Source organism: Centroberyx gerrardi, chromosome 10 (assembly GCF_048128805.1).
Source record: "Centroberyx gerrardi isolate f3 chromosome 10, fCenGer3.hap1.cur.20231027, whole genome shotgun sequence".
Classification (NCBI taxonomy): Eukaryota; Metazoa; Chordata; class Actinopteri; order Beryciformes; family Berycidae; genus Centroberyx; species Centroberyx gerrardi.
In genome coordinates this window covers 31,030,501-31,102,589 of record NC_136006.1, presented here as the reverse complement: position 1 = coordinate 31,102,589, position 72,089 = coordinate 31,030,501, and the positions used below count along the sequence as shown (strand labels likewise).

The window sequence follows — 72,089 nt, the reverse complement described above, 5'->3', positions numbered from 1 at the left end:
TCTATAGTTTCTAACCCAGGCTCCAACACATGTTTGTTTAAAAGACATTTTGGAATTTATTAAAGTCCTATTAAAGTCAAGTGAACCTTCATCTTGTATTTTGATGGGAAAGGAAAGTGAAAAAAAGCTTTATTTTCCACGGAGGTTGTTGAAGGGGGCGGTAACCTGCACTAAAACAGCATTTGGATTGTATCGTACTGTGAAATAACGGAATTGCTTCTGATAGAAACGAGTTAAACAGAGTTTCTGCCCCCGAGGAAAGCTATGACTCAAGCATTCACATTCTGATTGCTTTTCTGTCAGGCGTCACAGCAGGGCTTGCCAAGAATCAGCACTTTTTGATTACTACTTCTTCCTCCCAGAGAGACTCTCTCCATTGTGTGGTTAGACCCCACTTTTTTCTCAGCACACAGTTATTCTGACACAGAACAAGCTTTGTCATCCTTGACCTGGAACATATGTCTCGGGGCCAGCATCTGAAGGAAAATGCATGAAGAGAGAAGTCACCATTTCTGCCAATTCTGGCTCACTCTAACTCTGATAGTGCAGACATGGTAGACTAAAGGCAGTCATGCCTGACCTCCATGTGACCCAACTGGATCACTCAGTTGCTTGAGTTTGGGTAGGGCCCAGGTCTAAATAATATTATTGAAAGGTGCTGTTATTAGCAATTTATTACCAGCAGATTATTAGTATTTTCTCACTTATTTCAGTTTTGAGCTCACAAAAAGTAATTGGACTTGGTTTGTGTTTGAGCAAAAATTGTTTGGCTATTGCATGCGAAAGTCAAGAGCTTTTATGGCTAATGCACTGAATGTTTTTGATTTGATTTTGATTTGATTTGATTTATTAGACAATTAAAAGAAACACCGAGCATGGGAAAACCATGTTCAGTTTTAAGAAATTGTCAAGGATAACACAATAAAGCTGGGAAGCTTATTTCCATTGTGGTCCTTGTTGGAAAGGGGTAAATGGAATTGATAGGATGCCATCATACAACAAGACAAAACAGTGGTTCTCAACGTGGGGTCCGGGGACCACCAGGGGTCCTTGAGGGCGTTCCAGGGGGTCCCCAGCAAATTGATGAATTGTTAACTTCACCATTATTTCCTTTACTAGAAGTTAACACAATTAGTGAATGTAGAAGAATGATTATTTTGATCATAGCTTCACTGTTATCTCTCTACCTACAATACAGATAGTCATGGAATTCTGGACAAAATCATATCTAACAATAAAAATATTCTCAGATTTGGGTCCGAGAGACAAAATCTAAGCAAATGGGGGTCTGTGGCTCAAATGTGTGCTAAATTAGGGTCCTTGATATGAAAAAGGTTGAGAATCACTGCTATACAATACATACAGCCCTATACGATACAGCCATGAGTACATTAGTGATAAATGACACAAGTGATGCAGGGTTTCTTATGAAGACACATTGTACTGTCATTGACCTAATGGCCTTTGTGGGCTCCTAAGTGGCCAAGCCTCCAGTAATTGTTTGCTCACAGACATAAGCTGTTCCCAATTCCATCCGTGACTACTTCAGCCTCCGACCTCAAATTCACGCTCTGGATATTTTGCTGTCATAGCTGGTTTGGACAGGTGCAAAATCTACTATGAGCTCTCAATCCCTACATGAAAATTGTCCTGCTTTCCAAACAAACTCAACTTCAGCCACATAGCACTAAAGAGATTTTATATGTCTATGTATTCCTATCAAGCAAAGACTATTCCAACACATTCTTCAATCAGGGGACATCTGGCTACATAACTTTCTGTTAAATCACTTCTCCATGGTTGTACTCTCACACACCTCTCTGCAAACAAATTCTTCACACCCCAGTCCTGACCACAGCTATTAGGAGTTAAACGCCCGAATAGTTGAGCTTGACCCGAGAAAGCAGCCTGCATTGTTAGAGTTTAAACTCCCCAACAGTATATGGAGCAGTTAGACCGACAACATTAAAATACTTCTTACAGGTTAATGCTTCAATAATTTAACACTCTGAAAGAATGAGGACTTTTACTTTTGATACTTCAATGAGGACTTTTACTTTTGATACTTCAGTACATTTTACTGCCAATAGCCTACTTCTATACTTTTGAATGCAGAAGTATTTTTCCATTATGGTATTACTACTTTTACCTAAGTAAAGGATTTGAATACTTTTTCCACCACTGCTCTTGTTTTGCTCCGCCCAACTAAAAGTCCTTATGCTGTTGTTTGTGACCAGGTGACCAGGTGTTTATTATGAAGGTGCTTTGGGGTATTTTTCTTTTTCCATTTTGTTGAAGTGACATGTTTCATGAAAGAACAAGTCAAAAGTCACGTGCTGTACAGCCATCACCACATTGTTTGGCTGCAAGGATTCTACATAAGTGATTTCAATGCCTTTACAAGGTGACAGAATGTTAATGTCGGTTCCAGTGTGGCTCTGGTCTCTCAATACAGACAGTCTCTAAGGGTTTTTGTTCTCCATTAGCCCGAGTTTCCCCAAACAGATCGACGCCTTGTGTTTTGTACTTGGACCCTGTGTGCGACAGTGGGAGAGGCCCTCCTGCAGATAAATGGGCACATGGCTTTGATAACACACTGGCACCAGGAATTATTCCCACCCTCTATTGCTGCTGCCGACCTGCTTCCAATGTCAGCGAACTAAGAGCGCAATAATAAAACCGCAGAAGCAGAAGGAATGTCAACTCCAAATGGCAGCCTGGGCTGGCTTTCTGTGGCGAGAGTTTTTCTTCCCATCGAGAAAAAATGCTGTCAGCTTGGATTTTGCTGGTGAGCAGGAACGGGGATGTGTGGAGTCGTTTTCCAACAGACGAGCTTGGGTGTTTTCTCTCTGTCTTTGTTCTTTGTTTGAGATGTGGAGTCCGCTGCAGAGCATCGCTGTAGGGGCCCACCCTCAACAGGCTTCTCACAGAGGCCAAACAAAGGAGGCAGCGCTGACACCATTCCTCCTCGCAGACAAAGAGATGAATACCGAGACTGATTTCCCTTTTTCACCTGTGTTGGGAAGGCACGCTGAAAAGAGCTCATTCAATGGGGTTCGGCGGTAGCGGACCACGGGCAAAGCTTTCTCCTTGCAGCCAATTACATCCAATCACTGGGGGTGATTTGTACAATGAAATGTTTATTTTCCACCATAGGCATCAGTGAGAGAGGATAAATACAGACTGTGTAATGAGGGCCTGGCTCCGCTGAGTTGACATGTTTGGCTTCTAAATTCACAGCCAACTACAACCATGTGTGGTATGACTAATTTGTATTGTATAGTTAGGTATAGTTGTGTATTCAAATCTCTTCAACATGCAATATGAATTGTTTAATTGTTCAGTATTGTTCTATTAAGAGTTTGATCAAGTGTATGAGGGTAATATTCAATAAATTTATATAAGGCCAAACCAAAAATTTGTCCTCCTTGTAACATCGCACAAACAATTTTTTTTAATTCATAATTTATCATTTTCCAGCAGTGTTTTCACATACAAACAACAAAAAATGTCAGAGTAAAGAAAGGGGAAAACGAAAAAAACAGAGAGGGGTCGGCATCATATTTACTCAATTACAACATTAGCAAGCATTCACAAGTTTACATAACTGAGTACAGCAGGAGAATCCGTAAATGATCTAATTCTCTCCAACCTTCCTTTAACAATGTCTTTTAATGACAGTACAGGTTCCATATTTATAATATCCAAATAGTCATCCAACCATTTATAGATTGTAAATGTATTTGGGTTAAGCTTTTTCCAATTCAGGAGGATCATTCTTAACCATAGCTCTTTTTTAAAGTTAGTCTACATGACTGTGTTCTTTTTGCCTTCACAGTACCTGTCTGAGTCAGCAGCTTTCAGACTGAGCAGACGTCAAAGAAAATTGACTGGCCTCAAGGATTCTATTTTACTTAACTCTAGTTTTAAGTTCTTATGAGTCAAACAACCTTGGATGTCTTCACTCAGCTGTGCAGTATGCATCAGCATGCCCTCAGATCCTTAAAAAACACAACTGAATCACTTGACCCAAGCGATGCATTTGAAGCTCAAGCTTAATCAGCCTCTTTCTGAGCTAATTAGCATTGTCCTTTACGATCAGTGTAATTGTAATTTCTGGACAGTTTTGTCCTTGTGCTGAAATTGTAACTGTGCCATGCGTTTGAGCCCGTGCACTCCCGCTCCTCCAGTTATTTTTATACTTCTCACATGCCGCCGGCGCCGCTGCCTCTGCTGTGGCACGCAACGCCAGCTGACCGGGCCCGCCAGCGAAGCAACCCGGGCAGGGCCGTGCTAAGATGGAGCCCAGAAAGGGAGGAATGGAAGAAGAAAATGGATGAAAAATGACATTTCTGTGGGCAATAAACCTCTGATTCCCACCAAGCTGTCAGAGCACATCTCTGTCACTGCAGACCCAGTTGAGGATGAGAGGTCACATTAGCGAGGCGTTGGCACGGCGAGATCTTCTAGGCGTCACTTCTGTCACCTCATGGGGCCCTGCAGGTGATCTCACTGTCAGGGAGTGCCGAGGAGAAACGAACTGCATGTCATGAACCTCAACATGGAGCCTTTGGGTGACACTGAGTGATAACTGAGTGATATCTACTGTATCTTCCTTTTGTTATTCACTCAATTATGTTTCCCCGTTTTGCTTTCTCAGTTTAGATATTATCTGTTAATATTTATAAGTAAAGGCTGGTTTTTATAATGTTAATCAGGCAAAAGGTGTCCATTAACACTGTCTGCTAGTGTTAGTAACTATACAGCTTAATTAGAAATCCTTACATTCCTTGTATATATGATAACAACAACAGCATGTTGTTGTTAGTTTATTAAATGGCCTCCCCTATTATGACTTGTTTTTGAAGTGATTAGAAGAATTTATTAACTGTATGAGAGAGAGAGAGAGAGAGAGAGAGAGAGAGAGAGAGAGAGATTTTATTAACTGTATTTTATATGATAAAATACAGTTAATCATTATCATTATTGTTTTTCTGAAAAAAAAACAACAACAATACCCCCCAAAAAATATATAATATATATATATATATATATATATATATATATATATATATATATATATGTAATATATATATATGTATATATATTTTTTTTTCTTTTTTTTCCACAAAAACAATAATGATAATGACAATCAACAATAATAACACAAACCCCCCCAGCCCCCTCCCCCCAAAAAACAAACAAACAAACAACAACAAAAAACATACACACACCGATTAACTGTAACTATTAACTGTGTTGTATTTTTTTTTACTATTAAAATGTATGTATTATCTTTAGTATTGTATTTGATGTTATTTCATCTATGACAAGCCATCTCTCTGTGAGCTATTAGAGAAATGTATAAAATTTAAATTAGGTTAGTAAATGCAAAGACCTCATTTCACAAACACCCTGCAGTATGTTCCTCTGCAATACTTTATTTTTCATTAAGCCAGCTGCTGCTGCAGTTTACAAGATTGTGCAATCTTGGCCTCAACAGTTTGTTGTCCTCATTGCCAATATCTTTTGTGGGTCTGTGGTCATGTACAGCGCAGTGTGCTCAATAGGAAAAACTCAACATCAGGGGTTTTGATTCTCATCATTCATGCTAAAAATGTATATGTATGCACTGTATATATACATGTATTGTACTGTATATCCACTTTGGATGAAAACGTGTCTATCAAATGGCAGATGTTACATTCTGTTCTCTTTTCTCCATCCTTTCATGCATAAATAGAGATACTCATTAGGTTCATCTCCTGCCTCACTTTTTTTGGATTGAAGGGAGCAATGAACCTCGATTGGCTCAGGTCCGTCCAGGAATTACACACTTGGCTCTCGGTGTAATAGCGGTCCAGCCCCCTAATTCCCAAAGCCGTAATTACCTATTGAGCGGCCATGTTTCTTTCCCCGAGAAGCCGTAGAAATAGATTAACTGGCTGTCTCCTTTTACAGCTCTATTCATCCTAACTCGTTTACGGGACAATGAGCCTATGGTGATTCTGTTGGTTCTGTTAACCCACATCTGGAATCGCTTTCACACATAGTGGTCCCTTTACGTCTTTACATGGAATGAAATCATGCATAAATTCAAAGGAAGTACTGGACGGGTGGTGCAACACTGTCTCCGTCGTTATTATGCGAGCATGATGTTTTGGACTGAGAAAAATGTAAGCAGTAATCCGGCAGATTCATGTTTCGGAGTCTGAAAAGTCACCAAATCTGGTGACAAATTCACATCAGTTGACAGCAGTATCCGGAAATGTAAAACGCATCATTTCCTGTGCGCCACAGGATTTTCCTGGGAAAGACCTACATAACACCAGGTGCAAATGTAAAAGCTTTCATCAACTGGCTATAGGTTAAATCACTGTTGTGTTGTTTCAATCAGCCATAGAGAGTAGCACAGTTACTTTCAGGGAAATATGTGTGTGTGTATGGAAGCCCAGAGAGGCAAGGGGAAAAAAACATGTCTGCGGTCAATGACAGCCAAAAAAAGTTGATCTCGTATGAGTTAGTATCTTGTACGTACGTGATACTAACTTGTACGTGCGAGATAATAACTCATACTTAAGTGATAATAACGTGTACGTATGACATACGAACCAATACGGAAGTGATACCAACTTGTACGTACGAGATACTAACTCATTCTTAAGTGATACTAACTTGTATGTACGAGATACTAACTCATACGTAAGTGATACTAACTTGTACGTACGAGATACTAACTCATACATAAGTGATACTAACTTGTACGTATGACATAGTAACTAATATGCAAGTGATACTAAGTTGTACGTACAAGATAAACTTAGCTTTGGTCGACAATGACCGCATTTTTGTTTTACACGTTGCCTTTCATGGGGGCCGAATTTACGACTTAGGACTCACTTTGGAGTAGGATTTCCATAGCCTAAACTAAATAAATGAAAGTCATTGCTTTATTTGCCGAAAGAACACTTAATTTTGCTATGCCTCTGATGAAATATTAGGCTAATTATTTTGAGACTAAGAATGGAGAATGGAGAATGGAGAATGGAGCGCATGACAGAATGGAGCGCATGACACAAAGGGCGTTGAAAGTTCAACCAAATCAAGCATAAACAAAAGGTTTCACTGTCTCAATTAATTAACTATCAATGGCTGCTGTAAATCATAATGTAAATCTAAGGTCTGTCCATTAAATGCTTCTATAAACTGTCATGGCCGCACTTGGGGAATAAACATTTTTTCCCCCCTTGTCTCTCAGGGCTTCTGTATGTGTGTGTGTGTGTGTGTGTGTGTGTGTGTGTTTCTGCCTGTCTCTGTGATGGCCGGTGGTGACCTTGCTCTGACAGGTCTTTCAAGAGGTAATAGAGGTTAATGGTACTGGTGGTTTTAAGGGTTTGGCCTTGATCTTCCTGCATGATGTGGACCAAAGAGAATCTTTGATAATCTGATGATTTAGTTTATGTGTGTGTGTATGAGCATGTTCAGGCTCAAATGTATTTGTGAGTGTGTTCCTTATGCACCTAGTTAAACCAAACAGTCTGTGCTATTAGTTGCACATGCAGAGCTGTTAAAATCTAATTCAAAATGTTCACAGTTTTTGTGATTCCTTTTCATCCCCTCTGAAGCGGAAAAACTCCATCCTCAGAGCAGCACAGTCGCTCTTGTGTCTTGACATGTCCGAGCATTTCCCCTGACTCCACAATCAATAGCAATAGGTGATTCGTCCTCCGCTGTCATGAGCGGCCGCTTGTCCAGTCAGCTCCTCAACTCACTCGGGGGGGAAAATACTATGACAAATCAATGCGGGGAGAAATCTTGGAACAATACTGTTGACAGAAATTCACCGGGGGTCACAGCAACAAGGCGATCAGATGTCAGCTCCTGTCTGAGGGCCGGACTGAAATGATGGCCGCTGGGTATCAGTCCGGGTTGACAAATCGGATCTAATGAGCTCACAGTGGGTCCTGGTGTTCCCCTGGCAATGGTCCACTTCATGGTTCCTCTGCTATGGCTTCAAATAACTGGTATTTAAGCAATATGCCTTGTGAGGCCATGCAGTGATTTTCACTTTCATTTTCACTTTTGGCACAATGAAAATAAGTTCATTATCCTACTATAGAATGAGGAAACCTCTGTCTGTCTGTCCGTCCGTCCGTCCGTCTGTCCGCCCGCATCCATTTTGCTCCTCAACGGGTTGGCCAATCAATCTCAAACTGCACATGGGCATTGAGCATTGGCATAGGCAGGGACTGACGGAGCTGATTTTTCCATTTTCCCAAATTTACGCTGTTTATGCGCCTTTTTGGCAAGTCTGCGCGGAGTTGTGGCGCGCGCCTTGTCTTTAGCCTTAGTCTCTACTCCAAAACAGTTTGAAAAGCATCAGCTCAGTTTAACCTGAACAACTAATTGTTTTTTGGCATTATTAGCAAGTTAACTAGCCAGCAGATTCATTTAGCAAAGCAACAAATGTTAATGTTAACATACAACTACTAGCTGTAGATATGCTAGCTGGTACTACACGTTAGCTAGTGTGCTAATCAGATGTGTTAACAAGACAGTGATGGTAATTAGCTGACCAGATACTATGGTTAGCTAGCTAACAAGACATTATCTGCACAAAATCAGCCAGATGTATCACTGATGAAATGGTCAGTTTTCAGTCAAGTACAGCACAGAAATTAATCATAACTATTAATTTCTGTTGAGACGTACATTTAGAAACCAGCTGTTCACAGCTACTGTTGCAAGAGCTGAGGACTCCACTATGGCTGCCAGAGGGTGCTTTACGTCTCCTGAAAGGCCTCTTTGACTACTAGTAGTAGTAGTACTAGTCATAGTATTATCATAAAATGTAGTTTTTCCACCAAGCCATCAAATTCTTGAACAGTAGAGTGACACATAAGTACCGGTATGAATGGGAATCTTCAGTGAACACGTTTAAATTAAATGAAGTGTTAGGTGTGTGTGACAGACGTATCACAGGTGTGTGTTTGTTGGATATGTTATAACGGCTTTGAACATAACTCAGCCAATCAGAACAGAGGGCCATAACTATCACTAATTTTACCATTTTATAAACTGCACTTTAAAAATGAGAGGTGTCTAGTCAGGGACAACACATCTTGTGTTACTTGTGAGAACTTTGTCTCATAGAAGTAAATATATGTGGAAAAAATAAGTTGAAGTGCTAGTTTGCATGACTCATTTTCTCTCTACCTTTAATGCTAATTGGTCATTGCTGTGGTGTTTTTTTAAATTTTCTCTCCATCTTTGGTGCTAAGCGCTCATTGCTGTGGTGTTTCTGCACTGCACTTCCCAGAGATCACCTGTCAATCAAACAGTGTGTCCAGCACTGTGGCGTCTTTTTCCTTGAATTTTCTGTTTATGAAGTTTGAGTTTCTCTTTTCTTTGTCTGTTCATCCATGGTGGCTCTCACTGCTCATGCTGACTACCCAGATCTTCTGTTTATTCCAAACAAAACGGAAACGCATCACTTCCTATGCAGCAGAGGATTTTTCCATGGAAAAACCAACCCAACACCAGGTATAAAATAGGCTATAGCCTTTATAATCAGCAGAGTAGCAAAACTGAAATTTATTTATATGAAAGTGTCACAGATTATTACATGAAATGCTAGAACGACAGAAAAATATGTAGTCAGATAGTTGCGGTGTTCCCTTTTTATGTGCTTAGGAGGAGATAACGGTGTGAATGAACTGTTGAATGAACTGGAAATTGTTCACTGAACAATCGCCCACACACACTGCACTCAATTTGCCGTGAACATTATTGAGACAAAGCGTCCCCTCTCCACACAGATAAAGGCTTGGCGGCCAGATATAAACGCTCAGTAACAAAATAATGAGATGATGTATAAAGTAAATGAATGCCAAAGTTTAGTTAGCGCACGCATTCCCCATTCGTTTTATTCCCACTGTGTCAGCACCTTCCCACAGTGCACAGAGATGACAGCTCTATCGAAATATAAGCTTGGCCGCCGTTCAAATGAAACTCCAGCCTTGGAACGTTATCGAGGCCACGTTAAGTGATGGAAAATCAATAAGCATCCGTTCTTTCTTTCAAAGAAGAAGAAAACAACAATAAGAAGACGGAGGAGAAGGAGTGAATGGTTAACATTGCAGGGAGACAGTTTGATAAGCCGCGGAAAGCTTATGACACTCAATATATTCAGTGGCACCAGATCAGCAGAATCCTTGTCAACGCCTCTACCTGATCTGCATTCCTTTCATGTAAATTGCATTGCCCATCCTCCTCTTAGTGATACTGTTGTGCCAGAGACTGTGTCGGGCCTGAAGAAACACGCACAGTATCACAGCCCACGAAGACGATGAATGACAGGAAACTAGAAAGACGGCAACAAAGATACTGTGGAAGTCTGAGATCCTTAGTTACCAGGGGACGAGACCTGTCATGTCTGCAAAACTGCACAAACCTGAAGGTACAGATTGTCATCAGATGCAATAAAAAACAATTGGGATCTAGCACGGAGTGCTCCATGCTAGATTGTAAGCTAAGGAACCCTGGGAGATGCATGAGCGCCAAAGTGTCTGTTTGAAGTCCAAATGAACGCTCTTTTGTTTTCCAATGCGCACAGAGAAACACAATCAAAGAGTCTCTTTGGTACGCCCACTTTGATATTTCGGCTCATCAGTGTTTCCCTGCTGTGCGCTGTCTAGTCTCGCAGCCTGCACAATGACAACCGAGGCTTTAATCCCGTTAATAATTAGGAAAGACGAGCAGTACCTGCCATGTACAGTGCTGTAACTACAGAAAGACGCCAGGGAGTCCTTTTGTTTTGTTATGCCATGCCATGCCATCAGTAAATAATCTTTTATCTAATCTAAATAAATAGTCTTTCATTGTGCCACGGTTAAAATTAGGGATGGGATGATATATTGAAATTCAATATATCGCGATACATGATGTGACAATACGTATCGTGGGGCAGAGAAATAAATCGCGATATTAGCTCCATGTTATTCTGCTGTAGTAATCACAAATGAGACGCTTGCCCATCACAATTTCACAAGCTCTCCATCCAAATTATATTATTTGTACTTTGTCATGACATTTTGAAATTGTTGTTTACATTCTAGCGAGCCAATGCCATCGCTAGAAAGATTTGTGGCTCAGAAATAAACATAATTCTGCACATCAAGGAAGGAAAAGGCTTAGAGAGCTAAGGTGTATGTGTGAAAGTGGCAGTTTCAGTCCGTCAAGTGTTGAACTTGTTTTCCACACTTTCCACACCTTCGTGTTCTCATCCAGTTCTAGCAGCTAAATGTTCATGTTTATGCAGCAGATTAGAAACTAAAGTAAGACTTCTGGTGCAGAGACGCTCAGCTACTTTAATGTTTAATATGGATTCATGCTAGAGACTGCAGCTCTGACATAACTCATCCCAGGAAAATTATACTAAACAAATCATTTTACCAAACAGCAGCGCAGAGATGATGTTTTTATTGAAAAGTAATTTCAAGATATAAACAGACACAAGAGGAATTGTATGCATTGATGTATAATTCTATCCCAGAGCGAGACTACAGTACATATTCCTGACACGGGTAAAATCAAAGCATACATATACATACATATACAATATAGTCTATATAGATAATTAATAATCTATACAATTACATTACATTACAGGATGATTCTTTTGGAATATTTTAGGCATGGAATAAATAGGTTAGCGTAATTCAGAACTGTTCTATGAATCTAATGTAATTTTCTATTGACGTTGATTTTTTTACGTCCACCAGCGGAGTTATGTTTTCGTTCCGTCTGTTTGTCCGTTTGACTGTTTGACTGTTAGCAGGATAACTGAATGGATTTGCATGAAACTTGAGGACTGATTTACTTTTCACACCAATTGGCCAAAGGGGGGTGTGGCAGTGGGCATGGCTTCTCATAAAAAGGCTCGTAACTTCTGAACAGATTCACGCAACACCATGAAACTTTGTGTGTCTATCAGCAGACAGAAGAAGAGGCAAACCTCCATTATTGACCCAATCAAACAGCATGAACAGGAGCTAATTTCATGTTTAAACATATCCACCCTGCCAATCTTTCCAAAACTTGGTCCAGTGGTAGAAAGGCTATAAAAGTGACGAGAATTTCATGTCCCATTTCAGGTCCAGTCATGAAAACGTGTGCATCTCCTGATGTGAAACAAGTTGGTAATGTGGCATGGAAGAAATGATTAACTATTGGTGAAAATCTGACATGTGGAACTGGTATATAGTGACAATTGCATAGCGTTGGCGGAGGGATGCACTCTACTGAGTGCCATCTAGTTATTATTTTTGTATGATGAATCACAATGTTTTATACATTATTGATTAATCAGTTGGCAGTTACCGGCAGAAGCAACTGCACAACCAGCTGTGCCAGCCAACTTACTTTTGTATATATTATTATTTTCCAGAATAAACACCATTTCACTATGAGTCCAGCGCTGTGACTCATAATAATAAAAATCAGCATGATCGCAAGCCGCACAACAATCATGACACTGACAATGAATGGCACAACACATCTGCATCCATTACATTTTGATGTAGTGGTTTCATTGGAATTCAGTGCAGCTTTGCTATAGTGACACTGGCTTTGCATTGCAGTGAGGAGGAATGCATACCCATGCATCAGCACCTGTACCTTTTATCCTGCCAGTGGCTTTCAGCATCAGCAGACCTTCAGTGCTCACTAAGGTGACTCTTATTGTCCATTCTGCTCCACACCTTCCTTTTTCTACCCCCGATCCTACCCTCTCCCCCTCCCCCCATCACCCTATTGGTGTGCGAAATGCCATGGCCTCCCTCAGGGCAGCCACACACACACACACACACACACACACACACACACACTCACACACGGAAAGCAGTGTAGAGGTCATCCAGCCTGCCTTCTGTCCCTTTACACAATCCTTGTATGTGAATGTGTGAGTGTGCATTATGCACTGGTATATGTGTGTGTGTGTGTGTGTGTGTGTGTGTGTGTGTGTAGCACGCTTGTGAGTCTATGCACGTGTGTGTGCTTGCATGTGTGCCAGTTTGTGTATGTGTGTGCATATAAGCGTGCTCATGAGTTTATGTATGTGTGGGTGTACCCTTGCTTGCTTGTGAGTCTTTTCATGTGTGTCTCTTTGTGTGTGTGTGTGTGTGTGTGTGTGTGTGTGTGTGGACCGAACAGGTCTGACCTGACCCTCGTCGCTGACCCTTCTTCCTGCATAATTCACCAGCTCTGGTAGAGGAGAGCAAACATTACTGGCCAGACACCCACATCACCAGACCTGATCATAGCACCTCTCTGTCCACGGCAGATTTAGGAGCAAACTGAATACTAAACAGTCAGAGGGCGTTCAGGTGCTGTAACACACATACATACTGTACATTTTTTTTCTCTTTCGCTATGTCGAGATAACGACGTAATTATCTCGTTATCACGACAAAACAACTTGTTTTCTTGTCATAAGAACGTAATTAGCTCATTATTACAACAAAACAAAAGTTGTCATCATCATCATCACCATACTAAGTTAATTATGTCATTATCACCTATCGCCTAAAAAGGGCCAGATTAGACAGCTTCCTTCGCAGGTGACGGACACTGATATGGTGACTGTCTATTATTGAAATTATATTAATTCACACAATATCATCTCGTTATGATGAGAAAACCACTTTTGTTTTGTTGTGATAACGAGATAAAGTCGTTATCTTGACATAATAAAAGAGAAAAAAAGGTTTTGTATGTCTATATATCTATGGACTGCTGTACGTTCCTGATGCCGTCTCAACAAAATTCAAGACAAACTTCATTTCTGTGGGGTTTTTTCACTGAGAACTGAGGGGAGACAGGGTTTTACGGGGCTTTACACCTCAAAAGAGAATTAAATTGGAATTTTCCAAACAATTGCCTCACAGTGTCACTGTTTGCAGCAAGCATGCAGTTCAAAGTGCAGTAGAACTTCATCTCCGTGTGTAGCTTTTGTTGACATGCCCTGAGTATGTTCCCTCTTTTACTTCCCATACCTCCACCCAGTATCATCTGTGTTTGCATACAAAACAAACCGCAGACTGCTGACAGGACAGAAGGCCTCAGCAAAGTGGGAAAATATGTGATCGAGCATACGCTGAATCACAGCGGAATGTTGCTGGTAATGTGCTATCGGCTTTTTCAGATACCGGATGACAAAGTATCACACAGAAGAATGCCATGTTTTTGTTGATATCATGCAGAGCTTGCGGATCAGCCTACTGATTTGTGATTCTGTGCTGGGAAGTGAACAGGCACTGACCTTCAGTTCAATCACAGTGAAGTCACCGAGCGAATGAATTAACATTTACACACGCTACGGTATTATTCAAACAGATGCAGGGATACCTTTAAGGATGAAATGTCAGCTAACTGCATTCACAGTTGATGTCAATCGATTAGCTCTGGACTCATTTCAGAGTGATAACGTGTCTGCTAAAGCGTGGCAGCCATTCCTGCATGTGTTTGCATATATCGAGGCTGCCAGGCTACAGCTGACATTATGTCTTGTATATGGCCCAGTGTAAAAGAGGGTTGTTGTTTGCATTTAAGGAGGCTGAGTGTGAACAGGTAGGCCATAAAAGGCAGCATCTGCAGGATTTAGTGACTGTTCTGGTTTCTTCAGCTGATAATATGCTGACATGAGCAAGATTATTTTAAACTTGTGGCAGGCACTCTCAGATTTTACAGTTTCACTTTGTGATGTGTCACTATGTTGCTGTGTATTCAACAAGAGCAGGAGCGGCGGTGGGAAAAGCACTCAAATCCTTTGCTGAAGTAAAAGTAGCAATACCATAATGGGAAAATGCTTCATTAAAAGTAAAATGTCTGCATTCAAAAGCTTACTGAAGTAAAAGTATAGAAGTATTAGCAGTAAAATGTACTTAGGTATCAAAAGTAAAAGTCTTCATTCTTTCAGAGAGTTAAATTATTGAAGCATTAACCTGTAAGAAGTATTTTAATGTTGTCGGTCTAACTGCTCCATATACTGTTGGGGAGTTTAAACTCTAACAATGCATATTTTATGAACTTATTGTATGTTTTGCATGTAAAACCTTATTCTGCAAAGTAACTAGTAACTACAACTGTCAGATACATTTAGTGGAGGAAAAAGTACAATATTTCCCTCTGAAATGTAGTGGAGAAAAAGTATAAAGTCTCACAAAATGGAAATACTCAATAGCTCAAAATTGTACTTAAGTACAAATCAATGACATGTAGGAGTCTGAGGGGAATTCAGACTCCTACAGATTGGCAAACACTTTTTCAGAGCAGAATTATGATTTTATTAACAACTCACTATCAAGTTTTGCATTGAAAAGTTGAATTTCCGCAGTTAACTTGTTGAACTTGTTTGAACATTGAATCCACTCCGCTTCAGGAACTGGGCCAATCACCGCCTAATCCTTAATCAAAGCAATATTATTGCCATGGAAGACATAAGTGTTGAATGAAGTCACCCAATACAAATCAAACACATGTGTAATTCCATCAGTTTTCATGCACACCAATAGCCTGAGTACTGCTAGTAATCAGCTGAAGATTGAAGTTAGGTTGAAGTTAGGTGGAAGTAACGCAATTTCTTCAAATAACCCAGTTTATATAGATTAATGTGAAAATCTGTCTATTGCTTATCGCTGCACTATGGAAGTTGTGAGTGGCTGTGGTTGTTTATATATTCTTTAATCCCGTTATCCCCAGATCATGACTTAATTATTTACAGATATCAAACTGTTTTCTGGTGATCGTAATTATCTCATTGTCATGCGATAACAAATATGGTTTTCTCAAGATCACGACTTAAGTACATCAGTGACTGTGGTTGCAATTTCTGCATGTGTCATACCTTGATTTAAGTAAGTGCGCTGATCAATTGTGATCTAGTCTAGTCTAGGCTAGTCTTGTTTATTTATATAGCCCTTTATCACAAGCATGTCTCAAAGGGCTTTACATAGCATCATACACAGTACATGTCATATACACACTACATCATATATACATACTGCATACTGTATATGTACTGTATATATACACATCATAAACATCCTATACTATGTCATATGCATACTTCATATACATCGTTTACTACATTATATACATACTATACATATTACATCATATACATGATATACCATACTGCACAAAAACACACTCACGCCTATGGGCAATTCACCTGACTTGCATGTCTTTGGACACACTCTCTTTGTCAGTTGTTGACATTGTCAATTCTACTTAAGTCTTTCTACACATTGGCAACACTATCAGGCTTACTAGGCAAAAAAATTGTTATCTGGAGATAACAAGATTGTCCGATCTCAAGATAACGGGATTGACAAAAAATATAACATCAGCCGACCTTGACATGCGCAATTTGAAAAAGCCGAAAGAAATCAAAGTCGTTTACATCCCCCAATAAATTGACAGATTGAGCAGAAATCTAGTTGTGGTAACCAGGTTATGCTTTCTCCAATTATGACCTTAACTAAGGTAATCAGATAAAGGCATTTACATGGAAATGTCAATAGTTGGAGTATTGCCTTAATAGGGTTAATATTGAATTATTAGTGTGCATGTAAATATACTCAGTGTCTGATAAACTGAGGGAAGTTTAATCACTGCCTCACCTCCTGCTATTCCAAAATAAGTGTTTGGGTAACTGGCAGTGTTCGCAGAGGTAGGTGCACTAAAGAGGAGTGATATGTATGATATGATGCCACTATCTTATATATATTTAATGGTAATCATTTTGAAATGCGGTTGAGAGCGAGTTGACTCCACAGCCTACACCCTCGACTGCACCTCTGTGTCTCGGGCCTGCAATGGCGGCATTAAACATTAACACTTTGCACGCAGCTTTGTGCTATACGCCTGTCGTTATATTTCAACAGAGGAGACCCAAATATGTCAAGCGCTGTCAAAGTGATCCGTTGACCAGAAGCTCATTTTCTCAGCTCTGAAGTGGAGTGGCGTCTCTCCCTCGGTGACGCTCTGTAGAGAGGCTTGTCAGATTGTGTAAACATGAACCCCCCCCCAACCACCCCTCCAACTCTGTGACTGGGGCTGGTGAAATATTTCTGAGGAGGGATCAGAAATGTCCCGGCCACGTGGGAACGTACGTGACGTGGAGTCATTCAAAGCATCTGACATACAGGAGAAGCTGGCATTGTTACAACCGTGAGTTTTTGTGTGTGAGTGTGTTTTCCTGCCAGTCTGCCTGACTGCAGTTGCTAAAGGGACAGAAGTCTCCTCCCAGTTATGTACACAAGTTTAGTTTAGTGTAATCTGTAGCCAATGTGTAAAGACACTAAACCTTTGGATCTAATGATATATTGAGGAGTTCTTACACTTGCTGTATGTTCCTTGTTTGATGCTGTGTTGTCTGCCAGGCAGTAAGAGAAGGAACAGCAGAGGAGAAAATTGGCTTGCAACATAGCAGTGATTCTCAACCTTTTTCATATCAAGGAGCCCAAATGTAGTAGACATTAGGACCATGGACCCCCATTTGATGAGATTTAGTCTCTCTGACACAAATCTTGAGAATTTTTTTATTGTAGATACGATTTTGTCCAGAATTCCACGACTATCAGTATTGTAGGTAGAGAGATAACAGTGAAACTATGACCAAAATAGTCATTCTTCTGCATTCTCTAATCGTGTTACGTTTAACAATCCATCAATTTTCTGGGGACCCCCTCAAGGACCCCTGGTGGTCCCCGGACCCCACATCGAGAACCACTGGTAGAGAGGGCTTTAAGGCAGTTTCAGGTGATGTAACACACCCTCTGGCAGCCATATTGGAGGTCCACAGCTCAATTGGGCAACAGCGACTGAGAACTGCCGGTTGTTTTTCTAAACTTGGCCGAATAGCCATAGGTATATTCTTGAGCTGTACGGAGAACTGGTCACTTCATCACTGATGCATATCGATTCAGTGTTTAGATAATGTCAGCTTGTTAGCTAGCTAACCATAGTATCTGGTCAGCTAACCATCACTGTCGTAAAAATCTGATCTGCACATTAACTAGTGCGTAAACACATATCTAGTAGTAGCTACTAGGCTATTAGTAATGGCTAGTAGTCGCATGTTAACATCAGTTGCTTTGCTAAATTAGCAGCTGGCTAGTTTGTTCAGGTTAACTGAGCTGACTCCTGTCAAGCTAACTTGGAGTAGAGACTAGGGCTAAAGACAAGACAGATAACCTACATTTGGAAACAAATCCACCTTATCAGACTATTCATTTTTACTTAGAATGTTACTGAATGGATCTAGCTACAGTACAACAACACCACAACAACCTTTGTTCAGGAATCTCTCTTTTTCTAGCCGGGTTATTTATTTATACATTATTAATTAACAGCCAATTTTCCACTGGACCTCCATGATGGAGCCAGACATGGGAGATTTGTGACACAACTGCAAAGCCTCTATTTATTATTTTCTCCTCCTGTCACTCGCTGTGCATTTGTGAGTGTGTGTTAGTCTTACAGAGAGAGAGAGAGAGAGAGAATGAGGGGAAAGGATGTTGTGTTTTCCTGTAACTGAGCAAACAAGGTTCAGTTCACTATGTATTTCCATGCAGGCTGAACCAGTTTGAAGAGGACATTGGACACCTTGTACTATTGCATCTCAGCTTGTTTAACGAGAGGAAAACATGAGTCGGGAATTGTCATTTGCATTCAGCGTGTCAGGGAATGTGAGCAATCTGAGGAAAATCTCAGCGCTCATTTATTTTCAAATGGCAGGAGGCTCTTCATGAAGTGAAAAAAAAAAGAGAGACAACCTCAGCCAAGAATGCAAAATGAAAATATTTACAATCCGTTTGGCGGTTGGAAACGTGAGGCGCAGCTGCAGCGCTTTAGTGAATGGCAACTGCTTCCTGTCTGTGTGTTGTGGTTCACCCTCACATGGCCTCTGGGATTAGACAAGACGAATAGGTGTGTATTTTCCAGTCTGGTAATATTCCACGAGTGTCTTTTAAGGGCCCCGCCTGAGCAGCTCTGTCATGTGCTTTGGGAGGTGGAGAGAGGAAGAAATAGGGAGCCTGTTTCCCAGAGTCACATATTTTCCCTCCCTGAAATGTTAACACTGCTGCTCGACAAGCCTCACATCACTCTACGAACCAGTAATCCCTTAAAATATCCTTACATTTACATTAAGTCACCCCTTAATTCATGCAAAAACCCCTTAAAATGAGTTAAGGGAGTTATTATTGGAGGAGACCCCATCAAAACCACCTAAATCACCCTTAATGTTTGACTGCTTACTTTCTAATTTAATGTAAAATTCAGAACTTTCCATTAATAACTCATTCATAACCCTGTAAACCATGCACAAACGGCATAAAAAATCCCTTAATTTCTATTCTCTCCACGAACCAACCCATGAATAAATCCCTTAAAAACCCATGATACTAACCTTACTTTTTTAAAGCTACGTTATTTTTAATGAATAATTAATGTTCATGTAATGAGAAATTAAGGATTAAAATTAAGGGATAAAATTAAGGGGTTTGGTTTTGTAGTGTCAGGTGGATGGATTTTCACTGGAGGGAGACACTGCTCAGCAATTTGCTTGCTTAGGTGAAAATGCAATTTTCTCTCCCTTGATTACCGTAATATGACAATCTGTTCTCAGTAATTGGGGATTCACAATCCTTTATTATGTAAATTTCCTCAATACAAGAGATGCTAACACAGTGAATAAAGACAGACAATACAGATAATTCCATTCAGACAAGCAGACTGAACTCAAGCCTCACCTCTTTATAAGCAGTGCCAGAGTCCAAGGCTTGTGTCATGCATATATTAATGGCAGACGCCTGCTGATCACTTTGCAAGAGTGTGCCTCTGGGTGCTGTGTTGCTCTGTAAATAACTTTGCTTTGTTCCAGGATCAAGTCCGTTTAATCTGTGTCAGTCCCTTCCCCTCCAGCAGCTGTCTTATCTTGAAGATAAAAGGCCGGGATCAATGTGAACACTGTACCACTATCAAACCCATCAAACAGACACACAGCAACAATTATACGCTTTGCTGAAGCTGGCTGTTTCTTTATAAGCATCTTTGAGCAGGAGCTACAACTATGTTTTTAAAGAACAAACATAAAGTCAGTAAGTCCCAGCAAGTGTGTCATCAGGCTAACAGGTTCAGTGAGTGAAATCGCCCCTCAGGTATTTTTAACACTGACTCTTGTGACACACATGCACAGCCGGCCCCAGGCTTTCAGTGTCCCAAAAGCAAGATTTTGTTTGTGGCGCCAGAACACTCCAACCATAACCAGCAAATTATCCCCATCAATAATAATGATCATTTCATTGTGCGGCCGCACAATGGGCCTTAGTTGTGATCCTAAATGACAGCATTGAATGTTTATGCCATGGGCCGGCACTGCGCACGACACACACACACACACACACACACACACACACACACACACAAACCAGCTTCCAAACACATGGAAACAAATGAACTTAACACTTGGAAACCACCGAAAAAATCCTGAAAGCCAGCTCATGCTGCAGTCTGACTGTGTGTGTTTTTGTCTGCTTTGTGTCAGCTGCGAGCTTGCTGTCACAGCCTAATACTTTATCGTAAGTGATTTTTTTTTTTTCCAGTAAAAACTTCCCTGAAAATGTGTCAGCGCCCTGTCAACCTTGCTAGTTCAACGTACTCTCCAGCACCGCTTTTCTATTTGCAGAGAGGAAGGAGGGATAAAGGAAAGGAAGGGGAAGTTGCTATGGATTCCCATTATGAGTGTACACAATGCCAAGCTTTGGGCTTGAAGTTTCAGTTTGATACATTTATCAAAGCTAGACAGGGTCCTCATTAATAATTGGCTATTTCAGGAAACAGTTGAGACTTGTTCTTCCTATCCAGCAGAAGATCATAAAGATTATGCAACTTGCAGTTTGTTGAATTCACCAAATTCATGAATGGTGAATTCAACTTCCATTTCTTCCTCCATTTCTCATGACTGGCCACAATTTGGCAAGTCTTCTTAGGTTGTGGTTGGGACGTTTTCAAGCAAGGAAGTGGAACTAAATTCATTGCAATTAATTGAACCTGTCACTGCACGGTTCATACCTGAGATATCTGCTACTCTAAAACAGTGGTTCTCAACCTAGGGGTCGGGACACCCCAGGGGGTCGTGAGATAATCTTGGGGGGTCGCAAGATGATTTATGGGATAGGAAAAAAAACATATTTCTTCTATATAAAGGTATTACCATGGCTATTTTTTCAGGTTTTTCTCAAATTTTTGCTTTCTCCTTGTGAAACATTGAATAGTTTTCAGCCTCTCAGCCTCCTGACTATCAAATGAAACAACATGTAAAGGGAAAATCATTCTTGGGTTGAACTGTTCACCACTCATATGCAGCCTGTGCTGCGGGGGGTCGCATGGCTCCATTTGAAGGGGTCATGAGCCAAAAGGGTTGAGAACCACTGCTCTGAAATGGATGTCTACTGACCAAAACATTGCCTTACATGCACTGTGTAACATGAAACATAAAAGAATGCTTTCTGCTTGATTTTTTTCCTTCTTTCTGAACCGAATCTTTGGAACATCAGCGGAAGTATGCAAGGGGGATTCTTCTATAGGATGCCACAAACTTTTTCTCTCCTCAACCTTGTGTTTTAATGGCTGCGTAGTGAGGCTTTTAGATCTAGAGTGAATGTGCTGCGCTCTGACTGACTGATGTGACTTTGACCCAGGAGGTCAACCCAGCGAGTTTGACAGTAAATCCTCAGGCCAGCGGAACTAACTCTCTGCTCTGGGGCTTGGGTAAATATAGACTGTGAGCATTACGAACCATCTGACTGACTTTTTGGGACAAGTTCCCCTGCTCTGTCAGTGATTGCCATGAGACTTTTAAAAATAAAGGACATTCTGAATATGGCACTTGATGTATGGCAGTGCCAGTGAGGTAGAGTTGCCGCTCCTATCCATCGAGACGCTCACAGCTGTAGCGTCGGGCCCGTTATAGCACTTCTCATTATCTCACTGCCCCTGGCTAATTCGAGCTGTGTGTAATGCAATGAGGGCTTGAAAACTGGAGAAGTGTTTTCAAAGCTCTGAGTCTTGTCAATGAAAGAGTGAGGAAAAAATAGATTTTTGTTCACTGCTGTCAAATGAAAGACAGCGTGGGGCTTTTGTGTTATTTATTTGCCTAGGTTACATGAGTTCATGTATCAAAAAAAATGCAGGGAGAACATGAATGTAATACTTTTCAACAATGACATAGATTACATTACAGTTACATATACTTATTTGATAGATATTTTGGTATTTTCACTCAGTCTTGTCTTGCTCTATAGCCATTGCTGGGTGTCAATGTAGTTATTTGTTCATTTATTGCACAATTTTGGCATTCATTTAAAAAGAAATGTATTGTTCTATCTATAATTGTAGGATTTTAATGCAATTGCATAATATTTAGTATATCTTGTCAATTAAAGGAGAAATCCACCTTAAACACATTTTGTTGTTTGGTGGTGTATTTTTGTTATTTCCATGGATAACTGGCCAAACGTAGACGTAACGTAAATGTAGATATTTCCAGCAGCTATGAGCTTGATAGTAATCAATGGTAAACATCAGGTTTTGGTGTCAGTCCCTTAGAATCAAAGAGCGAGGGCTTCTTTCTAGAGCCGCCATTTTGCAACGATATTCAACAATCATACAGGGAGAAATCCATCATAGAAGAGGCAGAGATATCAATTTCTCTACTGACAGCAGCCCTTAATAAACCTGAACGCAATGCAGCCAAAAGATATGTTGAGTTTTGAGTAAGGGGCGTGACTCTCAATGTTTCTCTACAGGAAAAACTCTCGCTCCCACAGCTGAATGCAACAAGTTCACGCCCCTTCTCTGGGGGTTGTCGAAAGGCATTCTGGGAAACGTAGGCAATTACTAACTGAAGTAGACGTAGACAAGGCAGGTTGAGGGAATTACAACACTTCATCATAAAATAATCCAGGAATGTATTGAACATCACAAATCTGAGAGGGGATTTTTGCTTTAAATGCTGCGGTCTTCCACTTTGTTCTTTAACTTCTCAACCCCTTTGGTCTTGGTCTTGACTTGATGATCTGGACTGATACGATCTTGATTACAGGCCTGCTTCTCATAAACTATTCAGTTAGTTTCATACAAAAGAGCATGGTACTAGTCTTCTTATTTCAGAGTTAACTATGTTGTGTGACAGATAAGGCTTGGACAGAATGTTCCAACAAGCTGACTCAGTGCTCATAATTTTCCTCATTTGAAGTGCTAGAGCCTTACAAAATCCTCTTATATTTTATCCATGTATGTATCGTAATGAATAAGTTAGTTTGACTGAATAAGAAATCAAGTCACACTAAATGTGTGGCTTGCTGCTCCACTTTAATGGCACCCCATATCTTACAAAAACACATTTTAGCCATACTCCTTAATCCATCTTAAGGCAAATTCCACAAAATGTCAAGTGCAGCAACATGAAAAATGCAAGAACATGACTGAGCCTCTCTGCCCGACCTGCGTGGGCGGGGGAAATCCGCAGCATGACCCAAAATCAGTAAATGCAATAAAAAAAAAAAGAAAAGAAAATCCATTACCTCATGCCTCACACATCTTTATTCTTTGATCAAACAACCTGGCTCATAGCGGTACAAGTTTGTTCCATAAGTTGTCTTGTCAACTGGGGTGGAAAACCCGGAGCCGACGGGTCGGGGCGTAATCGAAAGTGACAGCCCCCTCGCCTGAAACGGACCTGTTAGCTTCGGAGAGAGAGAGAGCACTCAGCGCGGGGCTCGGTCGACCGCTAGCCAGCAGCAGGTCGGACACCCAACGACAAGGCGGGTGGCTGCCAAAGAGCGTGTCCGAGCACTGAGAAAAGAGCAGCGGGATCCTTCCCTCAGGGTGAAACCGGGCGGTCAAGCAGCACAGTCCTTTAGTCGCAGCTTTGTTCAGCCTCCGTAGCTCTTAGTGCGGTTGTTGTCACTGAGAGCCCCTTTGGCATCACTTGCCATTGACCAGTCTTTCTCTATTGATTGACTTGTAGTCCTAATGGAATTCAGGGCCTCTAGTAAGACTTCAGGGTTCACTCAGTCAAAGCTTAAACACACGTAACAGGGTATCTGGGTCAACCAGGAACACAGCAAATCTCATACTGAGATAAGACGAAGGAACATTGCATGAGACATACCCGTTTTTCCGCGATGCATTACTTTCCCACATTTTGATGAATTCCCCACAAATAGCAGGTTACCACAGGGATATTGGTTTGACGCTCCCAATAAACTGAGTGTGTGTGCCAGGATGTCTTCACTAGACATGACTGATGTAATTCCTTTCGGGGTGTGGTGGACTGTCTACGTGTTTAGTGGGTCTCATAGAATTCTGTGGTTTCTACTGTTGTCGTTGTGGGAAGAGAACATGGGCAAACATGTCTGAGCTGAAAATGTAACCAGATGCTCCACCACAGCAAAAATGCAAGAGTATTATCCATTATAATGAAACCGTGGAGCTTATTTTTTTCTCTGCATAAGGTAAAAGTTGCCTGTGATACAAAATGCTTCAGGTTGATTCTACAGATGCTTTTTGACGGCAAGCATATGGTGATTTATCAGCACAATTTACACATGCATTTCCGTGTATTAAATCCACACGGTAATTTAATAAGTCTGGCATGTCACATGGTAAGTTACTGTTGGGATATTTGCATAACATATGCATAATTTCTAACATTCGTGACATATGGAGAGGCAGGTTGATAATAAATGACAATACACTATATACATAGAGAGATGATTCATTCATTAAGGTGTTGCAGTCCCTCTGTGTAGCAGGTTTCAGATTTACAGTATTTTACAGCTGCAGAATTTCAGTGTGCAAAACAGTGTGTGGCAGTACATCTTCCGGAATGTATGTATGTCAATACACACAGTACATACACAGTACATGCATACATACGGTACATGCATACAGGTATACAAAATATACACAGAAAATGTAGAAAATAAAAATCTATGCAAAATGAGGTGACATAGAGACAGAGCTCCTCACCTGGGTAAATGCTGAACTAATTCAGTGATTTGCATGAGAAGAAATGAGCATTTGAACATTTGACCAATGTGAGACAGTTGTATTCTGAGAACTGCGCATGTGAATCACTGTACTTTTTTCTGTAAGTGAGCTTGACTCTGGGCATTTAAAGGTTTTGCATGTCGGAACTCTGTTGTTAAACTTAAGTAGGTAAGTGCAGATAAGAGAAAGTAGACTCCAGTAGGATGCAGTAGGTCATGGTAAGCCAGTGGGCATGCTTGCCCTACATTGTTGAAAACATAGAGAGAGGGACACACTCACTGAGATTATGTGCTTGTATATGAATTTGCATATTCTGTTGTTCGAGGTAATGCCAACGAGGCACTGCCAACACTGCTGGCAACTGACAAGACCTTTAAAGCATCAATCCCACATCTATTTGACCATGAAAATTTCAAGTATATTTACTTTGATTCTCAACTCAACCAACATATCTGTTTTATTCCACTGTCACCAAATCAAACAAGTTACATCACATAAACACCTGGGGTAACATATAGATGCCACCTTGTCTGAGAACACAAACATTTATTTTATTTGTAATAAGGTACAGTAGTGTATTTATTTTCTTTGTAGGTTGTGGTCTTTTGGGGCTGGTAGTCAGATTCTACTTCTGTTTTTCTCATCCATAACCCAGAGTGTTATGCAGTATTGCATCACAACTTGGTACGCCGGCCTGTCTGTCGGGCTTAAAGCCAGGCTGTCCAGAGAATTTGCTCCAAGATCTCCTCCAACCCTTCACATGTGCTTTACGGAAAGTACCAACTTCTGCCCTCAAACAGGCGGTTCAGAGTTCCGCAGTTCAAACACAATACAATTATTTTATTCCCCAGTCAACTAGGTTACTTAACCAAGACAGCAGGCCAGTCAGGAAAGTGCAATCAGGGACCCCTGTGTAATAATTATAATTGTGACATGTGCAATACCAAGATTTTGGGTGGAGGGTGCAATATATGGGCTTAGTGCAGTATGGGGGTAACCTAGGGTCTCTGTGCTATTCTGATGCTTATGTGTAATTGAGTGTAGTGTGTATGTGTTTTAAGTGCAATGTGATTGTGTGTTCACCTTGTGTATGATGTGTTTTTCATTTTTAAAACAAAGCTGCTATGATGCATAACAAATGTCAGAGAAATCTGACAAAGTTCTATCGTATCGCATTGTATCGTATCGCATTGTATCATATCGCATTGTATCGTATCGTATCATATCGTATCAGATCTTATTGTATTGTATCGTATTGGATGATATTGTATCATATTGTATCGTATCATATTGGATCATATCGTATCATATCATATCGTATCGTATCATATCGTATCATATCAGATCTTATTGTATTGTATCATATTGGATGATATCGTATCATATTGTATCATATCGTATTGGATCATATCGTATTGTATCGCATCGTAGCGGATCATATTGTATCTTATCGTATCATATTAACAAACCTTTTAAAGACCCAAAACACATGTAAGGCTTATGTTTAACTGTCATATACTGTCAGTCCTTTTATCAAAAGATCAATCAATTAATTTGAGAGTGAAAACATTTTTTTCAATCCAATAACTCAAAATCTGTGTCTCCAGACTGCAATTATGCCTTTAAAGATATAAATGATGCCAGTGCTGACTGGCACAGGCTTCCAGCATCCAGTCCAACCAGAGGACCGTGTCAGCCTGCCTGGAGAGATAGGGCGCCGTGGGAAGTGCCTGACATGGGGACTGGCTGGAAGGCCACCAGAACCACGGACACCAGGGACCAGATGGGTGGGTAGATGGCAGAGCCCCGGGGTTGGAGTGGAAGGGCAGCCTGAGGGTTCGGCATATGGAGGGAGGAGATGAAGGCAGAGCCAAGCTACTGTACACATAGCCTGGAGGAGATGTGAACACCAGACACCAAACTCTATCTTTAAAGCTACAACATGCAACTTTTTTCACATTAAAATACTGACAAATACATAGGATATACTATACCTGTATCTGTATAACTATATCTGTTACTTGTTGTAACAACGCCTTCTAGCCCACTTTTATGTAACTTTACATTTATCCCAGCACACCATTAGTTGAGGAAATGTCATTGTGAAATAACGTTAGCTTTTACAGCTAATATTAACGTCATTGGCTCAGTATGTACTGCTGGGCTCAGTATTTTGACAGGACAGAAACTCCGATTATAATTTTCTCCTCCACCTTGACGTTTCAGCTCCTATCTATCCAGCCAAGTCCCTGCTGCCAGATTTGATTGGTTTTTCGCGCTGCAAATATCGCGCTCATTTGCCTTTTACTGACTTGAGCTCAACTTTTTCACTGCCTTGCCCGCCTGGCCCGTTTCGCACCTCGAGCTATCCCAACATGCGGTGCGCAGCAGTCGATCGCGTCTCATAGACAGTGAATGGAGGCGAACCGGTCGCTTGGTGAGTCGCTTGCAGATGTGGTTTCACCGTCAGGCTGGATGACAGCTCATCAAGATGACTGACAAGTGTTGGGCGAGAACTTAACCAACTGAGAGGGAGGAGAGTGGGACTAGCAGTACTCTTCCTGACTCAAGGTGAAAAGTGACAGATTGTAGCTTTAACGCTTAGAGAATCATGTGGAAAGTCACACGCTAAAGGTTGAATCTCCTCCATGCAGCCTAATAATCCAATAACAGGCCTAATTTATCATTATTCTAAGAATAGAATGAAGCTGAAGGAGCGCTGCTTTGCTTAACAAGTTTCAAAGAAGGTGCTCGTTTTTTTGGGAGGATCAGCCGTCCCAGCCACAAGTGATGAGCTGCATTCCCTTCTCTGTCTACTGGTTATGAAGTAAATTGGACTTTTCTTGGTGGTGTGTAGGGGTCATTGGTGCACACATTAGTGCACTACTAGATATTAGGGAGATATCCAGAAGCTTGCCTTTTGTCATATTTTATTGCGATTAGTGTGTGAGAAAGGATCAGTTACTTCTTAACCAGCAGTTCTGAAGCTCTCACTGGCAAGTATAGTGTACACACAGTGGTTCTCAACGTGGGGTCCGGGGACCACCAGGGGTCCTTGAGGAGGTTCCAGGGAGTCCCCAACAAATTGATGAATTGTTAAACTTCATCATTATTTCATTTACAAGAAATTTGAGAATGTAGAATAATGGCTATTTTGATCATATTTTCACTGTTATCTCTTTACCTGCAATACAGATAGTCATGGAATTCTGGACAAAATCATATCTAACAATAAAATTTGGTTCCAAGAGAGAAAATCTCATCAAATGGGGGTCCATGGCCGTAATGTCTACTAAATTAGGGTCCTTGATATAATAAAGGTTGAGAATCACTGGTGTAGCACAGGCATAGATTTTTGCCTAAACTGTCTAGCTAATGGAGTAGAGAAGTAGAATAGGCTCCAGTGAACGTGGTTTTTTGGCATTGCTTATACCACTAAATAAGGTAGAAAATACAGCTACAACCCACATGTACAGAACAAAACAACAGTACTGCAAGTATGCATGGGAATATGCATAGAACTTTCTTGCACAGAAGGATTTCTTGCACACTCTACCTACCACAGAGAGAGAGCAGGCCATAAGTGTCTTTTAGAAGTGGATACATTTACAATCACCTTCAAATTAACACTTTTATAGTTTACATGACAAGTGAGTGAGTAATCACCAGAAGAGGAGTAACACATTAAAGCTCAATCACACTTATTGCACAGTGATACTAAAGAGGCTCAATTACACAGTGTTTCACCTCGCTAGACGTATTTATATTCGCAAGTGTCCTATATCTCGAATGCCTCTTGCAATTACTGTCAAGGGAAAAAGCCACAGCCAGAATAATACACAAAGCACAAGTCCTGCTCTCATGCTCCATTCAAATGTCTAATTCGATTATAGTTGAATTAAGCTATGGAAACTAGCGCTGTTTTGTCTGGACGTCCCAGAGGCGACTGTTTGCTTTGTGCGCTACATTGTGGAACATGTCACAAATATGTCACCAGGACTGTGCTATAAGACACCAACACCAGGCTGACAACCAAAAAGGATACTGTGTGTGTGTATGTCTTGTGTGCGTGTTTGACTTCTTACTGTGTGTCTATCATTGAAGAGAAGAGAAAGGAGTGTCCTTTTCTTTTTCAGACACACTCTATAAACAGAATAGACACTTTTGTAGTTTGACTGGTTCTCCTGAGGATTTCCACGCCGTCTTTGACTGCTCCTCATTTTGAATTCCTTTGTTTTCAAGGCTGGTTACCTGTTGCACATGTACTGCATAAAGTTCTGAGTACTTTTAAAGGCTTAACATGGACTTGTAATCTATTATTAAGTGGTTTGACTTCAAAAGACGGCTGGCTAAAGCCTGTAAATAAAGGTAGAAACAATGAGTTCCAAAACTGATGACCGAAATGTAAATACGGAGGGACAGTGAGGATTTTTTTTTTTCTACCCCGATGGAAATGAACAATTTCTATTCACATCTACATAGTGTACAACCTTGGAAAGCTGGCTGGTCTACATGTTTCCATAATGAGAAAAAAAATCGGTGGAAAAAGCTTCAGGGATGCTTGCTGAAGCCTCAATAATTCTTTGATGTGCCATCTCCAAGAAACAACTGCAGTTTGACGGGTTGAAATGTGATTAAATGGAGAAAAAACAACATTATGGCCTGGAGGTAAAATTGTTGTGTCTATTCTGTGATGTTCATCAGAATTCTTGCGAAATAGCGGCATGACTGAAAATACGATGTGACAGCAAATCTCCTAATATATGTACATGTTTGGGGAGAGACAATGAAAAGCCCTCCAAAGCATGTTTTCGTCAGGAATGTTCCAACTCCACGCCACTTCAGCGACATTCAGTACAGTCATGACTCACTCTGAAATCAGACAGAACAAAACAAAAAGAAAAAAAAATATGTGTAAAACTTTTTTTTTTTTTTTTCTCTGGCTTTATAAGGCTTTTGTGTTTGGGGTCAAAATGACCACAAACAACACTGATATATACAAAGTGTGTACAGGACCTTGAAAACGTATCATCATGTTAAATTAGATGTTTACCTGTTTTCTCAATGAAATTAGGAAAAGTCAAGAAATATCAAGCTGGATGTTAAATGTTTTTAGAGACGTTAAATGTTGAATGGGGTCAAATTGACCCTAAACATAATAGGAGGGTTAAAAAATGAAGTACATCATCAGCAGTTTTTGTGATACTCTTTGATCCTCCAAAAGAGAAATTCCTCACTCACCACTGTGCTGCTCAATATTTGGAATATATTAGAAGTTTATCAAAATGTATTGGAAGTCGGAATACAGAGGAATTTTTACTCCTTTGTCTACTCATACCCATACCTGTATCTATGGATTTATGGTCTATGGGGATCTGCACTAGCATTGCAAATACACAAATGACTTTTTTTGTGAAAACATGCCTAATGTGCAATCATTTGTATATACTGTTTGAAAAAAGTGGAAAAAAAAAAAGGACTTGTTCCATCTCTGTGGCACATTTGAAATCACCACGCAGGTTTTTGCTCTTTGATTATTATCAGAACAACAAATGGAGATGAAAACTCAGAAATGAAACATGTGAAGTACATCTTCATTTTTGACATTCTTTATTCTAACCACTTTGTCACGGAAAATACTGAAGGTCTACTTGTTTCAAACACAAGGGCTAAAATGGGAACAATGATAAAACAACTGAAACTGTTAAGTACATAAAACAGATACAAAATATATGAAGACCCACATTTTACCTGTACACAAAGATAATAATCCATAGACAGTGACACTCAGCGTTCACTTTGTATTGGAAATGGCCTAGCAAAAATCTACAGTTTAACACAATTTAGCAAGTCTTTCATCGACAATCTGAATGCAAATATTTTTGATACTTTATGAGTGCAACAGAACATGATTATTAAGATAAACCTGATTGCATTTTTTACATTTGTAATGAGATGCCCTGCTGCGGGTCAAATAGTTTACATTTTTTAACAAACTGGAAAAGTATATATTTCTTTCAGTTAAATACCCTCTCTGCTTGCCTCATTTACTGTAATGGACATGTAAAAAGGAGAAAAAAAAACTAATTTTGAGCATAGGCAAGCTAAAAAAAAATTAAATTAGGCCAAAACTTATTAGGTCTTTGCAAATGTTAGAGATAGAGTTGATTGCCCACTTCTTACAAATACTAAATACTTACAACAGTGCTGAGTTATGACATTTCCCACTCTTTTCTTTACTGAATTAATGTTATGGTGTGCCTCACTGAGCACTAAGGTGACAGCTTATAATATATGACATGATATTTGCCTACAGAAAATTAAGTAAATTGTTTCCCAAATTATTCTGGTATGTTCAAGTTGTGATAAAGTTTGATGATATCTTGAAAACTGAGTGTACGGTAGATTGAAATGTGCAGCTGCAAATAGTTTGATAAATTGACAATATGATATGTTCAAGATAGTTTGATCAATCTTCATCAAACTAAATACAAATGATGTCTGGACTCTCAAGATGATGTCTGTAAAGCCATGTGTAAATTGATTAATGTGGCGCACTAGTACAGTTATAATATTCTTTCTGAGGCTTTCAATATGGGTTGGACTATCACCTGTGACCAATCACTTGTCTCTTTGTTTTGTTTCCCCACTCTGAATATCAGAGTGGAAGTTGGCAGAGTGGTTAAGTCTCTGATGAACTGTTATCATTTTTAAGTTTCATGAAAAGTAAATTAACACTAAATCACACAGTGCAGAAAACTCAAAGCAGGTGTTTGACATCATCTGTCAATGGCAAAATACCTGATTGGCATCACTGATTGGGGTGTGGCCAGAAGTTTCAACCCATAGAGAGCAGTGCAGCAGCAGTTTTCAGGCCCATGTGATTTAGTATTGATTTATTTGTTAATGCAGAGCACTACAAAGTTCTACAAAGTTCTATAAAGTTCTATAAAGTGGTCAATCATAGGCTGCAGTATCACAATACTTAATGTCTCCTCAGTAAACTTGTAACAGGAGTTTGGCTCAGTAGGTAAAGCAGCAGCCTCTCATGTGGAAGGTTGTGGGATCAAATCCAGGCTTGTCCTTTCTTAAGTCGTTAAGAACAAGGGGCATGTTTTCCAATAGAGTTTGGTCATTGTGAATAACTTCAACAATGTGGTTGCAATGAAATGATAAATTCGACAGAGGTCACAGGCTAACACAAAATTAGCCATAACTAATAGACTGTGTGTCTGATCTTTACAACTTGTGTGTGTCTGTCTACCGTCTGCTGTTTCGTCTATCTGTCTGTCATTTTAAATTGTGCTTGGGACCCCGCAATAGGCGCTTGCGGCTATATTTATTATTACTATTCCAAATTTACAGTCTTGTATATTTAATTTTGCATGCAAACTTTTGTGGCATATTTGTTTGCTTGTTTGTTTATCTGTACATAATTGAAATAAATCAACTGAACTGAACTGAACTGAGAGAGCAAGCTCCGTCATAACTCATTACTAAACAAATGTGACAGACACAATACATCAATGTGATTAGGAACTGAAATAACAGTTTTCAGGTTCCCCATTGGTATTTGTCAGATTTAGTGAAAGCAAAGAAAAGACCACGCTTGCTTGTGTGAATGCTGCTCAATAGCCATACTGTACATTTTAATTTGATCTTTCTTCATAGGCATCTGCTCTATTGCCAGTTTTGGATTCTTTTTTTTTTTATTGCTCTCTCCCACTGAAATCCATGGCCAATGTTCTCCTGAGCATCCGTTTGGAGGTCAGGCCAGCAATTAGCTTTGATTCATGCTTCCCTATCTGGAGAGTTAATCAAGTCAGGAATAAAATCCAGACACAGGCTATTGATTCTGTAATCCCACAAGATCCCCTGATGCATCTCTGGAAATAGCCCTGATATTAAGGGGTTTTAGTGTTGGGTGGTAATACTCAGATGCTATCAGCCACAGAGAGCTTAACTGGGTTATCTATCTAATTGCCTCTGACATTCACGCCCTCCACCCTCACAGACTGTCCCGCTGACACACAGCTGTGGTGATTTTCTGCCACATATCTCTCCTCTCACTGTATATGCTTGTTGAAAAATGACCCCCGGACACTGCTGGTCTAAAGCAGTGATTCTCAACATTTTTCATATCGAGGACCCCTAATTTAGTCCACATTAGAGCCACTGACCCCCATTTGATGAGATTTTGTCTCTCAGACCCAAATCTGAGAATATTTTTATTGTTAGATATGATTTTGTCCTGAATTCCATGACCCTCTGTAGAGAGTTAACAGTGAAAATATGATCAAAATAGTCATTCTTCAACATTCTCTGATTGCATTAACGTCTTGTAAATGAAATAATGGTGAAGTTTAACAATTCATCATTTTGCTGGGGACCCCCTGGAACCCCCTCAAGGACCCCTGGTGGTCCCCGGACCCCACGTTGAGAATCACTGATCTAAAGTCTTGTGGGAATGGGATTTTTTACCCTCATTCATTTCATGTCACCACTATGTATACTTACCAAGTGGTGGCAGTCATAAATGTCACACTATCAACTCCAGCAGCCGACTCCTGTTCTCTTATGAATCTCTACCTGGGGGGTTTTCTGCCTTAGTAAAAATTAGGGCCCGTCATTTTCTCACCATGGCTGAAGGAGCCAAATGAGCCTATCAGAACAATTACAACAGGTACAGGCTGCTGACTGAGGGGGAGGTGAGCCATCACTCAACAAACACACGTGCACTTTGAAGGGATTTTCTATATACTGTAGTGCTCAAAATGAAAACGTTTCTCCTTTTTGGATATTTTTCTTTTTTCCCGCTTGATAACAATTTTGTTTAATCTTTAGCCTCCCACAAAATACTTTCCTCAGCTAATGAAATTCTTAATCCTCAAACCATGAAAGCATCGATGGTATGATAATGACTTGTTTACATGTCAGCAAAGCTGCCTCTCACAAATAAGGATTACACTAAGGACAAAAGAGTGACATTCGGGTAATTATTGCAAAGAATTTGCAGCCAATTTATACCCAGAAATAGAAATTGTATTCTAATTTATGGAGTCTTTCTTTGTGTAGAGCTCCCTAAAGGCAAAACCTGACTGTAGCAGTCATGAACTGTTGCAAATGGTTGCAGAACTTATTGCTGAAATGAAGAATCCAAGTTCAGGCAGGAATCACTCTAAGGGTTAATAAGGCGAGCTACCTATGGATGAAGCTCCATCTAACCGCAGGAAGGAACTCAATGAGACCAAAGAACCAGGTATCAGCATGCACTCTATATATTTTCATTCTTTCTTTCTTCACTCTAAAAATATATATTTCTGCATGCTCTACCTATTAATATGCAAAAAGTGCTGTGACATTGCAACATTGTTGCGATATTTTGTGAATATCGCGATAATTTGTAATTTTATTCAAGTAGGGTTTTTTCCATAATCAGCCTGTTTTCCTGGAAATAGCAGGAATGAGCAAATTACACCAATGCTTGATAGATAGTAAGTAATCAAATTTCAATAATATTATATAACAATAGCCTAGAAAATTTCATGTAATTTAGAAGAAATAAAATCAAATATTGCCCAAACCAATTCAGTGAGTAACGGCACTCTCACTGTCTGACCCTGATGAAGGACCACAAGGTTGAAACACATGGGTTTCAATAAAATTAAAAAGTAACTCTACTCTATATCATTTGCTGTGTGTTGCTAAATGTTTACATTTTCTGACTATTGCTCTTAATCTTAAAAAAAAAAAAAGAGACTGCGACCTTCCAGAGCTAACAAAAGTTATACCAATATACTGATTGCTACAGTAAATTATGACTATAAACATAATTTTGCATAAAGACTATATGCTATGTGTTGTGTGAATGGTAGATAGATGTTGGCTTCTTAAAGCATCCCTGCAGAAGCACAGATTGGAAGGCATCTGCTGGGAGCAATATGTTTCACACCTCTTGTGAAATACCTCCAGTTAATGGTTGACAATTTACAAACACATCATATTTTATCGCTCCGCTGAGCTGCGTTGAGACTGAAAGTATCCCACGACTGCAGTCCACACTTTAATGATGACATTCAGCTAAAGCCAATAAACTCAAATGGCACAAACTGTGTGGTTTAATAGGGTAAGAATGCTGCCCCACCCAGTATTACTGTATGCAGTCTCACATTTACTCACATTAGTTTGAAACGCTTTCTGGGCCTCAATAAATGTACTGCATACTGTACTGCATGATGAAAAGGCCTTGATGCGTGTGTGTGTGTGTGTGTGTGTGTGTGTGTGTGAGTGTATATGTGCAAATGTGTGTATTTCCACAGTGGATTTTATTTGCTGCGTCAGCAACACCACTACCTCAATGGTAGTATACACTGAAAAAACAGGGAAAGTTGTCAGTTTTACAAAATCATAATATGTTCTATTTACTCAAAGAAATTATGTTTCTACTCTTTACACTATGCAAACAATTACAATTAATTAAATTAAAGGCGTTAAAGAGGTTCCTACCCCACCAGTTTCCAGGAGGCAACAAGAGATCAGGCGCCTCGTTCAAGAAAGAAGACAGCTCAGGAAACAGTGGAAGAAGGCCTCTGGAGTGGAAAAGGAGGGCATAAGCGCTCTCCAAGCCGACATTAAAATCCGTCTGGCATCCCTCCGCAGAGCAGAGAATTTAAGGAAACGAAGGAGGAAGAAAGAACACACAAGAACACAGTTCTACAAAGATCCCTTCAAATTCCTAAAAACTCTCTTCACCAAAGAAAAAAGTGGAGCTCTAAAGACAACAAAGAACGACCTGGAGGAGCACTTGAAAACAACGCACTCTGACCCAAGGCGCTACGAACAGCTGGCCATCCCATCAGACATCCCACCAATCGCCCCCCCAGAACATCAATTTAAGATCGGCCTTCCAACCTGGAAAGAGGTAGAAGGCATAGTTCATCGGGCGAGAACAGCATCAGCCCCTGGGCCAAATGGGGTCCCATACAAGGTGTATAAAAACGCACCAGATGTTTTGAGGTTTCTCTGGAGGCTCATGAGGACAGTATGGCAGAAGAAGACTGTACCCAAAGTGTGGCGTAGGGCAGGCGGGGTCTTGATCCCAAAGGAGAAGGATGCAATGAACATCAGCCAGTTCCGCCCAATCTCCCTACTTAACGTGGAGGGTAAAGTGTTCTTCAGCATCATTGCACAGAGGATGGCCGAGTACCTGCGCAGGAATGAGTACATCGATACATCTGTACAGAAAGCGGGGGTATCAGGCTTCTCTGGGTGCCTGGAACATGCTAGCATGATCTGGCACCAGATCCAAATGGCAAAGCTGGAGAAAAAGGACCTCCACGTCATCTTCCTGGATCGCGCTAACGCCTTTGGCTCTGTGCCCCATGAGCTCCTTTGGACTGCCTTCAGCTTCTTTCACATCCCAAACACCATCACAGCCCTGGTTAAAGCCTACTTTCAGGACTTGCATTTTTGCTTCTCAACCCCTCAGTTCACCACCTCATGGCAGTGCCTGGAAGTAGGCATCATGGCCGGATGCACCGTCTCTCCCTTGGCGTTCACCATGGCGATGGAGATCATCATTCGAGCCTCAAAATGGGTTGTAGGTGGACAGCGAGTCGGCTCTTGTGTGCGCCTCCCTCCACTCAGAGCCTACATGGACGACATCACTATCCTGACCACCACCATCCCATGCACCAGGAGGTTGCTCAGAAAACTGGAGGAGAACATCAGCTGGGCCCGTATGAAGATCAAACCATCTAAGTCACGCAGCATCTCAGTGGTGAAGGGAGTGCTTGCTGACCTGAAATTCTTCATCGGAGACGACCCAATCCCCACAGTATCTGAACAGCCTGTCAAAAGCCTCGGAAGGTGCTACGATGCAAGCCTGAAGGACAGAGACCAGGTGAAACAACTGCGCAAGGACATCAGCGCTGGCCTACAATCCATTGACAACACCCAACTACCTGGGAAGCTAAAGACCTGGTGCCTCCAATTTGGACTCCTACCCCGGGTGTTGTGGCCCCTTGCAGTCTATGAGGTCCCCATCTCGACAGTAGAGAAGCTGGAAAGAGGAGTCACAGCATTCATCAAAAAGTGGCTCGGACTTCCACGATGCCTCACCACCATAGGCCTCTACGGAGATGGTGTCCTCAAATTGCCCCTCACCAGTCTCACGGAGGAGTTCAAGCGCGCAAAAACGCGACTCCAGATGACACTGAACGAATCCCAAGACATAGTGGTGAGGAACAACGCACCAACCTTGACTACTGGACGCAAATGGACACCAGCAACAGCAGTGGAGGAGGCAACATCAGCGCTCAGACATGCTGACATTGTGGGGAATGTTCAGCACGGAAGAGGAGGCCTTGGTCTAACAACTAACCGCCCAGCTTGGAGTAAGGCCACTGCACCAGCACGGAGGAAGATGGTGGTGGAGGAAGTGCGCCGTCAGGAGGAGGCTGCAAGGTGGGCCAAGGCGGTCTCCCTTGGCAAACAGGCACAGTGGACACGGTGGGACAGTGTGGAGAGGAGGAGGTTCAGCTGGAGGGATGTGTGGGCCATGGAAGCACGAAGTTTGAGCTTTACCATCAGAGCTACTTACGACGTCCTTCCAACACCAACCAATTGCCATCAGTGGTTTGGTGATGATCCAGGCTGTACCCTTTGCTCCAGACCAGCCTCTCTCCGGCACATACTAACAGGGTGTAAGACCAGTCTCACCCAAGGGCGGTACACTTGGCGCCACAACCAAGTTCTAAAGAGCCTTGCGGCCACCCTGGAGGACAAGCGAACTTCCATCAACTCCCTACCACCTCCAGTATCCAACCCCCCATGGAGAACTGCCTTTGTCTGTGAAGGGGCTAAAGCAACCAGGAGCAGCTCCACACCATCGGAGAGAGGTCAGCTGTGCTTAGCACGTGACTGGAAACTGCTTGCGGATATTGGCAAACAACTGGTGTTTCCTCCAGAGATCACCACCACCACCTTAAGACCTGATCTGGTGCTCTGGTCCCCTTCCCTAAAGAAGGTCTATATAATCGAGCTCACCGTACCCTGGGAGGATTCCGTGGACGAGGCTTATGAGCGAAAACACCTGCGCTATGCTGAGCTAGCTGCTGAAGCACAACATCACGGCTGGAACACGGAAGTCCGCCCAGTGGAGGTTGGATGCAGAGGGTTTGTGGCAACATCTACCACCAAACTGCTGAGAGACCTGGGAATCAGGGGCCAGAGCCTGCGCACAGCCATCAAAACTGCATCAGAGGCAGCAGAGAGAAGCAGCCAGTGGCTCTGGATGAAGAGGAAGGACCCCTGCTGGGCCCACAAGTAGTAAACCAGGAGGTATGCGGTCAGCTTAGGCTTGACTCAGGGAACAGGACGACCCTGCCATGCATAGTCCCATGAGATGTCTGCCACTTAACAACAAGGTGACTCTCATGAATAATTGGGCATGGGACGCAGGCTCAGGACTGATCACCCTGCAGCCGGCCGCCTCTGGTGAGGGTGTATAGTGTGAAAGGCCGAAACACCCTAGGATCCGGAGGAGCACTACTGATGATGCGTCCCAAAATTCAAACTACCCCCCCAGTCTTCTTATACAGGTCAACCAACCACCAATGAACTTTGTACGTGCTTGCACAAAGGATAACAACACCCTTTCCTGTGTTTTGGAATCTAATTAAATCCAAAGCAAATCATTTGTGCTGATAAAACACATTTCAAATATATGGAACCAATGCACACAATTTTTTAAGTAAATCCAAAGACCTTTTTTATGCATACTGTTAGTCTTGTGCTGCGTTCCCTACAAAATCAGAAGTGGGAAAAACCAGCAGAGAAACATGGATGCCCCGAGATTTTCTATGCCCAATGTTAACTGCTGTTCCCCTTCCCCATGCAACACCATGTTATGTCAATGATATTTAGCAACGTTGGCTAGCCAGTTAGCATAGAATTTTAGCAACTGTAAGACAGACTCAGATGTGAAACCATCCAATCCTGGAGCTTTACTTGAGGTTAAATGTCTAGGGGAGTCTAGACTGTCCAGTTGATCCTCTGATAGTGAAGGGAGATTTAGAGAATGACAAAAATGGGACGATTTCATGTTTGCTCACCTGAGGTGTAGCCTGGTAAGACCATCCTGATCACGTGACCTCACCGCCCACATCGATTTCAGTGGGCGGGAGTACTTGCCTTGACAGACAAACTCCTTCAGCCAATCAGCGAATCCAAATTCAAATCCAGTCGGAAGAACGGCGAAAACGTCTTTTCCGCTGAGAAACTTTGCTAGTGCATACTCTTGTTCTTGTTTAATTGTTGTTATTGAGTCTATTTCTGCAATAACTGCACTTATGGCTGTGTTTACTCTATTAACGTTAACGTTACCGCTCGTTGCTTCGGGAGACGCCATTCATGTCATCAACTGCAACGCAGTCCCTGATTGGCCCGGTTACATCATCAACTACAACGCAGTCCCCTCATTGTAACTTCAGGAAATCGATGTGGGCGGCTAGAAGTCCAGACTGATCGGTGGAGCGAAACAGAATGTGAGGTCACGTGATCAGGATGGTCTTGCCAGGCTACCTGAGGTGTGCAGCTGAACACAAACATCTCTCAAGGCCTCATTCGTCTCCCTCAAGCCTGTCAAGACGATCCTCCCTCTCGCCTGATAGCTGAGATGGTGCCCATTGATTCTTTTTGTTTGATGTATCTAGCTTTATCTTTGCCTGCCTTGTTCCCTTCCTCAAAGATTTTTACTCCAGCCTGGTTAACCTGGTGAGATTCTCATAAGACATTATAAGACATGTTCTAAAGATTGCTTCTGCTGTTTCAACCTGCTTCTCTATTTCTTGCTGTTTTACCATGCTTCACTGTCTCCCAGGCGATCTCTGCTAATGGTGCTGTTGGCAGATTGGTTTCTTTATAAATCATGATTTGCATACTGAGGGACTCCTTAAGTGTCTTATCTGATGGCAAGCTAGAATTTAATCTCCATCTGGGTGATCTAAACGGCTTATTGAACGAAGACATATTGAGATATATTGGACTCTGATATTATGATGTTGGAATACTACTTCCAGCTGAACATGACGCACCAGGAAAAAATCTGTATAATATCTCGAGGATGGATTGCGCAATCACCACGTGTCCACCAGGCCAATAGCCCTAATAACTAACATTTGTTTAAATGAAGTTTGTTAAATTAGCTTGTTAAGCTGCAGGATGTCCATGTTTGTTTGTTTGTCCTCCGGGTTTGATGGAAGTCTCAAATGTCATGACTTTCCCACAAGCGCATGAATGCGGCAATAGTCTGAGTTTTACAGATGTTTTTGTATATGTGATGCAAATGATTGTATGTATGTCAGAACTTTAAAGACGACTCCCCATTCAAAGAGATATGAGTCTTGTCTTGTTAGTCACAAACTTACTTATTGGGGCATTACCAAAATGGAGCCAGAGTGAAGCGAATTTCCTTAAAGGTCCCATATCATGTAAAACAGGATTTCCCTTGCCTCTTTGATTCTAAAGGAGTTGGATATATGCTATCTAAACATGGTGAAAGTATCAAAACGCACGGTCGCCAACTAAATCCACACAATCCATATTAGAAAAACGAGCCTCTAAACGAGCCGTTTGGACTTCCATAACTTTGTGGCGTCACAAAGGTTCGTTTATTATCATTTTTGTAAGAAATAATAGGCTAACAAAGTGTTTTTTCAATGCAAATTGTTTATTACCGGAGAGTTTTCCCTACCTGTAGCTGCCGGGCTGTGGTGTCTCACGTTTCACTCTCGAAGCGGTTAGCCAATCAGAACAGTGGGTCGTTAATATTAATGAGCCTTAAAGACACAGCGACAGAAACAGCCTGTTCTTGGCAAGGCTCAGAGAGATGCTGGAAAATGAACGTGTAAAAATGGATTGAGAGTGTTTTTGGTACATGACACCACACAAACAGCTTAGAACGGACCTCAAGACATAGAATAAAACACTGGGAGGTGGAGAATATGGGACCTTTAAAGGGACTTTGCAGTAGTCTCCCAATCTGTATTGACTCCTGTGGACTGTTCCTGCCAGTAGCACTGGTGATGGTCTAAGAGACTGAAATGTTTGCTGCTTTCTAACACTTTTTTGCACCTGAGCAGATTTTTTGTACCAGTCTCTGAACTGAACAATTTTTGCATTCATTTTAGCATATGGACTGACTTATCACTATGAAACCAAACCCCTTAATTTTATCCCTGAAATGTCCTTAATTTCTCATTACATAATTAATTATCCATTAAAAATAACGTAGCTTTAAAAAAGTAAGGTTAGGATCATGGGTTTATAAGGGATTAATTCATGGGTTGGTTCGTGGAGACACTAGAAATTAAGGGATTTTTTATTCCTTTTGTGCATGGTTTACAGGGTTATTAATGAGTTATTAATGGAAAGTTCCTGTCTCCCTGAATTTTACATTACATTAGAAAGTAAGGAGTCAAAAAGTAAGGTGGTTTTGATGGGGTCTCCTCCATTAATAACTCCCTTAACTCATTTTAAGGAGATTTTGCATGAACTAAAGGGTGAATTAATGTAAATGTAAGGATATTTTAAGGGATTAGAGTATTGAGGCTATTTAGACCTGACTACATATACTGTATGTAGGTATGCAGGTTGCTTTACCCTTAATCTTTGTTCAGGTTTAGGTCAGATATGAAGTAAAAAAAATATTGCAGAAAAAAATCTATTAGTCATATTTAGCAATTTAGGGTTTTAGTTGAGTTTGGGTTGACAAAAATCCCCACTCATGCACAGTTCAGTTTTGGATATAAATCCTTTGGGTTCGGGATGGGCCAATTCACATTTTCAGGCCTAAGCCAAGCTCAAGGGACACTACATCTAAGCTGTCACAAAGTTAAAGTCCCCCCCTCCTCTGAGAGTCCCGTGTCTCACTCTGCAGACCTGTAGCCTACTGTCTGCACGCACAATGTCATTTTGTCTCTGCTGACTTTAATGAAGGCGAATGATCTCATCTCCTGTCAGGTTCCAACACTCCATGAGTCAGTCAACAGGTGGAGCAGAACGCTTGTCTGCTATATTTAATTAGTGGAATCTAAATATAACCCGTAGCAGACTGACATACCACAGAACAGACTCCTTTACATATACTCACACAAGGAAATTCCTAGTCACATAACATGTCCTTTTGGCTCAAGGCCAAGTCACATGTTTTCTACTTTCCCAGGACATTTGGTTATGAACAGCACGTATTTGAGACACAGAACTCAGTCATGTGAGGTAAAATATCCTAAAGTCTCGATACAGATGATTTCTTATGACAAGTTATGGCCTACTCTGTTGTAGCAATTGATAATGTAATAACTGCCGGATAATGTAATAGCTTGTCAAAATGTATGTCCCTTTAACACAGGTGTGACCAAGTCAGTCTCATGTCTTGAGGCACAAGTCTCAAGTCTAAATGTAGATTACCAAGTCAAGTCCAAGTCATTAATGTCAAGTCTCAAGTCTAAATGTAGAACAGCAAGTCAAGTCAGAACAAATCAAGAGGTCAGTATCAATTGAATGCGTGTACCTTCGTATCAATTGTTTTACTCATTTAAATGCAATAAGTAAAAAGACGATTTTACTGCCGTTTTGCTTTTGCATTTGAGTTGACACTACAGAAAAGGGAAGAGCGATGTGCATTTTTCCTTTTTGCTTTTAGTTTGTCAATGCAGAAAAGGAGTTAATGGTGCATTCCATTGCACTCGGAACTCGGAGAAAAACGACTTCCAACACGGAAACAGAACGGTCGTTCAAGTCGGAATTCCCAGACGGAAATTCGGGAAAGATTAATGCTGCATTCCATTGGAAGTCGGAGGTCTAAATGCGTTCCAGTGCGTCTTCTCGGGAAAACATGGACGCAGCAGCCTTTGCCCATTAACGTTAACGGCAGCTGTCTGACAGCTCTAGTTACGTTAGCAGGCGAGTTCATACAGCAAAGACTTCTATCTACTAATGAAGCGCAAGTCAACTGAATTACGTTACAAATGGAAGCTACAAAGTTGTTACAACACGTTTTCACAACACAAAAACTACATATCAAGTAAAATCAAGTTTTATTAAGTACAAATTGATGCTGTGACGTCAGCTGTGTTTATGTCGGACAACTCGGACGGAAAGAATTTTGTCCGACTTTCCGACTGGGAACTCCGACTTGAATGACCATTCCTTTGCACTTTTCTGTGTTGGAAGTCGTTTTTCTCCGAGTTCCGAGTACAATGGAATGCAGCTTAATTCCGCCCGAGTTCTCTGACATAAACACAGCTGATGTCACAGCATCAATCTATACTTAATAAAACTTGATTTTACTTGATATGTTTTTTTATGAAAACCTGTTGTAACAACTTTGTAGTTTCCATTTGTAACGTAATTCAGTTGACTTGTGCTTCGTTAGTAGATAGAAGACGGAACTATCGACCTCCGACTTCCAATGGAATGCACCATAAGGCTGTATTTCAAAATGTAGGGCTCTTCACTTTAAAGTGAACATAATGAGGGCCACGCCCACCGCCGCCATATTGAAGGGCATTCCAATCCAAAGTGTGTAAAACTCGCCCCTTCAAAGGGCCCTATGTAACGGTCATTTTCGAAGTGAGCAGGCGATGGTCACTTTGCTCCCACAATTCTTTGCGACGTCACAAGCCTAATCAAGAAAACGACGACAACAATGGCGGCGACCGGCAGCGAACAGTTCACGTACAAGTGTAAGTAACTAACTTCATATCAACAACATATCTTCTTGACTCAACATACCCAGTAGGTTTCTAACTTACTGTGAAACTGATAAATGGCTGGTGAAAGCAGTTTATCCCGTGGACAGTGGACAGTCTCACAACACTGATGAGCGTCTGCCTTGTTGACACATATGCGACGGCCCCAAAAAATGACGTCAAAGGGCATTCCAAACGACCGTTACTTGGAAACCCTACTCCCTGTGGCCCTTCAGAGTTTTCACTATGAAGGGAAGTGACTTCATAGGGTGTAGGGCATAGGGATTAGCCCTCTGGAATGAAATGTAGCCTAAGTGTTGCGGAGGAGTGGACAGAACCAATCTGACTTCCAGGCAGGACGGACCTCTATTTCAGAGTAAAAGCCTTAGTGTTTGTCCGTTTGAACCAAACGGTAATTAACATCTTTCTTCCTGTCTGAACAAAGCGTGGCAGAGAGGAGGGAGGCAGTTTTTTTTTAAGCTCCACGGCTTGCTTTTTAACGTAAATGTAAAATGTAGCCTAGTTAGAGACCACGGTTAAATCAGAATGAAGTTGTTGTTTTTTCTCCAGTGCTCTGAAAACAATTCAGCCTCATCTACAGGCTCATAATCATGTGCACTCGGATGTCCCCTCCAGTTTAGTAAGTGGATTAATAGTTATTTTACCACAGTATGTCAGACCGAATCAGTTCAGTTCAGATGTGTATTTACTGACCGAGCCTCAACAAACTGTTCTGTTCCCATTCATTCACTTTTTACACTTCTGATTACAGAGATAAACAGGAACAGGCTGTAGTTTTCTAATGCTGCCCCAGTCAGCTATAACTGCTGAGAGACTCAGCAGACCAGAAAGCAACCGATTTTTTGTTGAATGGTTGATTTATTTTTGCATTATTATTTGTTAGGATTTTGTTACTTTTTTTTCTGTGTGTATTGTGTTGGGCCATGATGAAAATCTAATTCCTCCCTTGGGATTAAAAAAAGCTCTAGCACTGCCGTGACTTCTGAAATCTTTACTTGAATTTTTATTTATTTATTTATTTATTTATTCCCTTTCCAGTAGACTGGATTGTTGCTGAGCCCTAGTGGCCATACAGCACCCAGTATACTAGGCAAAGCAATGTAATTCTTGTTGTGGAAGTTGTGGAATTATTAAATAGGGCCATATTATTTATGCTAATTAAAGTCAACAGTAGAGCGATGTGGGCCTAAATAAAATAAATGTGTAGTCAGGAGTCAAGGTCAGCTTGTGTGCTAGTAAACTGTAAATTGTTTCAAGAATATAATCAAGTTTAAAAAATAACTCACACAGTACCATGGACACAGCCTTCAGTAAATGTACCCTATTAATTTGTATAATTTAGGACTATGAACATTTTAGCTATATATTTGGATGTCAGGAATCAGATTTCTTATAAATAGCCTAACAAAGATTTCTTATAAATAACAAAAAGATAGTCCAACCACACAAAGCCAAGTCACTGGCTCAGTGTTTTAACTGGCAGATCTCTGCAAATAAAGATTATAACATTCTGTAACAGATAAACAAGAGTAAAACAAAATCTACCTAGTCCTATACATTACTGTTTAAACAGCTTGGTGTTCTGGTTTCTGCTGTTGACCTTGACTTGCTGGGTTGTGGTTTTCATCCTCCAGAAAAGTGAAAATAAGATAAAATATTATTTTTACAGACCCTGCCATCAATACAATGGGATTAATCTTCAATGTCCTACAAACGAAGACATCACTGATCATGGAGCTTCAATGTAATCTATTCAGTGTTGGTTCATCCATCGTTGTCTTCATCCTAATCTATTCCAGTTTGTTGTGCTTGGCTTGCTCCTTGACGACGAGCTTGTTACCTGTCTAGGCTAACAACTCACATTAGAAAGCAAGCTGTGAAGCTTAAGAAAACATTATAACGGAGCTTATTCAAACCTACGGTCAGACAAGTTAAGAAAGTTACGACCGGTAAAAGTAAGGCTTTTACTCTGAAATGGAGCTCCTTCCAGTCCGGAAGTCACAGCTGTCCTGTCCACACCTCCGCAACACTTCACTCCTTTTCTGCATTGACAAACTAAAAGCAAAAAGGAAAAATGCACATCGCTCTTCCCTTTTCTGTGGTGTCAACTCAAATGCAAAAGCAAAACGGCAGTAAAATCGCCTTTTTATTTATTGCATTTAAATGAGTAAACGATTGATATAAAGGTACACGCATTCAATTTAATATCTTATAGAAAACTAAATATCTAGGAGTTTTCAATGCAATATGGTTTTAATAGGATAAAAACTTGCTAAGAGCATCATGAGTTTGATTTCTATAATCAGTTTCAACTTCAATAAATTCAATCATTCCAAACAAATTCAGAAAACAGAATTTAAATTCAGTCGTCTGCTGGAACATATCTCATCACTTACAGTCTAAGTCATTTACACAAACTTCTTTTGTCAAGATTTGGGTTTGAGAGACAAAATCTTATCAAATGGGGGTCCGTGGCCCTAATGTGGACTAAATTAGGGGGCCTTGATATGAAAAAGGTTGAGAACCACTGCTCTAGGATGACAGAGACAGTGTTGACCCCCAGCAAGGTGACTGGGTTTAATGACGAAATGAATGAATGAAATACTCAAATACCCAAATACTGCCTTAATTTTTGACTCCTCACTTCCTAATATAAGTCTAATAAAAAATTCAGGGAGACAGGAACTTTCCAATAATAACTCATTAAAAACCCTGTAAACCACCCTGTGCACAAAAGGCATAATTACTGTTTCCATGAATCAACCAATGAATAGATCCTTAAAAACCCATTATACTAACCCTTACTTTCTTTTAAGCTGTTACTATTTTGGATAATTCATGTTTATGTAATGGGGGACATTTCAGGGATAAAAATTAAGCGGTTTGGTTTTGATGTCAGATATCAGTGAGACCTGTAGCCTCTATCCCCTGATAACGACCTAACCCGTCTCCTAAAATGATGTAGACTTGAAGGCATTATTGCCTCCAAGTCTATGCCTGCATCATTCTTCTGTCAAACAGGGTTATTTGAAGGTTGGTTCCCTACAACACAATTTACAGCTTTAAACCTCCATTGTGAATAAAATGACTTATAAAATGAAAAATAAATCATAGTTTAATGTAACACTTAGCTTATGTGACCTTTAGACAAACAACTATAATGTTCCTGTCAGGGCCAACCTCCACTGTCAAGATCCTCAGTGCAGGTCGGGTTGAAAAATGCCTATCCAATAGTGATGAAATAACGCCATCTGGTGGCTACAAAGTGGATTGCAGTTTTAGTTTGCAAGGCATATTATATGATGGGACATATTTGTCCTTCCTAAGCTTCCGTCAAAAATTGCGCATGTGCAAACCACAAGGTGAATCCAGCAGCTATGCTCCTGCTAGCTAGGTCACTTAAAAACTTGTAATTAACATCGTCTAGGTAGACATTTTTCGTTGAAATCGAGATATTATTATCTATTATACACGGTGAAGTCAAATACTGTTGACCTCTGGAAGTCTAACACTGCCAATGGACATCAATTAACGCACTTTGGAAGTGCTAACAGGTAAGTTTAACTGCATGCTGCTGTTGCTAGCCTGCGAATAGCTAACATGTCTAGCTTGTTAATGTAAAACCTCCTTGGTCTAGCTATTTGCTATCTAGCTACCGAGCCTCAGCATAGTGTTATGCAAGCTTCCTGTGGGCTAGTGTCACTTTCTGAGGATAGGTACCGTTAGGTAACTGGCTGGTGAAACGTTCACCTTGTTCTTGTTCCCTTTGGTATTACATAGCATCAAGTGAACGTGGCTAGAAATGGTTCATTAGTTAAGGGTTTTTGCATCATCGTTTACTCTTACAGAAATACAACTGGACAACAGAAGAAGAGAGAGGCCCACAAGGATGGCCAATGTAAGTCATTTGTGCTGTGAGTGTGTATGTGTGAGAGAGAGAGAGACAGACAGACATGGGAGGGGATGGGATTCATTTTCTGAAATGTTGGTCAATGATTAATTTCTTGTTACATGATTTTGCAATATTGTTTGTTTTTAAACTGTCATGCCAATAAAGCACATCGAATTGAATTGTGAGAGAAAGAGAAAGAGAGAGAATGAGAAGGCATTTGAGTGTTTGAGAGAGCTAGAAGTAGAGAAATGATGCACGTCATGTAAACATGTATGTGTGTGTGTGTGTGTGCTCCTCAGGCGCTCTGCAGCAGAGCGAGGCTGGTGAGCTACTTGCCAGGACTTCACGTCCTGGTGCGTCGTGTTGCTGGAGCCAGAGCCTTCTCTGCTGCTGGATCCTCCGGCTCTGATGAGCCCCACGTCGCCGTCACACCTCCTGAGATGGGTAAAGCCTCAAACACATCCTCTTCTGTTTCTCAAAGGCATTGTGTATTTTGTGGCTGATGTATTGTATTGTGGTAGTCCTGGGCAGTGTCTGAAATAAGAATCTGATTCTTATTTGCCAAGTTTGCACATACGAGGGATTTGACTTGGTGGTTTACTCCTGTAGGTTACATTAAACGTAACACAACATAACACAACCACCTGCCAAGCACCAAATTCTGGTTAAATTAAATTTGGTGGATAAATCAATACGCTTTTGAGACGACATTTCAATGCCTCCGGTGTCATTGGGGTTTTGCCTGTTCTTAAAATTTGTCCCAACTGGCCACCGTAAACTCTCTCTAACTGCAAGCCAATGAAATCAAAGTGAATCAGTGGCTTTTTATCGATCAAGCTTCTGATTGGCTGCCTGTTACGCTGCTCTACACAAAGCAGTAGCATCTAAACTTCTGTTTCTCCGCTGCCTGCATGGTTAATGGTTACTAGAGGGTTAATATCAATGTTAGAACACTGTGTGTGTGTGTGTGTGTGTGTGTGTGTGTTGAATTCTGTTGCACTTCATGATGAATTACAAAGTTGATCCCTTGTGTAAGTAAGAGAGCAAGTTTTAATTTACCACACGCCTGATTTTATTAGGGATGCACTGGCAGACCATCGGTATCGGCCAATATCAGCTTTAAAAAACAATATTGGTAACGGTCCGATATTATTTGAAAAATGGTTAATCATTTTGGCAATAAAGATTATTCTTGGCAGGTCATGTTTGTTTTAGTTTACCATCCCTTAGCAGGTGAGCCAAAAAGTAAATTTTGAACACCAATTCCCGGGAAAGTGCAATCATGCCGTACTTTGATCCTTTCATTTTGACCGTGTAGGCCAAGTCCACAGTGCAGTTCATGATGTCATGTGAAGCTATGTTTCCTTTCCTCTTCCTAACTTGATTCCTTGGTTCAGCACTGAGGACGGTGTGGCCCGACGAGACCATGGGGCCGTTCGGGCCTCAGGACCAGCGGTTCCAGCTGCCCGGCAACGTGGGTTTTGACTCCCACCTGGAAGGAACAGCGGTACAAAAGAAGAGCTCGTCCCACAGGATAATTCCTGACGTGCTGTCTGCCCCTTCCAGCAGCGAGAGACACGAGTTTATACTGGCCCAGTTTATCGGAGAGTTCCATGTAAGTGTAATAATCAGAACAGGAAAACTGCTTTAAAGAGTGAAACCACTCTAATGCTTAATTCACTCATGTTTCTCCTATGGACTTGCATGTGCATCATAGATAATTGTTGATAACTGCTGATATCAATAATTAAACTAAGATGTCAGTGTGGATTTTCACTTTATTGAAGCATTGAAATCATCAGTGGCATGATGAGTAAATATCATGGTGGGTAATGAACTTGCCTAGCGAGCCAGACCTGCCGTCCACCTGTAACTGGAGGGCGACGGTCTAGAAACCCGAGACGGAGCTGAACAATGTGATCAACCATTGATTGTAAAGTTTTATCGGTTGCCAGATATGTCACTCAAATATGGGTAGGCAGCATCATTAAGTAGTTTACCTGATGTACAACATGGTGAACTGCAGAACAGTAAAGTTAAAGTTTGTCTACTCTACCAGTCAGATACCCAGCCATCAATTGGACACCATTTTCTATTGTAAAAATCACAGTGGCTGGTAAATTAGTGAAAGTGGCTGGTGAGTTTTGGAACTTAGGTTTCCTGTCCTGGTGAATAATTAACAATGATGGGTGAATGATACTGTAATGTTTGATAACTGAATTGCTGGTTACATGGCTCACACAGTGGAGCCTTTACTATAACAAGTAGAGTGCTTGTTTTTCCTGACGACTGTTCTTTGGTTGTGTTTGTGTCAGGAGAAAGAGCCAGCCTCGCCACAGAATGTCAACAGAGCTGAACACTACTTTGATAACTCCAATGTGGAGTGTGCGATACAGTGCTGCCCTGAGCTGCTAAAGAAAGGTACAACCCTGCTTCAGTGTTCCACTCAACCAACAGAAATTCATACCACCCATATTCATTTGGTTTATTGTTCATTGGGATCTTTGTTATTACCAAGGCAACAGCTATTTTTCTTGAACAGAATTACAACTTTAAGATATACCAAGTACAAACTAAGATTTGAGTCTTGAACATAAAGCTATTTACATTAAAATACATACATCCAAATTACATTTTAATAATGATTATATCATAGCAGATAACACATTTTAAAGAAATATTTATAGAAACTCTTACACTAGTTATTCTTAACACACACTGTGTTAGATAAAAGTATAGTCTTTGTCTGTAACTGTACTGTCTCTTTAGTTTTCTGTGTGATAACTAAAGTTTGGAGAATGAAGGGAAAGCCTTGCATTCTAATTTCTGAAATTCAATGTATGTCCACTAGAGGGAGACCCAACATAACAAAGCAATCCTAGTCCTAACCAGTGACTAAAAGTGGCGTCTCTCTCTGCTGTTTTAAATCTGATGTCCCTGTCTCACTGTCTTCAAATCAACAGATTTCCAGTCAATGTTTCCCGAGGCACCGTCTACTGGTATGATGGTTGTCACGGTAACCCAAAAGACCCAAAATGACATGACGTCATGGTGTGACGAGGTAGACAAAGAGAGAGAGCAGATGCTTGACAAGGTGAGTTGCTGTCTAGAGTTTGTTGGAAGGTGTAATTTGGTGCTTTGATGGTGCTGCTGTAGTAGCTGTTATATCTGTCTTCTTTCTGAGAGTTGTTTGCAGCTGTTCAAAGGATACTTCAACACTTTGAATACAGTATGCATATGTTCTTGAGTCGCTTTCCAATTAATTGAAGAGCTGGTACAGACTGATATTTTCATTACGATGTGACAAGTGCTTGGTGAAGGAAAGGAGTCAAATTCTGAATGCCAAAGTATGACGTCATTGACATTAAGACTACCACACTGTGTAAGTGGGAAACTTAACTGCCCTGCCACCTCCAGGCAAGCTGGCGGTTGAGCTCAGTGTATGTGCTGATTTAAAGGGGAATATCGCTAAATTTTAGTTTACAAATGTGTAATTACGTTGTAATTCCTATGCTCTAGAAATGTTGGGTATGTATTTGAAACTCCTGAATGAACTTAAAAAAAACAAACGTTAGATGACATTCAGAATGATGCTCTGGGTAGAGGGGTACCTCTTCTGGTTTAGACCCCTTAGCCCAATAGTGAGAATTTATGTAGCACTTTAATGCAGAGCTTTTTGGCTGTACAAAAGGCATTAAATGAGCAGTCTATGAAAAGGAGATACAAATTGGGAAACATTCAAAAGAAAAGGTGGTTGAAAGATAATGGGCAAAATCAAAAGCATTAACACTATTTTTTATTAATATAAAAGCAAGTCAAAAACGTTATATAAAAGCAAGAAACATTGAATATACAGTATTTGGGTGCTGAGATTCACTGCATTTCAGCTAAGCAAACATTTGAACACCGTGCTCCATATTAGACTGACAGATTAAAAGTTTGTGTGAGAGCACGTGTAAGAGAGAGAAGTACGTTATTCACCGTCTGGTTAACATGCTTGAGCAGGGTATTGGTCCAACTGTGGCTGACCCCCTTGACTGCACTCATTTACATCACTTACTGCACACACCCAACTACCAGCACTAGGGATGGAACTCTAAAACTGCTCTGGTTAGTGTCGTGACATTACGCAGAAGTTTGAACATACTACTATTTTAAGGGGGTTGTAGCCTCAATATTTGATCGTTTAGCTGGTCATGCATGTCTCACAAAGTTAGAATTGGATATAATGCATAATCAGTGAACACAAAATGAGCAGTAAATGAAAATCTCTTATGCAAGACTAATCTGGCCCTTTGCTCTGTTGGTGCAGTTTGTTGCTGGAGCCAAGGAGATCTGCTACGCCCTCCAGCAAGACGGTTTCTGGGCTGACTTCATCGACCCGTCCTCAGGCTTAGCGGTAAGACATTGCTGTCGCTTAGCTATAGAATTGGTCAGTGCCAGTTCCATCTAGGTGGAAAGGCCTGTTAAACAGTATTCAGAGAGTTTCATTCCAAAATGAGATTTGAGGTTCGAAACAAAAATGATCAATGTCATGAAAATAAAATTGCACATTATTGAATTTACTTAACTGTTTTAAGACCTTTTGCTTACGTTATGTTTTAGTACAGGATATAATCACTTGTATTTTGTATTAACCCTAGAATGGGCGGACGCCACTGGTCGTTGAGATTTTGAATTTAAATTTCTCCAACACTACAAATGCAAAGTTCTCCTCCTTCCATCACTATTAAGTATTTGGCCTTTAATGGCCTGCATTTTTAGAAATCAAAAAAATTTACTTTAAAAGTAAATACAGACAGGTTTTGCAATTTTCCCCCCACAAAATACCCACATTTTCGACTACAGGACAGAATTAACTATTAAGCACTTGAATGCTTGGCCCATTTTTTCTATTGATCAACTGAGCACCATCAGAACTCCATTGAAACTATTTTCAGACATCTGATTACTCTTCGGAACAATAACCTGATGAATAGCTTTGGTGGGGGATCAGCAAGTTTGGGTGTTGTAACTATGGAAAGGTAAAGCTCTAATAGTCGCCAGAGGTAAAGCCACAGACAGTAAGCAAATACATGAGGAGGAAGCAGTGGGAAGACCCAGTGGAGTCTGATGGGGCTTCTGACGTTGTAATGGATTTGGATGATGATGAGCCGATGGCACAGTTTGGATAGAACAGACAGGTGATACACATTCATGTAGACTGCATGATATACTATCGGAGACAGAAAGGCCGACTTGTTGCACAAAACATTATATATTACACTATAAATAAGAGGAGAGGAGAGACGAGTGTAAAAGCTCCTTCCAAGAATCCCATGCAGTTAATTCACTATGATTGAAGAAATTCCAGAGTCTCTTAAAGATTTTTTTGTGTTTTTTGTTTTGTTTACTTTTTTTTTGCAACATGCCTATATTATTTAATATGTATTTAATAGGTATTTATTTTCACCCTGTATATATCAGCTGTAATACTCTAAGTATGGCCTTCCTAGTGGTAATAGTTTATTGCCATATCAGTCAAGATTGCTAGGAATTTGCCTCAGTGTGCTCAGGACACACAAGACAGGACATCAGCAACACACATACATATACATACTGTATATCCCCCCAACAATATCCATTACCAATGTCTACAGTAAATACTGTGCACAACTCAGACAAGGCATTTATTAGGCCTATAGAAGTGCAAAAGTGACAAAAACAATAAGTAAAATCTACAAAGTGAAATAACATGCTAGTGGTTTACGGAGCTATGACCCAATGAAATGGACATACTTTATAGAATTCTTTAATGAAACTATCCAAGACTAAAATCCCCCATTGAACCCAATAGAGATGACATTGCGATCAGGTGACTGACCACACTTGTCTCTTCCTCTCCAGTTCTTCGGGTCCTACACCAACAACACGTTGTTCGAGACGGACGAGAGGTACCGACACCTGGGCTTCCAGATCGAGGACCTGGGCTGCTGCAAAGTGATCCGCCACGCTCTGTGGGGGACGCATGTGTTTGTGGGGACAGTTTTTACCAACGCGCCACTGAACAGCCTTATCATGAAGAAGCTACAGGGAAGCTAAACATAAACACTGGGCGATTGGGTTGTCATTATAAGCTGTGTAATATTCCGTTGTGGACAGAGTTGTCCGCTTGTTGTCCATATGTGTGTGGAACAGCCTCATAACATCTGGGGGTATTCTGGGATGCAGGATCATACATTTAGCAAGATAACTTTAAAAATATCATGGGATATAAATATCATTTTTATCCAACATTAAAATGTGTATGCTTGACATTATATAAGCTAATATTCCTTTAGATTTACAGATTCAAATGTCACTCATTAATAATATATAGGCATTTTTTCCACAGTTTATCTGGCTAACTGTGTTATCCTGCTCCTGGTGCCCCCTCCATCATAAAATTTTCTGTTACATGCCTGCAACCTGAGAGCCATAGGTTGTCACTGTGACTCTGCCCAGAACCACATTCCTTCAAAAGAGTTTAATTTGGCAATCCAGTATTGATATATATTTATTTACAGCATTTTTGACTGTATTCCTGGACATCATTTTTGCTCGTCCTTTCACAGCGTACCAGTTGAGATACTGATAGAATGTGAACAGAATGTGGTTTAGTCAATGTGAATAGATTGAATTTCCTCTTTTTAGATTTTGAAAAGTTGGGTCAAAAAAAATCCTTCAACTGAGGAGCGTTCAAGTGTTGATTTCCTTATCTGGTATCAAGAGTTCGTCCCATGAGCTCCACTTATCCACGTTGCCTTTACAGAATCAACCGAGACATCTGGTTTCAGTTAAATGAATATTGTACTTGTCTGACAATAAGCACCACTTATGTCCAGATGGCAGAGTGGTGCTCGTACACTTTGAAAGATGACTGTTCTTGAGGCAGCTTTTCCACATGAAATGCAATAAACTAGATCACTTTGTGACAGAGTCAATGCTTGTTGTTTTGGTGGGAAACAGAATGAAGTATTGTGGAAGTAGGGCTGATTCCTGATGAATTAGGCCAATCTTAATAAATACGAATGAATCAACTGTATGCTTAAAATTTAGAAGATTGGAACTCATACGTACAAAATATAATGACCAGAATTCCATGACCAGTTGGAATACCACAGGATTCCAACTTTGTTGTGACGTCACAACACAAATGGAATATCATGGAATTTTGAGATTTATTCCAGACAGAGAATTTGATAATTCTCTGGGGAAGAAATTTACAAATAGGCAACTTTACAAGAACATAGCAGAATGTATTTTCCAACTTGTTTACATTCAATTCAATTCAATTTTATTTGTATAGCACCATCTCATACAGAAGCAGTTCAAAGTGCTTTACATAAAAACAGAATAAAACAGCAGAAATGTGCAAATAAACAGAAACATCCATGCATACATACACATAAAAACACATATAGCCTACATACACACATGCAAACAAACAATGTACAAATACAGTGTGTTCATTTAAGAAAATGCTCGAGTGAAAAGGAAGGTCTTTAGTTTGGTTTTGAAAGAACACAGTGTTGGAGCAAGTCTAAGATCAGTAGGCAAACTGTTCCATTCTTTGGGCGCATAAATACTGAATGCCATCTCACCAGACTTTGAAAGTGCTCTAGGCACATGGAGGAGATTTCCTCCTTGTGACCGAAGAGATCTGCTGGGGTTATAAACTGACAGCATGTCTGAGATGTACTGTGGAGCCAGACCAGCAAGTTGTGACAGTTTGACTTTCTGTATTCTTTTTTTTTTTATTGTTTATTATTTTGTTAGGGTGCCAGCCAGGTCTCTCTCCTGGCATTTAAGATTGGTCAGTCAGGTTTTGTTTCGTTTGTAGTTTTTCTCTTAGTGTTTTTAAATCAAACCTCACAAAGGATGAACACCAATCAAAGTGTACACCCTACACATTGAATGACCACACTCAAGAACAACAAGAACAACGCAAACACAAAATCTTAGTGCATAACCAACATAGTCATATATTTAAAGAAGACTTCCACAAAAAAATGCCCAAAATCCCACAATACCAAAGTTCACAAACAAAAAATAATCCAACTCAAAATTCCACTTCGGGTTTTCTTTTTTTTTTTTTAGTCCAGGTAAACCTCGTTGCCCAAAGAAAAAACAATAATTAAGTTCAGTTTAGTTTATCACCGTTTCAGTTCAGTTTGTAAGTAGCAACCAAAAAAAAAAACCTTCAAGTAAAAATAAATAGTATTGATGACTTACGGAGTCAGTCAGTCCAGTCAGTCAAGAGTCCAGTCCGGGTTTTTGCTGCTGGGTTGTGGGTGAATGACCGGCTTCCGTAAACAACTGAGCAGAGTATATGGAGGATATGGAGCGATCCGGGAGAATGCAGATTAGGGTTGATCGGAGGACGTCTGTCAGTGGCGGATGAATGAAACGGTTCGCAAGGGTTTAAATGACCTTACTGTAAATTTAACCGCGCACTCGAGCGTGTTGCTCCGGCCGATGCCGTCTTCTGCTCCCCTGCTCTCTTACTCTCCTCCTCTCCTCACGAAACTGAATGAGATAAACGGAAGGGAATTGAATGGTGGCGCGAACCGGGAACGAATCGGTGAGTAGATTTATCAAAATGGGCGTTTCCGGGGGTGTACACAGGCGGTGAAATCTAGTGATAAAATCCAGATTGTCACACTCCTTCCCCCCTGAAAGAAGCCTGAACTAAGGAATGTTTATGTTTTTCCTTGTTGTTGTGTTTTTTTTTTGTTTTTTTGTTTTTTTTACAAATTGACTTTATGTGCCAATATTTGTGTTTTCTTTTTAATACTATCCTCCTCCATACTGGTGGTAGAATCCAGGGAAATCTTCCTCGTCGCTTTCCTCTTCAAAGATTTCGAGGATCTTTCGACGCTGTTCTCTGTCCATCTCCTCAGCTGTGGGATAGCATGGCTTGAGTTGGGCCACATTAACAACACGAAGGTCTTCTCCAGTGTCTTCCAGGACCACCTCAAAGTTTAGAGGACCGACCTTCCTGGTGACACGATATGGACCTTTCCACCGTGGTGCAAGTTTGGCCGAAAAGAATTTATCAGCTTTTGAGTAAGGGTGAGTACGGATCCAGACACGATCTTTGTCTGAAAAACTTCCGTCTCTTCTCCCTTTGTCATAGTTCTGTTTTTGTCTTCGTTTTGCTTTTTCCAGGTTGCCACTTACAAGTTTCTTGAACTCCGCTACCTGGTCAGCTGTAACGTATGCAGGAGTGTCAGGATCACATAGCTGTGGGCTTAGCTCAGCATCCAAGGGACCCTTCAAAAGACGACTGAGGTTGAGCTCTGCAGGCGTAACTCCTGTGGACTCATGCACTGCTGAGTTCAATGCGAAACGGAATTCAGGTAAGTATTTGTCCCAGCTCTTGTGTTTTTCCTCCACATATGAAGCAATCATGGCTTTCACATTGCGGTTAATTCTCTCTGTCAGGTTTGTTTGAGGATGGTAGGGCGAGGTCCTTTTCTGTTTGAGGTTCCACCGCTTACAGGTTTCCTCAAAGACAGACGACACAAACTGGGAACCTTGGTCTGAGAGGATGAAAGTTGGCACACCCCAGCGAGTCAGGATCTCCCTTGTTAGGATCTGGGATACTGTCTCTGCTGTTGCTTTGCGAAGGGGAAACATTTCAACCCATCTTGTGTAATAGTCTACAAAGACGATGAGGTAGAGGTTGCCGTTGGAGCTTCGAGGAAAGGGTCCCATGAGGTCAACTCCTAGCATCTCCCAAGGTCCATGTACCACAGTTTGTTGAAGTTTCCCAGGAGGTTTCCGGGTCTCAGGTTTGTAGAGCTGGCAAACTTGGCAACATTGCACATGTTCTCTTACATCCATGCTCATCTTAGGCCAATACACAAGGGCTTGCAACCTTTTGTATGTTTTGAATCTCCCAAGATGGCCAGATAAAGGATCATCATGATAATGGTGGAGAAGCTGTTGGCGGAGTGAAGAAGGAATGTATACCTGGTAAAGGGTTTTGTGAGGTAATTGCACCACTCTGTATACTTTGTCCTCCACAACAGTGTATTTGGTAGTAGGATTTTCCATCACTTCTCCTGTTTCCATGATTTTATCATACAGGGTCTGGATAACAGAATCCTCCCGTTGGGCTTTCCAAATGTCCTCATCTGTAACTTGGAGACTTTTAGAGGTGTCCCTCCTGGAGCGTAGCACAACAGCACAAGTGGCAGGTTGGTATTGGGGGTCATCCACGGGAGCTCTTGACAGAGCATCCGGCACTGTATTGTACCTCCCTTTACGGTACTCCACCGAAAAGGAGAACTCTTGGAGGCAGAGTGCCCACCGGATCAGTTGAGTGCTGGGTTTTTGGGTTTTAAAAACCCAGACAAGAGACGAATGGTCCGTCACCACTGTAAAGTGTCTGCCTTCCAGGTAATACCTCCATTTCTCCAGGGCCCAGACGACAGCGAGACATTCTTGCTCTGTCATTGAGTAATTCCGCTCTGCCTGATTCAAAGTACGGCTGGCGAAGGCGAGGACCTGCTCTGCACCCAGCCCAGTCTGTTGAGCCAAGACGGCCCCCAAGCCAACATCACTGGCATCGGTGTAAATGATGAATGGGAGGTTGAAGTCAGGATGACCCAGGATTGGTGGAGAAACCAGATGTTGCTTCAGAGCCTCAAAGGCTGTCTGACACGGGGAAGTCCAAATGAACTTGGCTCCTTTCCGTTTAAGGGCGTTGAGTGGTTCAGTCAGCTGAGAGAATCAGGGCACCAAGCGATGGTACCATCCAGCCATCCCAAGAAACCTTTGAAGTTCTTTGATATTCTGAGGGACAGGGAAGTCTTGTACCGCCTTTGTCTTCTCAGCGTTGACTTCTACTCCAGCAGAGGAAACAACATGGCCCAAAAACTGCAGTGAGGTTCGGAAGAACTGGCTCTTTTTCATGTTCACGGTAAGGTTCGCCTCTCGTAGCTTGTCAAGAACTGCTTGTATGTCATACCTGTGCTGTTCGAATGTATCAGAATAGATGATGATGTCATCCAAATATACAAAACAAGTTTTCCTCCGTAGGTCCCCAAGGACTAGCTCCATCAGCCGTTGGAAGGTAGCTGGGGCATTCTTAAGTCCGAACGGCATTACCTTGAACTGGTACAGACCAAAGGGACAGATAAAGGCAGTTTTTTCTCGGCTGTCTTTATCCATTTGGACTTGCCAGTAGCCACTATTGAGGTCCAAGGTAGTGAACACCACAGCTCCAGCCAACGATTCCAATATTTCCTGGATGTTTGGTATGGGATAGGCATCTGTGTGAGTAGCTGCATTCATTTTCCTGTAGTCCACGCAGAATCTTGGTTTTGGATCATGTTTTTTAGGCACCAAAACCACTGGAGCAGCATATGGAGAGATAGACGGCTCTATGATGTCTTTTCCCAACATTTCCTCCACGTGTTCTTTGATTACCTGAAGCTTGGATGGTGACACACGATACGGTTTCTGTTTGATGGGCACTTCGTGGGTGAGGAAAATTTTGTGTGTGAGAATACTAGTGCACCCCAGTGTTGCTGTGCAGACATCTGAGTTTTCCTGTAGTTGACATAACAACTGATTTTTTCCAAAATCATCCAGGTGAGCGTTGCTGGTGGCAGCCTGTAGGAGGTCATGGCATGGCGGCAGAGGAACCAGGTCCCCAGGAGCTACAGCAGAGAAGAAGGCAAGATGTGGTGGAAAACCAGCGTTTGGCCTCGCCGCAGATTCTCTCAAGAACTGATACTGGCGCTTCTTGTTGGACTTAAACCAGTAACGGCTCTCAGAGACATCAAACTGCAGCCCGGAAAAGAAAATGAAGTCGAGTCCCACCACTGCAGGGAAAGCAAGACTGCGAGCAGGCAAGATGACACAAGGTAATGTTACTGGTTGGGACTGTAATGTGAGGTTCATTTCAATCCATCCTAAAGGTTGTCTTCCTTCTCCATCTGCTAGGTACAAGGGTCCCCTTGTCCAAGGCTTCAGCACATCCTGCTGTCCTTTTACTCCTGTCCACACACTTTCATTTATCAGAGTGTAAGACGAACCAGTGTCAAGGATGGCGGTTCCCTTCCATGGACCAATGTTCAGTGGTACCATCAACTGGCAGGGATGCGGGTTTTCAAATGGTAATGAACAGGAGTTTACAGAGGTGGTTGCTCCCAGGTCACTTGAGTGAGTGAGGGAACCAAGTGTAGCATGACCTTCTTGGACGTGGGACGTTTTGGCAGCTTGCTGATGTGAGGGTCTAGGAGAAGAAGCTCTGTTAGAGGTCCACTGTGGACAGGAAGCTGGTGCATGACTTCCCTTGCAGCGCCAACAGTACACTTGGGGGGGTCGGTTATGGCTAGGTTGGCTTGGACGAACAGGGTTTTCTCTGTTAGGAGACAGAGCGACAGATTCAGAGGCAGCAGGCTTGGATGTTTTCTTTAGTACATTCTGTCTCTGTTCATACTGCAGCTGGTTCTCCTTGTCCTTCTCCAGTTGCTGACCAAGGCGGACAAGTCCATCAACCGAGGTAACTCTGCTACTTCTCAGCTGACTGGCCAGTTGGGGATTAATGTTTTTCAAAATCAACTTTATGATCTCCTCTTCTTCAATATTTGATTTCCAGCGCTTGCATAGTGACTGGTACATGTAGGCAAAGTCTCTGACGCTTTCACCCTCTCCCTGAACTCCATTGCGTACCCTCTCTGCTAGTTCATCTTCATAGTCCTCTGACAGGAAGGCAGCACGGAACTGGTCATGGAATTCTTTCCAAGTATGGATTTTATGGCGGCCCACATCCCACCAATCTCTTGCAGTCCCGTGAAGCACATTACGCAGGGTGGCAATGAGCTCCTCATCTGTGAGCGGATTGAGAGCCAGGAAATCCTCACACCTTTCCAGGTATTGGAGTGGGTCAGGTGTATCATTCAGTCTCCCAAATGTCGGAAATTGAAGTTTAATAGGACTCTTTCCCATGAACCTGCTCTTTAATTCCCCACGAACGGTGAATCCTCCAGGTGACCCAAAATTGTCCTCTGGCATGCCAGGCTGTACGGTGGATTGTAATCTAGGGCGGTTTGAAATGAGTAGGGGCTTTTCTCCTTGTAAAGCCTCAGAGTGGGTTTGCCCACCTGCATGGCCAAAGGTGGTGGTGTCTTTAGCTGTCGTTATTTCCTCTGACAGTGTATGTATTGTGTTTTTGCAGTGGGAGAGCTCCTCCTGCAGGTGAGTTACGGCATCAGTCATTGGGGTAAGAACAGAGTTAAGATCCTTCAACAGGTCAGTATGATGGTGATTTAACCTCCAGCCAAGAGATGCATTGAACTGTGTTCGCAGATATTCAAGCTGCTTATCCATATGTTTGACAACCTCTTTTTGTTGTTCATGAAATAGGTCTGTCAGGGCTTTGGTTATTTGTTCAGTATGAGTTGTGATTTCTTTTGTCATTTGTTCCATGTTTTCCTTTAGCTCCTGCCGGTGGTGATGCTGGTTCACAACAATTTTCTGAAGCTGCTGTTGAATCCCAGAGCTAGAAGCATTTTCCCCTAAGGCAGAAATTGCAGGCTGAGGTCCTCCATTGCCATTGCTGTTGTCCGCGTTAACAGCATTTTGAGGAACTAAGGGACTAGCAAGCTCAGGGAATACATTAAGGTCCATGTCCAACAGAGTGTAGGTTGTGTAAGACAACTCGTGGGCATGCACTGGATTCGACGGTGGAGACTCCACTGATCCTCCTTCCATTTCACACAAGGACTCTGAGTTAGCAGCCATTTTGTTTTCCTTTGTTCCTTTGTTCCAGAAATAAAGTTATATCTTCTCAACTGGCGTGGGTTTTTTTTTGTCATTCAATGATACTTCAGTTAGGCCCCACATTGGGTGCCACTTTTTTATGTGACAGTTTGACTTTCTGTGTTCTTTTTTTTATTTATTGTTTATTATTTTGTTAGGGTGCCAGCCAGGTCTCTCTCCTGGCATTTAAGATTGGTCAGTCAGGTTTTGTTTCGTTTGTAGTTTTTCTCTTACTGTTTTTAAATCAAACCTCACAAAGGATGAACACCAATCAAAATGTACACCCTACACATTGAATGACCACACTCAAGAACAACAAGAACAACGCAAACACAAAATCTTAGTGCATAACCAACATAGTCATATATTTAAAGACTTTCACAAAAAAAATGCCCAAAATCCCACAATACCAAAGTTCACAAACAAAAAATAATCCAACTCAAAATTCCACTTCGGGTTTTCTTTCACAGTTTTTTTTTTTTAGTCCAGGTAAACCTCGTTGCCCAAAGAAAAAACAATAATTAAGTTCAGTTTAGTTTATCACCGTTTCAGTTCAGTTTGTAAGTAGCAACCAAAAAAAAAAACCTTCAAGTAAAAATAAATAGTATTGATGACTTACGGAGTCAGTCAGTTCAGTTCAGTCAGTCAAGAGTCCAGTCCGGGTTTTTGCTGCTGGGTTGTGGGTGAATGACCGGCTTCCGTAAACAACTGAGCAGAGTATATGGAGGATATGGAGCGATCCGGGAGAATGCAGATTAGGGTTGATCGGAGGACGTCTGTCAGTGGCGGATGAATGAAACGGTTCGCAAGGGTTTAAACGACCTTACTGTAAATTTAACCGCGCACTCGAGCGTGTTGCTCCGCCCGATGCTGTCTTCTGCTCCTCTGCTCCCCTGCTCTCTTACTCTCCTCTCCTCACGAAACTGAATGAGATAAACGGAAGGGAATTGAATGGTGGCGCGAACCCAGGGGCGGAAATCACGGGGGGGACAGGGGGGTCCGGACCCCCCCTTCCTGGGACTAACAGAGAGTTGTCCCCCTCAATATATCATTGTAAACATAACTATATAATTTTAAATAATATAATAATATGCATTGAAAGCACTTGTGCTAATTATAGACGCAAAACAATGCGTTTTTAAGTTTCGAAAGATTGCGTCCCCCCCTCATACGCCTCACAGTGGTTTGGTCCACTGCCTACCTGACTCCCCGAACCCCCACACACATCAACCCTCGGTACGAGTGTCTGTGGAGGATCTCTGGAGGTGTGTCAGTGGTGGCAGACCTCCAGTAAGAAGCTACTTTGCAAAGGTTAACTTAAAACAAAGGATGTGTCAGACATTTTTCTTTACTTCTACCACTCAATAGGATAAAACACATTCACAATTGTAACCAGACTACATTTTGTTCGCTCCATTACCTCGCGGTTGAATCTTGTGCGTCAACGTGTTGGTACGGAGCCGCTGCGTCTCCTAATGCATGTAGTGTATGGAGGCAGGAGGTCTATCCGCAATTAAAATCATCATAACTCGCTGAATTTTCGACCGATTTTCAAGCGGTTTGGTTTGTTACAAATGTCAGACATGTATTTATGATACAGGATACTTGGTTAAATTAAAATGCGGGTTTTCATACCAAAATACTTTATCTTTTTTAGATGGTAACAGTAATATTTCTATAATATAATATTTAAGATTAACTTACCCTATGTAATTAGGTTCTAAGTATATTATTTTTTTCTTACTGCATGTAAAATGGCTGCCACTATGTTATTTTGTTCATAATTTTGGAAATAAATGAAGACTTAATTAATAAAAAAGACATAATTACAACAAACATTATGTTAAAATATAAGTAAGTTTCTGGCAGGCTTCATAGCGTTCTGGACTTTTACACATTGACAGCAAAACATTAGAGATCTGCTTTTTCGGGAAAACTAAATCTAATTAGGCATATATTAGCTTTAGTTCAGTTAATGGGTGTTGCATCTCACCTACTACTGTAAATAACCTGCATGCTGTGTGTGTGTGTGGGGTGTGTGTGTGTGTATTTGTCAGCCAGTCAGTTAAAATGGCAGAGAAAAGAAAAACAGACATCCGATCATTTTTCAGTGCACCGAAACGCCAAGTAGAAAGACCCCAGTAATATCAAAGGCAATTTGATAAAATCTTCATAAGAAAGGAATGAAGTGCTTATGGAAATGTTTCATAATGGACCTCTATATACATTTAATACAACAGTACTTTTGGCGGCACCTTTGGTGTCCCCTTCAGGAATTGCTCTTGAGAAATTTTTCTGTTTATTGTCCCCCCCAACAGTGAAATGAAATATCTGCCCTTGCGCGAACCGGGAACGAATCGGTGAGTAGATTTATCAAAATGGGCGTTTCCGGGGGTGTACACAGGCGGTGAAATCTAGTGATAAAATCCAGATTGTCACAAAGTGCTTTGTAAACCAACAGAAGGATTTTGAATTTTATTCTGAAAACAACAGGTAGCCAGTGAAGGTTCCGGAGGACTGGAGTTATATGGTCTGATCTTTTTGTCCTGGTAAGAACTTGTGCGGCTGAGTTCTGGATAAATTGTAATCTATGGATTGTTTTGTTTGAAAGACCGATAAACAGAGAATTGCAATAATCCAGCCTGCTCATGACAAATGCATGCATGAGTTTCTCTGAGTCAGATTGGGAAAGAAAGCCTCTGATTCTGGAAATGTTTCTGAGTTGGAAAAAGGCAACCTTGGTGATGCTGTTGATGTGATCCTTAAAGCTGAGTTCGCCATCCATGGTAACTCCTAGGTTTTTAATCTGGTCACTTGTTTTTAGTGATCTGGACTCCAGGTACTCGCAGACTAACTGTCTCTGGGCTTTAGGACCCACAACCAAAATCTCAGTTTTCTCCCTGTTCAGCTGAAGGAAGTTTGCTGCCATCCAGTGGTTGATTTCTTCCAAGCAGCTGACTAGGGAGTGTATGGGTTGGAAGTCATCAGTGGATAGTGAGATGAGAAGCTGCGTGTCATCGGCATAATTATGGTAGCTGATGTTATGTTTGCTGATAATGTGACCAAGGGGAAGCATATATAGGTTGAATAAGAGAGGACCCAGGATGGAGCCCTGCGGGACCCCACACAGTAATTTGTGTCTGCTGGAGTGGAAGTCCCCAAGTGTGACTATGAAATGGCGATTTTGCAGGTAGGACTCAAACCACTGAAGGACCGTGCCAGACAGACCCACCCAGTTTCTTAGCCTTTCCAGCAGGATCCCATGATCCACTGTGTCAAATGCAGAGCTTAGGTCTAGGAGTATTAGGACTGAAGTTTTTTTATTGTCTGTGTTGATCCTCATGTCATTAACAACTTTCAAAAGAGCAGTTTCTGTGCTATGAGACGTGCGGAAGCCAGACTGGAATTTGTCATAAATATTATTATCTGTGAGATAGCAGTTTAGTTGCTGATATACAACCTTCTCAATGATCTTACTCAGGAAGGTGAGGTTGGAAATTGGCCTATAGTTGCTAAGTGCATTTGGGTCCAGGTTATTCTTTTTTAGAAGTGGTCTAATGGCAGCAGTTTTCATGCAATGGGGAAAGATACCAGTCTGGAGAGAACAGTTTACTATTGACAGGATGTCATCTGTTAGAAAATTAAAAACAGATTTAAAAAAGGATGCTGGAAATGGATCAAGGGGGCTGGTAGAGGACTTAAGTCGATTTATAGCATCAGTGAGATCTCTGGAGTCTACAGTGGAGAAATGCTTGAGGCCATTGGCACGCAGTGGTGGAGGTATGTCATAGTTGGCAGTGAAGTTGGCAATTGGGATATTGCCCCTGATGTTAAGAATTTTGTCGTTGAAAAATGATGCAAATTCATTGCATTTGGCGGTTGAGAGTATCAGAAGAAACAGCAGGGGAAGGGCTAATGAGTTTATCAATGGTTGAGAAAAGGTATTTTGAATCGTTTTTGTGGGTGTCGATAAGAGTTGAGAAGAATTCTTTTCTGGCCTGTTTCAAGCTTCTGTTGTAGTTCCTAAGGATGTTTTTGAAGATGTCCCGGTCAACGTGTAGTTTTGATTTTCTCCACCTCCTCTCGGCTTTTCGGCAGTCTCTTTTGAGCTGCTTTATGATCTCAGCATTTCTCCACGGGGCTTTACATTTGCTAGAAATTTTTTTAGATCTTAGTGGTGCAGCGTTATTGATACTGTCTAGCAGAAGAGAATTAAAGCGATCGGCCAGGTCATCACAACTGCTGCTCTCACATAAAGGCAGCAAGGAGGACTTTGCACTAAGAAAGTGAGTTAGAAAAGACTGCAGTGATGTTTCACAGAAATACCGTTTCTTGACATGTCTACTGGTGATAGCTCGATCAGCGGTTAAGAGTACACTGAAGAAAACACAGTAATGGTCCGACAGTGCAACATCGTTGACAGCGGTTACTCTGATATCAGTACCCATGGAAATGACAAGGTCAAGTATGTGTCCGTGCTGATGAGTTGGCTCCTTGACATGTTGGGTCAAATCAAACGACTGCAATAACTCATTAAAATAGACTGTGGTGGAAGCTGTGGAATTATCAATGTGAATGTTGAAATCACCAGAAATAATTAATTTGGTGTAATCAATACAGATATTTGATAGCAGATCTGCAAAATCATTCATGAATTCAGAGTTGTATTTAGGTGGTCGGTACATTATCAGGAGCAGGACTGACATGTCACACTGTAGGTTGACAGCAAGATATTCAAAGCTTTGGTACTCTCCAAGTGAGACCTGAAGACAGTTTAAAGAATCAGAAAAAATGGCTGCTACTCCCCTGCCTCATTTACCCTGCCTTGCAGAGTGCAGAAAGTTATAATTGGGGGGTGATGCTTCACGCAGTGTGAAGAAATTATTTGTATCTAGCCATGTTTCAGTAATAAAAAGAGCATCACGGTCATTATCCTCAATAAGTTTGCTGACTATAAATGATTTGTTGGTCAGGGAACGGACATTCAGTAAAGCAAAATTAAGAGCATGTGAGGTAGGCCTGGGGTGTGAGGTAGTATGATTGAGAATGATGGGGATGAGGTTATCCAAATTAGCTTTAGAAATACCTCTGTTTACGTTAACTGACCTATCAGAGATCATGACAGGAATTGCAGGTGGGAGTACAGAAGCAGACCTGCAGGGAAGTTTATTTAAACTAGGTCGATCTGGGCTGTTGCAGTGAATGGAATCAAGTGTACAGGCGGAGCTGTCCACCGCTAGTATGTTGTTTTGATTACGTCATTTACTGTCGGCCGAGGGGACGCACGTGTGATGAAGACCGTACAGAATGTTGTTTGTCAGAACGCGTGACACCCGTGCGCTGAGGTGCAGACTGTCTTTTGTAAAAAGATCGTCACGATTCCAGAAGAGATTAAAGTTGTCAATATAGCCCACGTTGTACTTGGCACAGATTGAGGACAACCAAGTGTGAATACTCAGCAGCCTGCTGAAGCGCTCGATGCCGCGGCGAGACACGGGAGTGGGACCAGAAATAAAAACCTGGCCAGCGTGGGATGTACGAATAATATTAAAAAGACTGACAAAGTCAGCCTTCAGCAGTTCAGATTGCCGACATGAGATATCATTCGTTCCAGCATGAATGATGAGTCTCTTCACAGTAGGGTGTCTTTTAAGGATAGATGGCACCTTTTGTGCTATATCCAGAACTCTGGCACCTGGATAACAGTACGTTTTAACCAACCTGGAACTGACGTGTCTGACAATGGAGTCGCCAATGACCAGGATTTGTGGATCTACTGTGGATGGTGTCGCAGGGCTTACCTGGCTATTTGGAGGCAGAAAAGAGCGCAGATTACCTGGCTGTTGGTGACCAGAGGATGTGGAGACAGCCGGCGTGACTGCGGCAGAACTGGCCCGCTGCCTCGCCGAAGTGGAGTGAGAGGAGGGGTCAGCACGAGAACCACCAGAACCACAGCTGGAGGACCATCCAGCCCTGCCCGAAGGTGGGCACTGATGGCCAAGATCCGGAGAGCGCGGCTGAGTGGTTGCCGCCGCGGGGACAGTGGCAGCAGAGGAGATGTGCGGCGCAGCTCTGACCGAGGTTCTCGCACTACCACCGCTGGGTCTACCAGGAGCAGATGCCGCAGGACAGTGAGCGGGATCGAGAGACGCTCCAGTGGGGACACGGTCTGGATCCGTACAGGTTTCGCCGGCATCACCTGGGTGGTCCGGGGCTTCATCCGGCAGCGCTGCGAAGCGATTTGTTAGGTGGAGTGGTGGGGGAGACACGGCCAGTCCCCCCCATCCTCCTTCCACCCCTGACCACCACTTCCGACCAGGTTTCCTGTGGGTTGGGGGTCGAGCAAGAGGATGGCCGAGGGCGTATTGGATCCCACAGCATGGTATCCGAGATGGCGGAGTTTATTGCCGAGATCTCCCTAGACTGTGCGGCTGCCGTGTCGATATAACTGGACAGCATGGAGTCCTTCTTCCGCAGCTCCGCAGAGAGCCTACGGATATCTTCCTTGAGGTTAGTAACCTCTCTGTTAGTGCGTGTGAGCAGCAGACAGTCTTCACAAGGCATGTTGATAGCAAGGGCGGATATTTCATTTCACTGTTGGGGGGGACAATAAACAGAAAAATTTCTCAAGAGCAATTCCTGAAGGGGACACCAAAGGTGCCGCCAAAAGTACTGTTGTATTAAATGTATATAGAGGTCCATTATGAAACATTTCCATAAGCACTTCATTCCTTTCTTATGAAGATTTTATCAAATTGCCTTCGATATTACTGGGGTCTTTCTACTTGGCGTTTCGGTGCACTGAAAAATGATCGGATGTCTGTTTTTCTTTTCTCTGCCATTTTAACTGACCTGGCTGGCTGACAAATAGACACACACACACACACACACACACACAGCATGCAGGTTATTTACAGTAGTAGGTGAGATGCAACACCCATTAACTGAACTAAAGCTAATATATGCCTAATTAGATTTAGTTTTCCCGAAAAAGCAGATCTCTAATGTTTTGCTGTCAATGTGTAAAAGTCCAGAACGCTATGAAGCCTGCCAGAAACTTACTTATATTTTAACATAATGTTTGTTGTAATTATGTCTTTTTTATTAATTAAGTCTTCATTTATTTCCAAAATTATGAACAAAATAACATAGTAGCAGCCATTTTACATGCAGTAAGAAAAAAATAATATACTTAGAACCTAATTACATAGGGTAAGTTAATCTTAAATATTATATTATAGAAATATTACTGTTACCATCTACAAAAGATAAAGTATTTTGGTATGAAATCCCGCATTTTAATTTAACCAACTATCCTGTATCATAAATACATGTCTGGCATTTGTAACAAACCAAACCGCTTGAAAATCGGTCGAAAATTCAGCGAGTTATGAGGATTTTAATTGTGGACAGACCTCCTGCCTCCATACACACACATGCATTAGGAGACGCGGCTCCGTACCAACACGCTGACGCACAAGATTCAACCGCGAGGTAACGGAACAAAATGTAGTCTGATTACAATTGTGAATGTGTTTTATTCTATTGAGTGGTAGAAGTAAAGAAAAATGTCTGACACATCCTTTGTTTTAAGTTAACCTCAGCTACTTACTGGAGGTCTGCCACCACTGACACACTTCCAGAGATCCTCCACACACACTCGTACCGAGGGCTAATGTGTGTGTGTGGGGGTTCGGGGAGGCAGGTAGGCAGTGGACCAAACCACTGTGAGGCATATGAGAGAGGGACTCAATCTTTCGAAACTTAAAAACGCATTGTTTTGTGTCTATAATTAGCACAAGTGCTTTCAATGCATATTATTATATTATTTAAAATTATATAGTTATGTTTACAATGATATATTGAGGGGGACAACTCTCTGTTTGTCCCAGGAAGGGGGGGTCCGGACCCCCCTGTCCCCCCCGTGATTTCCGCCCCTGGTTGATAGTATAAAAACAGCAGTGATGTTATCTGGAGTCTCCGTTGGCTAGCTAGCTCCAATGCTAAAAACAAGCCGGTGCTAGCTGCAAAATGAGTATTTTCCTGCAAATTTTGCAAAACACTGTGCTTCGAGGCGTTATTTTTGGAAGCTAGAGCATGCGTCGTCAAGCGAACAAAACAAAGCTATCGCAGAGAAGTTTGGCAGCTTCTGGGATGTAAAACATCAGCGGTAAACGCCAGGCTTTGGTGTCAGTCTGCGTGCCTTTGGTGCACAATGCCGAAGATGTGTGTGTGTTTCAGAAGGTCAGCGGGGCCGGTTTCTCCGGGAAAATGCGTCTGTTGCTCTGATTCAATTGCTCCATTCATTGCTCTGATTCAATGCATTACGTGGCTTTCAACCAAACTGGAGTGGAAACCAGACTGAAAAACATTTTGGGTCATGATAAGTCATGGAATTTTACATCAGGGCCACGGTCGGGAAGTTGCTGCCATTCACATTCTTTACTCTCCATTTCTACTGGCAGAGGGACTTTGAAACGTACAGGTTGGAGTTTGATAAGGCCAAAATGGGTACTTTGTGTTTAAGTTATTCCCATGTTATCCCCACTCACCCCATGGTTGGGAGTGAGTGTCTCCGGGGCACTATTAGCATTCATTAGCTAACACTGGTCTGGCTAGCGCACAGCAGATGGGATCTAATCAGTCTCTTCTTAGACAGACGCCTGAATTACTTCCCGCATAATTTAGGAAGGTTACTTTGTCACACGATCCCAAATTAATTGCTGCCATTCATTGTCTAATGTGCCCCCCTAAAAATGATCTATACCCACTCCCATGGCTCTGCAAATCTGATTGTAAGGCACAGTTACACAAAGCCTATTGTATACCTATATACACATATGCACATAAACGGAACTGTTTCAGAGAAAACTATGCATTATTAATCAAATCTATACACTTGAAGGGAGAGTAGATACGTTTTCTTGCTTTTTCCAAGTACTCATAGCCGAATGAAAGACGAAACATATTTTTGCAAATTTTGCGAGTGTGAAACTATTTGTGACTTGAAATTCAGAAGCAAACCCTCTCTCCACAGGGACATCAAGGTAAAAGGAGCCTTGCCTGTTGCTACTGCCTCATCTGCATCGAGTTAGTAAGAGCAGTAAGTGTGGTTTAAATGTGAGTGCCCTAAGGGGGGATTCAGAGGGCATCACATCTCATCTGCATTAGGTCATTAACCGAAGCAGGATGTGCACTATTGCCCGACCATTTAAGAGGTTTCCACAGAGCTCAAAAGGCTGCACACTGCTCCAACAAGTGGGCTCTAAAGTGTTTCTTCCTACATCACAGCAGGGTCCAAACTCTATTGGCCAACAGTTCCTGACCCTCTAATTAGAGCAAAGGAAACAAGCATAGGAGAAGGAAAATGGCGTTCTCAAACAGAACAAGGTTGTAGACAAGCCCGCTTAGATGATATTACAAACATGTAAACCTGCAACTGTAGATCTGCAGTACATGCCTTCAAATGTGGGCATGTTTTGTACCATTGGGGTAAGTGGGAACAGATAGACTCTACCTATGGATAGAGTCTGTGTCCATTGGGCAAAAGTCAGCCAAAGTCCATAGAACTCTGTGGCAAGTCAAAGACAAACCCTGCAAGTCATACGGAAACTCAAAAGTAACAAGTTGAGACTAAAAGCTGAATGCCACGGAGCCCAGCATAGCACAAGAAGGGGGTCAGGGAACAGTCACAGTGTCTGTTGAACTCCTAGTCACTTCTAAAATCTGCTCTGGTGATAGGAGGCAGGCGGGATGATTGCATGTGCAGGAACCAGTGGCCAGAACAAGAAGGCTTTACTAATCAGGGCTTCCCAGACTAGACATCCTGTTGGGAGGGGGGCATCAAATGAGGTGTTCGTGTGACAGTGACAAGAGGGAGGCCAGACAACAGCCTGGGATCACAGACTCTGTCTGGGGATATGTGTGCGTGTTGGACGGATCATTTCAGCTCCTTTATATGGTAAGCATCTAAGGTCACGCTATGCCTACCGCTGATTGACATGACCCCCGATTGGCTTTAATTGGCCATGAATTAACATGACCAGCTTTTTTGTTCTGTTACATCTGCACTGAAAAACAACTGTTGAGCAAGCAAAGCATTCAGACGAAGAACTAAGTAACCCATGTAATTACAGTTGTATAATCAATCCAGTTGGCTATGGCAATTATTTAGAGTGTGACACGTCATTTTAAAGTACGCAACCTCTACTGTCTTCTGTGATGAAGGGACTCTTGTGTTCCACCCTTCAGATAATGAGATTTGTAATAATTACTGGGAAAAAAAAAATAAAACGGAATTGTGTGTTTCTTCATCTGCAGGACTCATTAAAATCTTTTTGGTTCTTTGAAACCTATGTGACATATTTGGATGGAGAGCTTGTGAAATTGTGATGGTCAAGCCGTCTCATTTGTGATTACTACAGCAGAATAAAATGTAGCTAATATCACAGTTAATTTCTCTGCCCCACGATACGTATCGTCACATTTTTGTATCGCGATATATT

The 72,089-nt window shown here is 41.5% G+C and overlaps 1 protein-coding gene across 1 annotated transcript; it reads left to right on the top strand.

The window, feature by feature from the left end:
• The first annotated feature begins 47,256 nt into the window (after window positions 1-47,256).
• Window positions 47,257-54,737, top strand: mmadhcb (metabolism of cobalamin associated Db). Its single transcript, XM_071912429.2, has 8 exons — window positions 47,257-47,449; window positions 47,744-47,793; window positions 48,087-48,231; window positions 49,185-49,402; window positions 50,103-50,208; window positions 50,751-50,881; window positions 52,100-52,186; window positions 53,674-54,737. The coding sequence occupies exons 2-8, from the start codon at window positions 47,785-47,787 to the stop codon at window positions 53,866-53,868; spliced, it is 891 nt and encodes a 296-aa protein (XP_071768530.1). The 5' UTR covers window positions 47,257-47,449; window positions 47,744-47,784; the 3' UTR covers window positions 53,869-54,737.
• Window positions 54,738-72,089: the final 17,352 nt, after the last annotated feature.

Excerpts from the sequence above, each read along its gene's own strand:
- mmadhcb (XM_071912429.2), top strand. Across the intron at positions 48,232-49,184 it reads CGTCACACCTCCTGAGATGG|CACTGAGGACGGTGTGGCCC; the intron begins GTAAAGCCTCAA and ends TCCTTGGTTCAG. Across the intron at positions 50,209-50,750 it reads CCCTGAGCTGCTAAAGAAAG|ATTTCCAGTCAATGTTTCCC; the intron begins GTACAACCCTGC and ends TCAAATCAACAG.